The sequence below is a fragment of the Eublepharis macularius genome, chromosome 12 (assembly GCF_028583425.1).
Source record: "Eublepharis macularius isolate TG4126 chromosome 12, MPM_Emac_v1.0, whole genome shotgun sequence".
Classification (NCBI taxonomy): Eukaryota; Metazoa; Chordata; class Lepidosauria; order Squamata; family Eublepharidae; genus Eublepharis; species Eublepharis macularius.
Window position 1 is genome coordinate 54,019,181 of NC_072801.1, and position 70,631 is coordinate 54,089,811.

At 44.7% G+C, this 70,631-nt stretch overlaps 4 protein-coding genes across 6 annotated transcripts in view; all 4 read right to left on the minus strand.

The window, feature by feature from the left end:
* Nucleotides 1-3,578: 3,578 nt before the first annotated feature.
* Nucleotides 3,579-19,427, minus strand: LOC129338541 (soluble scavenger receptor cysteine-rich domain-containing protein SSC5D-like). The gene is made up of 10 exons (XM_054992851.1): nucleotides 19,259-19,427; nucleotides 16,240-16,266; nucleotides 13,410-13,724; nucleotides 11,932-12,039; nucleotides 10,370-10,684; nucleotides 9,326-9,517; nucleotides 7,444-7,758; nucleotides 5,916-6,929; nucleotides 5,028-5,192; nucleotides 3,579-4,272 (listed from the first exon to the last, which is right to left on the minus strand). Exons 1-10 carry the CDS (start codon nucleotides 19,281-19,283, stop codon nucleotides 3,875-3,877), a joined length of 2,874 nt encoding a protein of 957 aa, XP_054848826.1. The 5' UTR covers nucleotides 19,284-19,427; the 3' UTR covers nucleotides 3,579-3,874.
* A 4,444-nt stretch (nucleotides 19,428-23,871) lies between these two features.
* Nucleotides 23,872-35,398, minus strand: NAT14 (N-acetyltransferase 14 (putative)). 2 transcript variants are annotated; one of them, XM_054992875.1, is made up of 4 exons: nucleotides 35,306-35,398; nucleotides 31,560-31,662; nucleotides 29,376-29,480; nucleotides 23,872-26,755 (listed from the first exon to the last, which is right to left on the minus strand). In XM_054992875.1, the coding sequence occupies exons 3-4, from the start codon at nucleotides 29,454-29,456 to the stop codon at nucleotides 26,213-26,215; spliced, it is 624 nt and encodes a 207-aa protein (XP_054848850.1). In that variant the 5' UTR covers nucleotides 29,457-29,480; nucleotides 31,560-31,662; nucleotides 35,306-35,398; the 3' UTR covers nucleotides 23,872-26,212. The 2 variants fall into 2 exon arrangements, with proteins under 2 accessions (XP_054848850.1, XP_054848851.1); XM_054992876.1 differs by lacking the exon at nucleotides 35,306-35,398 and adding an exon at nucleotides 32,114-32,177.
* A 418-nt stretch (nucleotides 35,399-35,816) lies between these two features.
* On the minus strand, nucleotides 35,817-42,539 carry ZNF628 (zinc finger protein 628). Its single transcript, XM_054992845.1, has 2 exons — nucleotides 42,413-42,539; nucleotides 35,817-40,325 (listed from the first exon to the last, which is right to left on the minus strand). Exon 2 carries the CDS (start codon nucleotides 40,305-40,307, stop codon nucleotides 36,711-36,713), a length of 3,597 nt encoding a protein of 1,198 aa, XP_054848820.1. The 5' UTR covers nucleotides 40,308-40,325; nucleotides 42,413-42,539; the 3' UTR covers nucleotides 35,817-36,710.
* Nucleotides 42,540-66,406: 23,867 nt separating this feature from the next.
* LOC129338551 (serine/threonine-protein kinase SBK1-like) overlaps nucleotides 66,407-70,631 on the minus strand; it is a 5,635-nt gene continuing 1,410 nt past the window's right edge. Inside the window, exons 2-5 of one of the 2 annotated variants that reach the window (XR_008597954.1) lie at nucleotides 69,799-69,963; nucleotides 69,358-69,560; nucleotides 66,689-68,440; nucleotides 66,407-66,486 (exon numbers count right to left, since the gene is read on the minus strand). Coding sequence is in view for 1 of the 2 variants with exons in the window: in XM_054992865.1 (XP_054848840.1) it covers nucleotides 67,844-68,440; nucleotides 69,358-69,560; nucleotides 69,799-69,961 (963 nt within the window). In the remaining variant the exon portion in view is untranslated. Of the gene's footprint in view, nucleotides 66,487-66,609; nucleotides 68,441-69,357; nucleotides 69,561-69,798; nucleotides 69,964-70,631 lie in introns of those variants that run through there. The other variant, XM_054992865.1, reaches the window with a different exon arrangement.

Sequence of the window (70,631 nt, forward strand, 5' to 3'; positions counted from 1 at the left end):
TCCAGACATGTCTGTTTGGGAGGGGGGAACGACTAACTAGTTTCTTCACATTTCTGAAATTTTAAAGAGCCAAGGCCTCACACTGTACTGCCACTAGGCCTCACACTTAACCTCAAGGTGAGGTCTGCTCCCCCAGAATTATGACAGATCTTCAGACTACAGATACCAGTTCTCATGGAGGAAATAGCAGATTTCAAGGGTGTATTTTATAGTATCACCTCCACCTGAGCTCCCTCATTTCCCCAGACTTTACCCTTCCCAGGCACTCACCTCAGATCTCCAGGAATTTCCCAAGCTGGAACTGGCAATCCAAAAAACAAAACAAAAAAACCCTCACTTTGATTAATTTATTCCAGAGAGGCACCGTTATCTTGCCTTCAGTCTACTCCTTGTATGCCATTTTAAAATACAGTAGTGAAAGTGCGTCATTTTGACTTTGCTTCATGTGTGAAAATGTTTTGAGCTAGCCTTGTCAATAAGAACTAAAGAATTGTTTGGCTGGATCAGACCAAAGGTCCAACTTTCTGCCCACAACAGCAGTGGGACATCTGGGAAGCTCTGCTCATTAAGACAGCCAGCATCTTGTATTCATATATATACTGGGGTGGATGATGATCGAACCATCTTCCAAGTAGCCTTCCTCCAGCCTGAGGAACCTCCCTCCAACTTACTGTAAGTGGCTCTTCCTCCAATGAGAGGACCACTTAATTTTGAGGAAGTCTCCTTAGTTGGAGGAAGGCTTCAAACTGAAGCCAAAAGGAAAGGTGGGGTATAAACATTTTAATTAATAAATAAAAATTGCTCAGTAGGGTGGTTCAATAGGGGTAAGCTCCACCCTGCTGCTTCTGAATGGGAAAAATACAAGTTGAGCTATAGAGCTATCAGCCTTGAATTCTGCTTTTTAAAAAAACTATCTAAAGCAGCATTTATGAGTTATTGAAATTACTGTTATTGGTTATTTTTATAGCTCTGTTAATGTACATCAGGGTCCCCAACCTTTTCAAGCCTGAGGTCACCTTTGAAATTTTGACATAGGTTGGTGAGAGCAACCACAAAATGGCTGCCACAGGGGGTGGAGCTAACCATAAAAAGCTGCTGTAGAAGGTGGAGACAACCACAAAATGAAAGGGAGTGAGATTATGCATAAATCTAATTGTAAGTCTTCAGCATTTCAGGCAGAATTTCAGTTTAGCAGGATGCCTTTATAAAAATGTTTTCTTGTATATGCAGCTTACTTTCACTCTCTTGATGATCCTCATGTTGTGAGGGCACCTGCTGCTGAAGCAAGTTTTAAAAAATCTGCACAGCCAACCAAATCTCCAGTAGCTAAACAGAAGCTCTAATGGGCAAAAGCCCCAACTGGCCCTGCCACTTCCTAAAAACACGTTGTGGATGCCAGGCAAAGTGTCTATAAGGCAAGATGTAGTTCCCTGATTCATATAGATATATGAACTCCAACACCATGCAAAACTCTGGCCCTGAAATCCATGTGCAGGTCTGGCAAATCGTGGCTCAAGGTAAGCCTTTGCATTCACTTAGTTATTATGATTATGGGCTAAACTACAAGTGACGCCTGAGAGCCAAGCTACAAGTGACGAATTACACTTGCCTGGCAAGTGAACAGACTCACGTGTATTCCTCCCTGTTCACTTGCCATTCACTTGCTCGCCACTTGAGCAAGTGAATGGCAAGTGAACAGGGAGGAATACACGTGAATCTGTTCACTTGCCAGGCAAGTGTAATTCATCACTTGTAGCTTGGCCCTGACACTAGTTGGACACTTGTCAGCTTCCCTGAAGTTTTGATGGGAAATGTAGGCATCCTGGTCTTTCAGCTTGGCTCTCCAACTGCTATCCAATGGGCTTTTCAACTGTCACTTGTCCAACGTTCCGCCAAACTGCCTACATTTCCCATCAAAACTTGAGGGAACCTGGCAAGTGTCCAACTAGTGTCAGGAGTCACTTGTAGTTTGGCCCTCAGTCTCCATTCCCACATTGGAAAACTCCAACTAATTTTAATGGATTATCAGTGCAATTCTACACAGTCCAGCCTAAAATCACTGGTTTATACTGGAGTAATCCTGCATAGGATTGCACTGTGCATTGCATCCATTCTTACTATCAGGATGAACAGCAACAATGATACTAATTTCAGCTTTTATTATGGCCAACTTCTGTCCAACAAGAATTCAGATACTAGGCAGTTTCTCTGCAAAAATCATCCCTGTAACTAGATGATTCAGCGACAGCTTACACTGTTATCATAATCCTATTAGAAGTAGGTTTCGTTGATCAAAGAAGGGAGTGCAGGACTAGGATTTTTAACCAAGAGAGGGATTAATTTAGCTACACTGCTTGGGTTGTGTGTGTGTCCATGATATTGAGATGCCATCTGGTGGCCAGTTCAGAAAACTGATTTCCTGACAGTGGATAGTTTTTAACTGAGCATTAAGAAATAAGAACCCTTCCAAAGGATTCATGCCTGCCAATTTTTGAAAAACCCAAAGGGACATTGCATGTGGCTAAGATTCCATATTCAATTCCCAGAAATTCCAGAGACTGTCAGGTAGCAGGACAACTGTGCAAGGAATGAGCAGCTGTTAGCAGCTATTGATTATTTCACCACTGGAGGGGGAAATTTACATTCCTTGGTAGTGAACAGCTTGGTTGATTTATTGAGAACTATTTGCTCTGTAGGTACTATAATTATTCCAGGTAGACGGATCCACAAGAATATTTTCAGTTCTCAACTTTATTTTCTAGGCCTCCCATTTAGTAATGAATGTTATTTCCATTTTGTACAGAAGAAACAGATTACATAGAAAAGTAAGAATGGACAGCTAACAAAGGCAAATGAAAAGGATTTATCAGCCATAAATGTTTTCTTTCAAATGGATCAACCAACCCTACAATCAATACGCATTTAAGTAATTATTCACTCATTCATATGAAAATTTCTCTTTGTGCCGGCCAGTTCTCAAATGATAATTGGTTCTGCCTTTTTCATGTAGAAATTGCCAGCAGCTTGTCATGTTTAGTTTCTAAAAATCATTTATTGCTTTGGGTTTCTTTTAATACATATCTGAGAGGATTCTGCCATGTCCCTGTAGATATTAAAAATGGTCCACTTAGAATTCTCTGAGCAAAGTATGTTTAATAAGGACATAAGAGGCATGTCCTTTGCCGTGTATGGAGGTTTAGACCAAAAATAACCAATTCAGAGAGCCAATGTTGGTTCATTTTTGTCCCATAGTCTCTGTTTATGGCACATTTGGGGTTATGTGGGTTGAAACTTGAGGAATAAGCCCACCTGGCCACACAGATTTGGTCTCTTCTTGTATCCTATATCTTCTTTGTGCTTGTGCTTCTCTTTGTCAGTTGTGGAGTCTGTCCTCCACTGTGCAGTGCATTTCCTCTGGTGTTAGGCATTTCCACCTACACCCAACCAAAGTCTTTCAAGGATCTAAAAAGTATCTGGTGCTAGAGGAATATGCTCTGCATCAGAATACTGCCTCCATAATGGACAAGTTTACAGCTTCACCTACCCTAAAGTAAACGCCAAAAAGCCAAGAACACAAGCCATATAATACCTTTTATTAGGACCATCCCAATGCCACACCACAATGCACACACGTTCATGTTTACCAGAACTCTTCATCCATCAGGACAGCTGTCACAACATAAAAAAGGAAAGGAAAACAGCTTTTGGGGGGTCATGATTTTAAAGATCTTGTCATGCCAGAACATTAATAGGATCTTCTGGCAGACCAAGAAGAATCAGGTTTCCAAAATGGACAAAGAGGAGCGCAAGCGGAAAGGATTCATAGCCTATATGGCCTGAGGGGCAACTTCCTTTCCTTACAGGAAGTGCAGTTTCATTGTAAGGGAAGCTGGTTTTGTACTTCACTTTCATCCTGTTTGCAGGGAGCTGAGGAGGGCTGGGCTAGAACTGGCTGTATCAGGGAAGGGAGCACCTCTACCAGTCGGTGCATGGAAGTTGCCAGCTCCGCCAAACTGTGGGCCACAGCCTCCAACTGGGAACCTTGTTGCTGGATGGCTGTGGAGAGGGAGCCCAGTTCCCCACGAAGACTGTCCATTGCATGGGCCATATCTCCCAGGATAGGTGGTGAACAGCAGCAGCCTTGACCGTCTTCCCTTAGCTCCTGCCTAGCAGGGCAACCAGGAGATGATTCGTTTTGCTTAGCAGCGACTGGTTCAGCCACTGGTATGCTTGTACCTAGTGTCTTGGTCTGACCTGGTGTGGAGGTAGTATCTGTGGGAGACAGAGGGAAAAAAGAGAGGTAGTGATTGACTTTATTGTGCTTCTGCCACAATACAGCAACCAAAAGGAATCGCTCCATGCAGAGAGATTACTATGATGCAACCATATGGCCATCTGATCTTCAGAAGCCCCATGAAGCAATACAGCCAAAAAAACCTATAGAAGCATTACTAAGGTTGGCTCTGGGTCAACAGACCTGTCAGTTTTTGAAAACCTCAAAGGGGCATATTGTTTCACACAGTGGCCAATCTGTTGCCAATGAGCAAAGCAGAATAAGAAACATTAAACGGAAAATATTGGTGTGTGAAAACAGACAGGCCAGGGAGAGGTTTTGACCAAACCAGCAATAACGAGTCCCATTCTGAAGATCTTTGCTGCATCACTGCAAGGTTAAGGTGGTATATCTGTAGCAAGTGTTGCAGCAGAGCTTTTTTTTTGTTGTCAAGTTGCAGGTGACTTAGGGCAACACTGTAGAATTTTCACAACAAAAGATGTTCAGATGTGGATTGTCATCTGTGTAGCAACCCTAGACTTCCTTGATGGTCACCCATCCAAGTACTAATGAAGACTGACCGTGCTTCTGAGATCTGATGAGATCAGGATAGCTTTGGCTGTTCAAGGCACAGTAGAGCTACCAGTCCCTCTTTCACTATGAAAGCTGAAGGAGGAGGGGAACTGATTGTGATGCTTCTCATTAAAGGAACAGCCTTCATAGGATATGTATCAGCTGCATCTAGGAAACTTACTTGGCCCTCTTTCTGAGATACTTGAGATCAAGCCTTTTTCAGATGGACTGTCTGTGTCAAATATGTGCAGCGCTGGACTTCGGAACAACAGGTCAGCCACACCAGAAGCGTCTGCAACATCCCGTGAGCTTGTGGCATTGGGAACAATGGTAGGCTTCAATACAGCTGAAGAAGAAGAAGAAGAAGAAGTGTGTTTAGCAGAAGTGGGGCTCACATGATCCAGAAAAAGCAAGGCAGAAATGGGCTTTAGTAGGGTTGTGAGGATTTCCTGAGGAAAAGGAGGCACCCTCTGCCATCACTAAGTTACTCTTTGGGGGTAGAGCCTGGCGATGGCAGAGTTTGGGGAGGAGAGGAACCTCTGTGGGATATAACACCTGAGTTCATCTTCCAAAGCCGCCATTTTCTCCAGAGGAACTGATCACTGTAGTATACAATTCTGTAGTTATAATTCTAGGAGATCTCCAGGGCCCACCTCCCTCCAGGCTGCCACAGGGACCCACTGCCAACTGTTGATAAGAGTCCCACCCCAAAATTGCTGCTACTTCAAGGAAAAGGAGAAGAAGCACTACTGATTGTTCATTCACCTCTCTTCTGAAATAATAAGAAAAAATCCAGAAGGAGAAGCTGAGAGGTGCCACTCATCTCATACCTGCTGATAATCTTTCCATACACGTCTTTTCCCTTGGCAGGTTAACAGATTAATGCCTCTGCCTGCCCACTCACTTACCTGCCTCCTCTCTATCTCCCTCTGCTGTTGCTCTTCATTCTCTTCCTCCTTGGCTCTAGAGGAAGGGGAACCACAACAGCCACCGCTAGGTCCACTGTCACAGGGTCCCATTGAAGGTTTCTTCCCTTAAAGCCCTCAACATCCCTGGGGCACTTCCTCACCTATGGGTGTCACAGTTTGGGAATCTTTGTCGAAATCCTCTTTTTTCTTTGGATCTGCATCTCCCTTGGATTCTAGACCTTTCAAGCTGGTTTCTTCTATGTTGATCATAGGTTGTGTGCTCTGTGTGGCTGTTGGCATTTCCACCTCCCTCGTAGCCTCCAAGCTCTCTGAGAATGGGAATAGTTCCATTCCTCCAAGAAAGGTTGACTCGGTTTCCCTCTCAGATTCCCAAACCCACATGGCAGAGTCTGGCTGAGTTTCCGTGGAGAGGTCTAGGGGTTCCTGTGTGCCTAGTGGCACCTCAGGAATCTCATCCCAGTGGACTGGAGTGACTGTGTCCATTGCAGTTTGTGTGACTGGGAGCAGCTCTGTTCCTGAAAAGCTGGTTGGCTCAGTTTCCCTTTCAGATTCTACAATCCGAATGCCAGAGGCAGGCTGAATATCTGCTGAGGAGTTACTTGGTTCTGCTTTTTGTGTGACTGGAGGTCCCCTGGACATGTCGTCCCACTGGGTGGGAGGCACAGTCTCCACTGCGGCCTTGAGGCTGTGTCCTAGTGTGACTGTTCCTGGAGGGCTTGTTGGTTGTGTTTCTCCCTCAGATTCCCGATCCCACATGGCTGAAGGAGGCTGAGACTCAACTGAAGGGTAAGTGGGTTCCAGTCCATCTTTGTGTGGGGGTGACCTTGTATTTGGAAGGCTGGTTGACTCTCTGTCATGAATATCTTGCAGAGCCTGTTGGCCAGGAGCTATTTCCTGTATGTTCCAGGAATTTGTTGTCTCCTCTTCAAGCTCTGTCTCATGTGTAGGTGGTAGGAATAGCTCACTAGGGTGCCATAGACTAGGAGCTTCTGTCTCCCAAGCAGGAGGCAAAGTCTGTGTAAGATCCTCACTCACATCCAAAGTATTTTGCAGCCCTGACTCATCTGCAGGTGTTGAGCCCTGTGTAGTCTGGATCGGATCAGCTGTATTTGAATCTCTGGCAGGCTCTGGCAAAGACAGGGGCTTCCACGTGCCTGAAAAACACAGAAAACATTCCTGTACAGAGTTAACAGGAAACAACTAAGCTGAGAAATGCTTGAGGAAAAACAGAGCAGCTCTGGGAAACCTAAGTAGCTTTTACACTGAGCAGAGCAGTGCTGCAAGTGAATTTCCTTTTTTAAAAGTATACACATCAGCTTTGAAAAGAGGATACAGGAAACACTAGAATTTGGAAGGTGGGGGGGGGGGCGTGGACAGTGAATGAATGATTGCCTATTCCAGACTAAATGCCCGGTGTGGAGGTAGCACATGTCTCCCTAAAGAACTCTTTGAATTGTTTCTAATTTCCCCCCAAGACCTTTCAAGTATTGTCTGACCCCGCAAGTTCAGATGGGAGAGAGCAATCAGGGTGCTCGTCCCAGACTGCAAGTCTCTCTCTCTGTCTCTCTCTCTCTCTCCCTCCCTCCCCCACCCCCCTGGAACCAGGCAAACACACTGGACAGACTGGACAGACAGACAGACTGAACAGAAATCAAGTTGCTCCCTCACCTGTGCAGATGACAGAAGCGTCCTCATGGTGGTTGCAGTTATGCTGCCCCCAGGGCTGGGATCGGCAGTGCTGCAGAGTGGATTCCATCCCAGTGCAATTGACGTCATCTAACCAGATGGGACCATAGCCTGGACCATACCGTGCATTTCCAGGGCTGAGAAGTGGGGCCCCGCAGCCCAACTCACGGCACACCACTGCAGCGTCCGACAGGTCCCAACCATCATCACAAACAGTACCCCAGGAGTCTTTATGCAGAACCTCCACTCGCCCAGAACAGGAGCCGGAGCCCCCTGCTAGCCGCACCTGCCATTGGCCTGAGATACAGAGAGTGGGAAAGGGAAATGGTTAGATCAAAAGGACCCAAAGCCATTATATCTCATGCCTCTCAGTACTCTACCTTAGGATGTCCACCTTTTGAAAGATCTCAGTTTCTCATACACATAAATTTGGATATGTGCTGAACAAGAAATCTGAGTATCTCTGCTGTAGAGCCCTCTATCTATGGAAGTAAATGAGTGACGCATTCTCTGATTACTTAGCCGTAGCAGTCCTGTGCCTGTGTCCCCTTAACTGGCAAAAGAGACAGGCCACGGAAGAAGCAACACTATGAAAGGTGGATGAGCGAACACAGTATAAAAGAGGGTCTTCATGTCCTTGCAGGGCTGGATCATGTGACAGATGCCTCATCCAGTTAACTGAAAATGAAAGCACTAATTTAGACCATATTTCTCTGCCCTTCCAAAGTTGAATAAGAAAATTAAACGAGTGGTCATACATAGATACATACATACAGGATTTTATTTTTCTGTATGATTTGGACATTTGTGACAAAAGAATAGCAACGGGGTGGTTGTCGAAGGTGGAGAACTGCTAATTTGCATGACTGCTTCAGATGCAGAAACCCACCCCAGCTCCAAAGTTTTCTAATCTGGATTTCAGAATATACAGTCAGCTAAAATAGAATTCTAAGCTTACGATTAACATTTCAGCTCTCTACCTGCCAATTCCCCTAGAGAGGAGGGGAAATAAAGGTGGTTCTGATTTATTTAAATGCATGGAAATTCATAAAGTTAACTAGCTACAACAGACATTGGCTGGGATGGAGGCAACAAAATAATTATTATAATTACTATTACTATAATGCTTTAATTTCTCTGTTTTGAAAGCAGATAGCTCTGAGGGGTAGATTAGACCATACTTAATTATACCACGAGCATTACATTGAACTCTCTTGACTTTTATGACAATATATTATATTTCAAGAATTATAATTTTGGGAAAGCTGAACTGAAGTACTGCTAGCTGAGCAAGTAAAGGCTTTCTTGCTAGAACACTAACTGGAATGCAGTTTGCTATGCATGCTTGTAGCACAATTCTGTCTTTCAAATTCAAACACCACAAGGCCTTTACATGGGTGGAAAGTACATGCAATGGTTACCTTAAAGAATGATCTGTTGGAAAGAAAGATGGTGTGCCTCCCTATTCAGAACCCCATCCTATAGTGCAACTTCAAATACCAATTTAATGTGATACGGTATTAATTTAAAGGTAAGACTAGGTTTTTTTCACAGGTTTGCCATCCCAAAAAAAGGCGAGTCATCTTATATTTGCGTACCAGTTAAGTCCGATAATAAAACTTTTTCTGTGTATAACATTTTTTAAGAAGATTATCTTACATGCAGGGTCATCTTCCTTTTGAGTAAACTCAGTGCCTAAAGTGAGGTCTGTCAAATGTTGTATTTTGTTGTAGTAGTAGCTATTGTTGTTGTTAATGTCATTATTATTATTGACTGTAGTGTTAAGAACAAGAAAGAGTGCTTGAGCAAGTATTTGGGATACAGAATAAAGGTCCATAATAAAATATTTTTTTGTTCCACTCACCAGTTAGCATTGGTTCAGAAGTTCTTTCTGTCAAGCTCTTTTCTATATGCCATGATGTTTCATGAGATAAAGATTCTACCTGATCCCTTGTTGACTGAGTGGGGCGTGGAAATCTCCTAGAGGATCTCTGGGGTGCCAAGGTCATTTTGAGTGCGGCCAGGTGTTCCTCCACCATGGTCAGGGGCATCTCACCTGTGTGGAGAAGATACGTTACATGACAGTAGATGCAGAGGAGTTATCGAAGGCTTACACTACATTGGAATTGGATGGTCGGGTTATTTTGCTGCTACGAACCAGCACGGCAAACTCCTTTGAAGCCTCACACAAGCCAATTAATCTCCATACCAAAAGGAGATGTTTACAGTTACTAGCAAAGGAATGTTTTGGTTGCATCCTCCCTCTCCCCCCCTAATTGCATCTTCTCTCTCCTCCCCCCTCCTCTTCTATATTTGACCAGTTTCTGTACCATGCATCTGACGAAGAGAACTTGATTCTCGAAAGCTTATGCTACAATAAAATTGGTTAGTCTTAAAGGTGCTACTGGACTCTTTTTGATTTTATTACATGACAGGGAAGCCACATCTAACTAAAAAAGCAGGAGAACATATGTAGTTCTGTATCCACTACTTGGCTTGCACATAAAGAACCCTGGGGATTGTAGTACTAGTGAAATGCTAGGCCTAGTGAATTCATGTGAGCCAACTGAAACCTGATATGATAGAATGTAGCATTTCAAACTGCAGATGCTGGGTGCCATTTTGCAATGCTCTTCTACATAGTAAGTTCCTCACAAGTTTTTTTTTTAACCAGTCACACCAGGGACACAGGTTTTAAAAAAATTGAAGTAACTAATTCTAAAACCCTCCAGTTCCTTCAGCTGAATGTGTGAAATAGGCCTGAAATCCTCTTGTGGACACTTCTTGCCTCTCACAAAATTATAGTTCCCATAATTCCTTGGGAAGAGCAAATGACTATTCAACTGGGTGAAGTTTATAGTGTGAAGATAGCTACATAGATATACAAACCCTGCTAGGGCAGTCTCACCTGAACACACAGCCCCAGCATCTTCATTGTGTCGGCAGTTGTGTGTCCCCCATGGGCTGGCGAGGCACTCTGTCAGTGATGACTCTTGGCCTTGGCATTGCACATCATCCAACCAGATGGCATCGTTCCCCTCACCAAACAAAGCACTGCCTGGAGCTGCCAGAGCCTCTCCACAGCCCAGCTCCCGGCAGACCACAGTGACATCTGGAAGTCCCCACATGTCATCACATACTGTCCCCCACTGCCCCTGGTGAAACACCTCCAGCCGGCCAGAGCAGCGACTTCTGCCACCTATGAGGCGCAAGGTCAGGGTTCCTGTATCAAGGAAGAGGAAAGGAGTTAAATGCGGGTTGTGGCAACTGGAGGTGTATTTGCTTCTTATTTTTTGTTGTGTAAGCCCTAGAAGCTAAAATGACAAAACTGAGGCTATCGTACTTTGGTCACATTATGAGAAGACAAGATTCTCTGGAAAAGTCAATAATGCTAGGAAAAGTAGAAGGCAGTAGGAAAAGAGGAAGACCTAAAATGAGATGACTTGACTCAATAACAGAAGTGACGTTCTCCAGTTTACAAGACCTGAGCAAGTTTGTTAATGATGGGACATTTGGGAGGCCTTTCATTCATAGGGTTGCCTTAGGTCGGAGATGACTTGATGGCACATAACACACACACACACACACACACACGTTTTGTTAAAGCAAGCTCATAAGGCAAGGATTGGGATCCTCCTGGTCACTCGATCTTGCCAAGTTCTCCTTTTTATTGAAGTCCCCATCCCACATGGCTTTTGTCCATGGAGGCCCCATAACCTCCAGCATAGCCTTTTATGTGGTGAAAGGGGACCTGCCCCCTCTTACTTTTTTCAACAGTGGAAAAGTTGCATGGACCCAACCCAAGGTATGGAAATAATTGCTCTGACAGACACCTTAATGTGGTACACTTGGTCAACACCTTCCCTCTGGTTATTGCACTATGTAGTATAGGGGAGGGTGGGGTAGTACGGTTGCCACTTTATCAATCGTGTGTCTTTAATAAGCAACCCATACTACCAAATCAGATGTTTCTCCTGCTGAATTTTCGCTGTATCAAAGGCAGACTCTGTGGAGTACCATAGAATCTAGGAAAAAATGAACTTCTAGAGTTACATCAGTTGGGCCTGCCAACTCCAGGCTGTGAAATTCCTAGAGATTTCAGGGGGGTAGAGCCTGGGGAGGGCAGGGTTTGGGAAGGGAGGGGTCTCACTGGGGTATAATGCCATAGAATCCACCCTCACAATCATACATTTTTTCCCCAGGGGAACTGATCTCTATGGTCTGTATATCAGCTGCAGTTCTAGGAGATCTCCAGACCCCACCAGGATGTTGGCAACCATACATCACATTCCCCACTGAGCCCCCTCTCCTCCTCAAACTCTGCCCTCCTAAGGCACCCCCCCCCCAAATCTCCCCAATTTCCCCCAAATGGAAATAGGGTTGCCACCGGGGACCCAACAAAAATCTAGAGAGGGATATTTTGCAGGTGTACCAGGAAGGTGGTAGGTTTCAGTTTGCCTGTACACTCACCCTCAGCAGGTACAGAAGGTGCTGGTCTTGCAGTCGTTACTGCCTCCGTTTTGCCCTCCGTGACAGTTGCGGGAGAAGAAAAGGAACTGAAAGGAGGGAAGCGCTGAGCTGTAAAGGGAGAAAGGAAAAGAGTTCATTCAGGCTTGTTGTTGGCCCAGAGAGCTTCAGCGCGGTACAGACAGAGCCCATTTACTTCTGGGGGTGGACAACAGCTACTGAAGACCTAACTTTGCATGCAATCCCTGCTCAACAAGCATAAACCTCTCAACCAACTCTACAACTACTACTTTGCCAGCTGGATACATTCCTTTATAAGGCCCAACAGGATAAGGATGTGAGGCTTCTAATCCATAGGAGTCCACAGAGATAAAGTGGGATTACTGTTTTAAATAAATAAAAATAATTCATATTCTGCTTTTCCATGTGTTGTGCTGGAGCTAGGCTTTTATAGGGTTCCCAGGTACCCCTCAGTGGTGAACAAACTCCTGGAGGTTCGCCTCCTTGCCTGCCAATCCACCAGTGATTGGCAGGAGGTGGCAAGCCCCCCCCCCCAGAGGTCATCTGGCACTGGCAGGCATCCCAGAAACACGTGCGGTGCATGTGTTCATGGGGGGCACAAAGTGCAGGAGCATTCCCATGGCCAGTGTGATGCCATCCCTTCCCAGAAATTATGGCATTACGCCTCTCCAGGAGTGTGTGTGCGCATGCAAAGTGCACGTGCGGAGACTTCAGAGTGTAAGACTCAGGTCCCCCGCCTCTCCCTAGATGTGTATAAGGACCTGGGAAGCCTAGCTGGAGTGCTTAGGGTTGAATGTACATACTTTGAACAGCAAACATTATTCCCTGATCTAGGAACTCCAAGGAGTAAGTTGCAGTTATGCAACATTTTTGTTGAGTAACTGCAACTTACTCCTTGGAGTTCCTAGATCAGGGAATGATGCTTCCTGCTCAAAATGGGAGGGGGGGAATTCTGATTGCTGATTGGGGCTTCTCTCTCTTCCAGCTGATCTTCTGCCCAGCTCTAAGCTCTGATACTCAGGCTAAGAGCCTTTGGTTCTTGCCTTCCGGCTTGTGTCCAAGGAATCTCACCTGTGTTCTCAAATACCTGTGTGCAGAGAGTAAAGCAAACTCCATCAGATGTTGTTACCGAGCTGCTGCTAACTGGCAGGATCTTCCCCAGTTCTTCCCCTGCCCAAAATGAACCTGAATGGTATAGTATTGGACTACAGCTGGGAGAACCAGGGGTCAAATCCCCACTGTGCCATGAAGTATACTGGGTAACCTTGGGCCAGTCACTCTCTCAGGTTAACCTGCTTCACAGGGTAGTTGTGAGGAAAAATTGAGAGAGAACATGTGTGCTGAGTTCCATGGGAGAAAAGTGTGAATCTAATCCGTGTCAATGTGGTACAAAGTTTATTTCTCTTTTTTCATCCTGTGGAACCAGATAGCAGGGAAGTTTTCTTATATGAATGCCTCACCTGAGCAGATGACGCTGGCATCCTCTTCATGGGTGCACACATGCTTGCGGAAGCCTTTATGGTGGCAGGCTTGAAGGTGCCTCTCAGTGCCCCTGCAATGCACCTCATTCAGCCAGATGGGGCCAGTGCCTTCACCAAACCAGGCACCGTGGGGGGCAGAAAGAGCTTGCCCACAGTCGAGTTCTCTGCACACCACGGCTGCATCTGGTATGTCCCAGTCATCATCACAGACTGTTCCCCATTTGCCTTGGTGAAAGAGTTCTACCCGTCCTGCGCAGAGATTTGGACCTCCCAATAGACGTACTGTAAATGAATCTGGTGAGGTGAGATAAGGGGAGGTTACAAGGACACAGAGAGATCTGTCTACTTTCTCCCACTTTGAGCAGGGTAAATCCATTTTGAAGGCTGACATCTGCTCTACCTTCATTCCAGTCTATTCACTTTCCTTCAAATTTTCTGAATAGTAATATTACCTCTTAAGATAAGTTTCCCCAAGGCAAAAAACTTGCTAGATCAAAGAAACTGGGAACGGGGGACCGAGCTTCTCTCATCTGATGTGCAGGGAGAGGGTCAGGGCTTAGGGCCAAAATATACATTTGTTCGCTAGATGACTCTGGGTTTGGAGCAGCACATGGAGTATTCTGAAAGCCAAGCTAGAAGTGACTAATTACACTTGAATGGCAAGTAAACAGACTCATGTGCATTCCTCTGTTCACTTGCGCTCCACTTGCTCTCCACTTGGAGAGCTCCACTTGCTCCAGTGGAGCGCAAGTGAATGGCAAATGAACAGGGAGGAATACATGTGAGTCTGTTCACTTGCCAGGCAAGTGTCATTCGTCACTTGTAGCTTGGCCCTTAGTCTGTTCATTTGCCGTTCAAGTGTCATGTAGCTTGGCCCATAGAGATCGAGTGGAGCGCAAGTGAACAAGGAGGGATACAGGTGAGTCTGTTCACTTGCCATTCAAGTGTAATTCATCACTTCTAGCTTGGCTCTGAGCATGTACTGCAGCAGCACGTGGTGTATTCTGAGCATGTGCTGCTCCAAGATTATGTAATTAACTCCCCTGTGGGGGCCATTTCAGTGTCTGAAAACGAAAGGCAGAGGCTGAAAACCACACCCTCTCATCTTTAAAATGACATTCCTGCAGCTGGAGTGTGTGATTGCAAGGGGGGGGGGGAGTTGGGTTTGGGAAACCTCATGTAGTGAGCAAAGATGTCATTAATTTTGGCCGTTACTGAATCCCTTACTTGGCTGCTCAAAGCACCATCCCATTCTGTCTCAGAGAGGACCAGGGCAACTGCAGCTCTGTTGGGAGAGGGAGCCTTCTCCCATCTGTGATGCTCATACAGAGGGCCAAGCTACAAGTGACGAATGACACTTGAACGGCAAGTGGATTGAGTGGAGGGCAAGTGAACAGGGAGAAATACACTTGCCATTCAAGTGTCATTTGTCACTTGTAGCTTGGCCCAGAGTCTAGAACCAGGGAAGCAGGACCCAAGCAGTGGCAGCATGTGTTTGGGAGGCAATGATGGGTACGAACCATGCCCATTTGGGGTTACCAATCTCCAAGTGGGGTCTGGAGTTCTCCTGAAATTACAACTGATCTTTAGATTACAGAGACCAGTTCCCACGGAGAAAATGGCATCGCCTGAGGATGGACTTTATGGCACAACATCCCTGCTGAGCTCCTCCCTAGGCTCTGCTCCCAAACTTGCAGGAATTTCCCAACCTGGAGTCGGCAACCATATGCCCATCAGCTCCTGCTGTTGCCAACCTCTGCATATTTGGCACCACCCATCATTGCTTGGGTCACTTAATCTTTTTTCCAAATTGACACACACACACACCCATAGCTGTGAATTACTATCAACCTTTGTTGCCTTGGACAAGGAAAAGAAACTGGCCTGAGATGTCTAGGTCACATAAACTAGCACTAGTAAGGTCCTTAATGAGCCATGACTACTGCAGAAAAAGGTCAAAGTCTAATGATCATAAGAGGGATGGGTTTTGCATAGTGGTTAGAGAGTTGGACTAGGACCTGGGATCATTGGGTTCAAATGTCCCACTCAACCATGGAAGTCCTGCTGGGTGACTTTGGGCCCATCACAATTTTTTAGCCTAACCTAACCCCACAAGTTTGTTGTTATGATGATTAAGTGGAGGTGGGGGGAACAATGGAGAGCCAGTTTGTTGTAGCAGTTAAGAGCAGCAGGACTCTAATCTGGAGAACCAGGATTTATTCCCCGCTCCTCCACTTGAAACCAGCTGACTGACCTTTGGGTCAGTCACAGCTCTTTCAGAGTTCTCTCAGCTCCACCCACCTCACAGGCTGATTGTTGTAAGGATAATAATAAAACACTTTGTAAACCACTCTGAGTGTGGCATTGTCCTGAAGGGCAGTATATAAATTTGTTATTATATTATTATTAATGTGAAAAGCTGCTTTGGGCCCCCCAATCAAGGAGAAAAGCAGGATGTAAATTTTAAAAATCTGGTGACGAATTTGCTGGTTCTCACAACAGTAAGTGTGCTGTATTTAAAAAGTACACATATTATTTCTTTATTATAATAATGTTTGTATTTTTATGTGTGAGTGTATATTTTATAATAATAGATTAGCATTTTAGCATAATTTACCTCCATTCCATAAAATATATATTAAATATGTTTGGCAAAATCCTTACTCCCCTAGTAATAGACATCACCACTCCTTCACTCTCCCGAATCAGTTTTCCTACGGGCACCCTTGTCTCCTGGTCACTGGACAGGATTGTAACCAAACTACAAGGGTCAGATGAGCAGAAAGAGAGGGATTCCTAGCTGTTTTACCTGTAGCACAGAACTGGAGAAAGACAGCTGAAAAACAAAGGAAAGGGTTACAAATTAAGACAACTAGAAACAGAAGGCAGATCCTCTATGTACAAACACTCTGAGATGCATTCTCAAGACCACATTGCAATGTTAACCCTTTTTTAACCATATTATACCAACAAATACAAAAAGGCTTGAGATGTTGTTTTATGAACTGCAGCAAAGTGGATTGGATTCACAATGGGGGGAGGGGTTAGATGTTCCTTTAGCCCCCAGACTTAAATGTTATGTTAGCTGTTTTTATGCACACATTTTAGCAACTCATATTGTCAGGCTATGGATGACAGGATATGGTAGACAGATCCCTGGACCATTGCAGCAAGACACTGGTTCTTTGTTAAATGGTTTTTATTCAGAAATCAGATCATTTCCATATATATGTCCATAGGACTACTCAGAAGCAAGGTAAGCATCTAAGCAGCAAGAATAAAAGTTGATAGGAATGACATCATGTGAGAGAGACTTCTCTTTTAACATTCAAGTCTGCTCTTTTCCCCCCTCCCAATCATAAACAAGATTTTGGCGCTTTTCTTGTGTGAGAACGTTTCACATATCTGTAATATCAAGTTGAGTCACTACTAGCAAGCAAGACATAGCAAAGTCTGAGAGGGAGCAGCATACAAGGTCAGAAACACTGGAAGCTGTTGCAATTCATTAGATAAACACCTGTGAAAGCCCGTGAAAGAAATAGTTATGACATTGGTAAAATGACATCGAGTTACAGCAGGATACATTTGTTCAGAACAAAGGGATCGTTAAAAATTGGCATGGATGGGGCTCAGACATGACACATATATACCTGTAATAGTCTCACAATCTTTGATTAACTTTAAATATAAAACAAACTAAATATGTTATCTAAATTAACTATGGAAAATATTTCACTTACTTGTGTATTTATTTTTATATTTATTTAATTATACTCCACCATTCCTCTTGGCTCAAGGCAGGTTTATCACATAACATTATCACATAACTTATTTAAAATATTTCTACCTTACATTTTCTATTTAGTGCAACATGGTTTATGAATATGACCACAAATCAAATAGCACAGTTAAAATAATATAAAGTTACCCTATAAAATTTACAAAGACAACAGAATTCAAGTGATTGCTTGCCAGAAAAGAATACATTTTGAATTCAACTTAACATATTCCTAACTTCCCTTGAGTTTTTTAAACATACTTTAGTCAAAGAAAAGATCATTAGAATTTATTGGTTTATTTAGAAAAGCTATTCATTACCTCTTCAGACTCCAGCTAAAGACACCTCACAAAGTAAAAACAATACAATGAAACCATAAAGGCAATACCATAGGAAATACTGAGGCATATAATCAGCATAAAACAATAGTGAACAACCTAAAATGATATCTATAAAAATTCCTCATGGCGCTTTTTTAAGCTGTTTTAATAGTGTGCTTCAGTTCAAATCCTGGGCAAAATGAAGTATTTTGGACAGTATGGTAGGCACCAAATGAGCTTCCAGGGAGAGGGAGAGGATGTTTATGTTTCTACGGTCAGCTCCATGTGGCCATGGGGGACATGAATTGAGTCAGGAGAAGCATCTCAGGGGCTCGTCTCAGTTGTTTGGTTGGAGAACCAGTCCTCCTGTCTGGTGTGTTTCTGTTTGGCATGGGCGCCAGGCAAGGTTCTCTATTCTTGGGCCTTTTGTCTGATTCAGCACATCTTATGTTTGTTTGTCTCTTCAACTCTTAAGCTCAAAATGCTCTTATATGTGGCACTCTTCATTAAATTAGTTCTGATGCCATTGTGGAATTGTTATACCTCCTCCCATCCTACCTGATGATTGTGTAGATTCTACAAAATGGCAGTCTGAGGCAGAACTTAAACTGAGGCTGAAGCCTGTAGCAAGGATGGAAATTATTACTTCTTCCTGAACATCCATCATAGGGTGGATTGCCTTGTTGTTCTAATGGATGAACCAGGCCTAAATAAAGTCCCTCATTGTGACACAATCCTAAAAGATCACCGTGTGAACTTTGCTTTAATGTTCTTTGCTTTAATGCTTTCCTGTGATCCTTTGGAAGATCAATGGGATGAATTAAGCTGACATCTTTGCTAAATCTTGCTCAGTACCCTTCATTACAGCCCCCATGCATGACCTTTGTTCATGCAGGTCCCATGATCCCCAGTATAGCCTTTTTGGGTGGTCAAAAGGGATTTCATCTTCTCTTTTTGCACAATTGGAAAAGCCAGCTGGATCCAACTTAGTGCATTGCTATAATCATTTGGAAGGAACTGGTTAAGGTTGACAACTCTTGGAAGGCAATCCCCATGAGACTGGCCAAGGTGGGATTTAGCCTAATGGGGTCCTCAGATGCTGCAATATTGCTTCTGGCATCTGAAGAAGGAAGCTCTGATTCTCAACAGCTCATATACTGAAAAACTTGTTGGTCTCTTAAGGTGCCACAGGACTCAAATTCTGCACCTCTGGCTGCATAACCAGAAGTGACATCACCACATAGCAGAACATGCAAGGATTCACCCAAAATTCTATGGAAAAAACCCAATAGTTTCAGGGGAATCCTAGAGCACCTGCAATGCAGTAATGTCACGTCTCGTTAACACCATTTCATTCCCCTCCCTTTCCCCCACACCATTGAATGCTCCTGGGGAGCCCAAGAGTGGGCAAATGGTCACCATAGAACTTATATATCCTGAGAGTCATTCCCTTTTTACCTCTGAAAAACCGAGGACAACTTACACACCACCATTAACTGCAGTTATTGCACAGGCTTGCTTCCAGTGCCTGCAGTGCCAGCTACATGGTACCTCCTGAAAACTCTAGGCTGAACCCAGGCATCCTAATTCCCATCTCTCACACGCCCCCTTGTAACCCAAATCTCTGTGTCCAGTACTGCTGGTGGAGACTTGGAGCCCTCCCCACCATCCCAGCAGGACTTCCCACCAGCAGAATTACGGCATCACCCGTGGAAGAGGTCAACACTCACCTAAAAAGAACAGGAGGCGCTGCATAGCGTAATTTGCAGGGCCAGTGTCCTGAGTGGGTTGGTTTGAAGGAGGCACTGCAAAGCAGAAGCCCTTTTACACAAGCTAGAGGACCCAGGCAGTGAGTCAGACAGGCAGAAAGGAAAGTGGAAACACCCCTGCTTGCTCTGGGCCGGGTGGCCTCCAATCTGCAGCCTGCGAATAAGAGATTCTGTCTCGGAGTGGCTGATAGGAGGAGTTCCCACCAGGCCCAGCCCAGGAGAACCACATTTGTGACATTTCTGTGAGGATTTTTGGAAAGGAACCACATTGGTAGCACTTACGCAGCTGTGGAATGTTTCTATAAAGGAAGCCTTTAAGATGCTCTTGTTTGTTTCCAATACAATTCTTTTATCTTTGTGAAGTTTTAAAATTGCCTCCAATACCATTCAGTAAAGTATACCCTCCACATGTGTGTGTACTCCTCCCACTTCCTTCAGCTCCCTACCTCACCTATGTTCTCCACCCTTTCCCATGTACATCAGTTTGTCACCCTTTCTGGAATTTTCTCCGTAACTCAAAGCACCACCGGTTGAATTTCCACCTGCCATGCAACTGTTACAGGCATGGAACACCTGCCAGATAAAAGGCAGTAACCTATCCATGTACATTGTCTCTTACTGGAGTTGCCAACAGGCTTGGATAAACATGCCCTGGCTATTTTAATACAGGTTTAATAGGATGTTGTTTTCCAGGTGGTTTTATTTACCTCCATGCCATGAAGTTTCCACTACCCATTTCCACACATGAAGCTTCTGTTAAAGAGATGGGACTCTTTTTTCCAGGCAAGCTGGCAATCCTACTTTCTCCCTGTCCCATTATTATTCCTTTGTTCCTCTATGTTTCATTTGTTTCCTCCAGACCTCCTCTCCAAGGCTCCCTGCTTCTGGCTATGCTGAGCTCAGTTCCCTTGCATTGCTCCCCACCTGGCCCCAGCTCTCTCCTTTTGTCCCCACATAAATCAAATCCAGCCCCAGCTTCCCATTCAGTTCCCTTCCTTCATCCCATTTAAAGCTGGATTTTCTAGCTTACTGTAGGACTGCACTTATGCTGCATAGCTGGCATATAGCTAACATGGATCAAGGGAAGTGCAGGATCTAACCCACAGGTCCCACCCTTCTCTTGCTCTAGACACACTCAGGGTAACATGTAAGAACCTGTGTGTGCATGTACACACATAGGCTCAACATGCACAGCAGGATCTCCAATAACACAGAGTCCACATGCATACATCTGATATCTACATAAGGTGAACATGTAGAGGGGAAGAGCAGGGTTAGCTGAAATGACTATGTATAATCTTACTTCTCCTTCAATGCAAGTGCACTGAATACCAACATAACATTTATATGGTAAATCTCTAAAGACCAGGGCTGGTCTCATAGACATTTCCCTCATAGATCTCTCCTGCAACATAATTTCATCCTATTGTTGCCATTTACAGCTATTGAAACTTGGCTTCAGAGTAAGTCCATTTTTCTCTTTCAGCCTGAGTTTGCCATCCATAAAATGGAAGCAGGGGTATCCTGTCCCCAGTGCTTTAACACAGCCCACACTGATAAAAAGGGTTACACTATGCATTCAAATATGGGGGTAATAGGAACAAACTGTTTAAGTTGCCCTGATAGCCTTTTTCGGGGTGTATGGGTGTGATATAAATAAAAGAGAAAAACATGTTATGTAAAAACAATTCTAAGTGACACAATATCTGCCATCTGCAAAGTCTGTGAAGAATTCTGTGCTTCAAAAAAGCCTGCATTCATCCACAGGGAAAGCAAGTCACAGGAAATATGAGTCACACACATTATCCTGGCCAGGGCAGCCTGAGAACTGGATTTTTCCTGCATTTAGGAAAGACAGAACGAACTCCTTCAAACTCAGTTTCAGTGTGTGTGTGTGTGCGTGCGTGCGTGCGTGCGTGCGCGCGCGGGGGTCATAATGGGACCATCTGGAATACGAAACCAGGGCTTATCAGAGAAAGAGAGCTTTTCTGTGGCAATATGGTGAAACAAATGCTGGCTGTCCCAAGGTGATGGTTCACATCATTGGCCCAAACACCTGCACAAACAGGGTTTCTGCTGCCAGAGCAGTTTTATGGTTACTGGCATGGTAACTAGTAACCATAACAATTCAGCACAATAAAGCTAAATATGAAGGCTAAATTAAAGCGACGTCTTGCCTGCTATTTTTTCGATGAAGTAATGACCAGGAAAATTAAAGCAACTGCACTTTTGTGGTGGTGATGTTGTGTGTATACAAAGACATACATTTTTCAGCAATCTGTTCGGTTAGTCTTGGAAACTACTTTTGAAATCCAGAGCTCAGTCTTAGAATATGTGGAGTAATCAGATAGTTCTTCTGAGACTGCGAAGAGCGCCTCCTCAGCTCCACCCACCCTGCCTAACCACAACTGAAGTCTTACAAAGTATGGAATTGGCAGGAATAACTTTCGGCATCCCTCCCAATGTTCTTTACAGCTCAAATTCAGCCTCACTCCTATATTTTTCAAAATCATAAGAGTGCGAGGCTAGACTGCTACAGGTATCCAATGTATAGCTGTCTCTGGCGACTTTCCAAAGCTTTATTTCTATCACAGAAGTAGAGCACACCTGATTTTCTCCCAGTCATCAAGTCATCATTTACTGCACACATCTATTTTTCACTTTGCTTTTCATTCTGGAAGGAAACCACACTCAAAATAGTTTATATAAAATACAATTAAAATTTCCAAGCAATTCAAATAAAACATGCAATTAAAATGAATGTATTTTTTTTCCATTTTAAGGACAAGGCAATTCTTTTTCAGTGGCGCTACACATTTATCAACTACCATCATATTTGATGCCCTCCCCCCTTTGTAGAAAGGACCCCCTCCTTTTGGAAACCATATATATGCCTTTGCAATGCACTCCACTACACATTAAACATTCCATCACCTTTGGTACAACTACCTTATACTACAAGCACACTCTCTGGCCATCCCCATGCAAATAACTACAACTTTGGAGGCCAAGTTAGAACCTGGGAGACTCAAATTTAAATCCATGCACTGTTGGAAAGTTCATCATCATCATAAACTAATTTATAATCCACCACACAAGGTTATTACCATTATTAAAATTGATTGTTATTGAATCTGTACACACTAAGTACAGATTAAGATGGCTGTGCATGTTTTTCCAGTCAACAGTTCACCTTTTCCAAGGAAGGCAATTTCCAGGTGGACTTTCCTTCCTCTGTAAAAAGAGCCACTCTCCCTCATCCCCTTTCTTCCAAAATGTAATTCTCAAGCTATGTTTCTTCCACTATGGAACCAAATCCAGCTTCAGGAAGATTGTCAGTCTGAGACCAGATTCGACATGCCAAAGTTCAGTAATAGCAATCTTGGCCTTTATTTAGGTCCATCAGAAATATATGCAAACCTGAACATTGCTAACAACAGGAATACATCTGGCATCAGGGTGGTGGTGGAGAGTACTGTCAAGTCATAGCTGACTTATGGCAACCCCTGCTAGGATTTTCAAGGCAAGATATCAACAGAGGTGGTTTGCCATTGCCTGACTCTGCCTATATCATCCTGGTCTTCCTTGGAGGTCTCCCATCCAATACTAACCAAGGTCAACCCTTCTCAGCTTCCAAGATTTAACCCGATCAGGGCCGTTTCCACACGGCTTACCTCAACCCGTAATGCTGCGCAACATGCTGAAAAAAACGCGGAAGATCACATTTTCTCGCATGAGATTTGCGCGATGTTGCACAACATCGCGCAAAACTCATGCAAGAAAACTCAATCTTCCATGTTTTTTTCGGCATGTTGCGCAGCATTACGGGTTGAGGTAAGCCGTGCGGAAACAGCTCAGGCCTTCTTGAGCTATCCAGGTCAGGGTGGCATCGGGGTAGCTAGCAGCACACCCTCAGGGGATCACACAGATGTTGCAGCCGTCATTCAAGCTTTTAAGCAAGGCTTAGTACAAGGCAAGGTTCTGCCCCATTTGCAGTGTAGCCACAAAATCTGTCCACAGTATGCATTAAAAAGGAGTTCCTGAGGTTCTCTGGTGCTGAGGAGAGCAGAGATGTGCAGATAAAGTAGTAGTGGCCAATGCAAATAGGGATGGCTCAGTTCTCAGTGGCTCCTGATGAGTTCTACAGGACAACAAAATGCAGAAAACTAAGAGGTGGCTCATTTAGATGGGGACACCAGGGAAAGGTTTACACCTCTTCCCATTGTTCTCTTCAAGTACATACCTTTCCTTTCCTTCCTATCAGTGAATTGCTAATCCATTGTCATTCATGCTTATGGAGCAAAGTAAATAGCCACCACTGGGACACATGGTTACAATGAAGGCAAAACAGTAGCAGGGATGCTTATATGCATACTCCAGAGGAGATAGCCGTGTTAGTCTGTAGTAGCAAAACAGAAGAGTCCAGTAGCACCTTTAAGACTAACCAACTTTACTGTAGCATAAGCTTTCGAGAACCACAGTTCTCTTCATCAGATGCATCTGACGAAGATAACTGGTTCTCAAAAGCTTATGCTACAGTAAAGTTGGTTAGTCTTAAAGGTGCTACTGGACTCCTTTCTTATATGCATACTTAAGCATTCTCCCACCTGCTAGTACAACTATCTCCATCGAGCAACATCCACCTGCCCCATAAGGATGCCTAACACTGCCTTGGCAAATGCTAGGTTCAGGTATGGTGGTGCCTGGGGAGGGTGGAGCTTGGGGAGGACATGATGTCACTTCCAGTTGGTGTTGTAGCCTGCCTTCCCTAGTCTCTTTGGTCTTTATCATAGTTTGTATAGCCTCTACCATAGAGACTAGAGGAAATCCCTAAAGCATCACTATGTAGAGGTCATTTTTTCGCTTGCTCATCAATTTCTTAGGGGCCAGAAAGTAGGGCTAGTAATACCCAGCCCCTGTAGGTAAATGGGAGTCCTACCCCACATACATGCATTCAGGCACGTTTTCCTTTGGAAAGACACGAAAATGGTAGAGGCTATACTGCTGCATTAAAATAAATAAATAAATAAATAAATATGCAGGTCTCTAGTCATTTTCCCCTGCTTCTTTTCTCCTTACTCAATTCTGCTGCCAAATTCTGCAAAAACTCAAAAATCTAAACACATCATAAATTATGTTAAAATACACACGTCTGTTCACTTAATTCAGGTGCATAATTCAGTATTGAGTGCAACAGTTCTCTTGAAACAGTATTTGGAGGGGGATAGCTGGGATATACGGCAAATGGGACTTGGCTCCCCTGTTCCGTGTGGAACTGGACTATATCACCTCTGAACAGAACCAGATGTGGTAAGATGACATAAAACATCTCACAGCCACCAAAGGACACTCACACACAAAGTTTTAATTGCTTTTTGTTGAAATCAGTGACCTTCACCACTTCAGACTGCAAGTGATGGATACTAGTTGTTGTTTTTTTAAAATAAAATCTTTGCCAATAGAAAGCTAGCACAGCAGTAAGAAAGACCCCGGCCTTCTTGGCTTGCTGGCTTTTCTATCTGCAGTAATTTTCAAAGAGAGGACTCTGAAGAGTGATGCTCTTGTCTGATGTGATGCAGTCCACTTGAGCACCTCAGGTTTCTCCCACCTTATTTCACTGCATGTGTGAACCAGGCTTTCCAAAGGAGACACAGAAAAAAGAGCTCTGCACAGCTGCACAATAATAATAATAAATAATAATCATAATAATATTTGATTTATACACCGCCCTTGAGGACAACTTAATATCCACTCAGAGCGGTTTACAAAGTATGTCACTATTATCCCCACAACAAAACACCCTGTGAGGTGGGTGGAGCTGAGAGAGCTTCAGGAGGGCTGTGACTGGCCCGAGGTCACCCAGCTGGCTTCAAGTGGAGGAGGGGGGAATCAAACCCGGCTCTCCAGATTACAGTCCCACGCTCTTAGCCGCTACACCAAACTGGCATCTAAGTGGAGGGTGGGGGAATTGTTTCATGATTCACAAAAGGCCATCCTGGCAGACCAACGCAGTACAAATCCAGTTTCTGCTGTGAACTAAAATAACAAGTTCCCTCAGACCTGCTCTCGAAAGGCCACTCTTCACAAATCCCCAACAGTTGGGAATATGCTTCCACAGTTGACCTACCTCTGAAATTATGCATGTCTCTACATAGCCTGACAAAACCTGAATGTAACCACTCGATCTAGAAAAGCCAGGAAGAGGTTTGCTTCCCGGACTCCTAAAATAATACAAAAAGAAGCTTGCATCTATCACGCATCTTCAGAATTTATAATCTTGACATTTTAGTTTTTCTTTAGGTTAAGGGAATGGGAATGCGCTTCTTGGGGCTGCACGAATAACACTGTTGGCAGGTTGCTGCAAGTGCATTGGGACGCAACCTACAGGTAAGGTTTCAGTGCAATCCAAAGTGTCTTCTGCATGAGAAGCAGAATGAGAATAAATTATGCAGAACAATTGTTCCAGATTGGTTTGATTTGCCTAACTGACTCAGATTGCAAGTCTTACCTTGGTGCAAAAAAGATGCACGTGTGTAGCAGAGTACGCCCAGCCCGGTCTTAACGGGAGAAAGGGTTACAGGGGGTGTTCACTGCAGTTCCCCCAAATGGAGAAATATCTGGGATGGCTTTACTTGGAGCCCCCCACAGTGATAAAGGGCCTGACATGAAAGAATAGGGTGTGGGCTCAAACAACAGTCCTTTATCCAGAGTGACGTTTGTTGTGCGTGAAGCATTGTCACATCCCAGGAAGAGAAAAGCCACCTAGCAGAGCAGAGCTGCCATGTTTGAGGCCTGGAGATGGCACACTCGCCACAGCCCAATTTGGGACCTCTGCACTTTCCCCCCCAAATCAAGACCATGTGCTTTCCCTGTCTGAGTCCCTGGAGCAGCTTGGACAATTCATAGTCATAGATGCTACAGCTCCTTGCTGAAAACTTGCTGAACAGTATAGCCCAGCCACCGGCGCCCACTGCTCATGTTGTAGCCACTGCTCTCAAAGAGCCCAATGGCAGCCTTGGTGACTACAGAGACCTGGGCCACCAGGAATTTGAAGCCCTGTGCACGTGCCTGCGCTTCTAGGAAGCTGAGGAGGTGGCGGCCAACACCAGAGCGCCGGTACCAGCGGTTCACAGCCAAGCGTTTCAGCTCTGCAGTGTGGGGCTCCCCATCCCGCGGTTCCAGAGCCACACAGCCACACACGTCGTCCTCGTCATACACAGCCACCCAGAGCCCACGCTGGCCCGCGTTGTAATAGGCATACAGGTGCCTCAGGTCTGGAGAACGCCAAAGCAGGAGTTTCAGTGCCACTACGGTGAGCAGCACCGGCACCACCAGTGCTACCACGAAAGAGTTCAGGAAGAAGCGAAGGCCGCTGCTCACCACAGCCATCAACAGCAGGGCTAACGGCCGTGTCAGCACATATAATATCAAGCGGTTCTCAGTATCCTTGAATCCATCCTGGTGATAGAAAAGCAAACAGAAAAGCATGTGAAGGAAGAATTCTGAAATATGGGGGAGGGGTGTTGAGAATCTTAATCAGATCACACCCCACCCTGCGGCAGGCTATTCTATACTCAAGCTATCTCCAAACATATGCTTGTTTTGCCTTTCCTGAAGACTTTCTAAGGAGATTCCATAATGGCTTGCACAGAAACAAGAAAAAAATATAGAAAAACAGCCCTGACCTTCTAGTGCCAAATTCAAAAGTATTCTGAGGTAAGGACAACAGCGCAGATAAGGGGAGCTGCTCCCTCAGTCTTTGGATTTAATATACTTTCTTTCTTTAGATGTTAGCCCTATTTCTGCTAGACCCTTGATCATCCCTGGAGCTGAGCATCAAATACTTTCCTGTTTGGATTTTCAAAAAAACTATAGTGCCCAGAACCCACTTTTCCTAATGGTAGCTTAAAGGTGATGAGGAGAAGACTAGTAGTATTTAGGATGTCCTTTAATTAAAGACTTTTTTAGCTGATTTAATCATCTGGCCTGTAATTATTCATTTATACATTAATTAAATCTTCATATTTACCAAGCCATCCTTAAAACTACCTTGCTGAGAAGAATTTTTTTGCTCATTGGTTTTTGCTCATTCGGTTGTACATGTTACTATATCTTTCAAAAGAATTTTTGTTCTCTTCCTTTGGTACTACTACTACTACTACTACTACTACTACTTACGATACTATTGCTACTTACATACTATCTGCTGCTTTAAATAAGTACACCTATGTACTACCGTCCTTCATGTTGCCAAATGTTAGTCCTAGAATTCATTATGTTCTGTTTCAACATTTCTTCTACTCTGTATTGGATCCTTGCTAATAGTATGTATTTGTAAACTTGTTTATATTTACCCTATGGCATTGTTTATGGAAAAGTCCTTGACACTGTATGGAAATGTACTTGATCTACTGTATGGAAACATACTTGATATACTGTATTGAAATGTACTCGATACTGATTGTACTAAGCTCATACTGTGTAATCCGCCTTGAGTCTCAGTGAAAAGGAGGACTATAAATGACATAAATAAAAATAAATAATAAATACTAATAACAATAATAACATTTGATTTATATACTGCCCTTCAGGACAACTTAATGCCACACTCAGAGCAGTTTATAAAGTGTGTTATTATTATCCTCATGACAATCACCCTGTGAGGTGGGTGGAGCTGAGAGAGCTCTGGGAAGCTGTGGCTGACTCAAGGTCATCCAGCTGGCTTCAAGCGGAGGAGTGGGGAATCAAACCCGGTTCTCCAGATTAAAATCCTACCACTTCTAACCACTGCACCAAACTGACTCTCACACCAAACTAATAAGCAGACCAAAATGGTTTTACAGATGCAATTCCTCACCAATTATAGATCCAATTATAATCACCAATTATAATCACCAATTATAATCACCAATTATAATCCTTCTCGGCTGAAATGAATCATGAATAGTTCTACTATCATTTTTAAAAATGACATTTGTGCTGCACTGCCCGAAGGGAACTCGGTATCTACACAGAGTTGTTTGCCAAGTAACTCCCAATGGAAATGGTACAGAACCCCTACTTGTTGCAGAGGACACTATCTGCACTGGACAGGGTTTAGTGCTGTCTTTCATGAATTAAATGCACAACAGACCTATTTGCAGCTGCACATGATGGGGAAAAGATATACTAACGATACACACTATGTCTTTTAGGGAACCCTGTTACTACTGCTGATCTTATCAAGGAACTTCATATTAGCTTCTGAGGAATTCTAGATAAGATTCAGAATTAGGGCTGCTACCAATTACTACAACAACAATATAGTCTGCCCTGCATTGTGCATCATTAGCGGCAGTTCAATGTGCAGAGAACAGCAAGCGAATCTTTTTCCCGCATTATCCCCTGCTAATGTCGGCGTATCAGGTAGGGTTGCCAGCTCTGGCTGTGGAAATTCCTGGATATTTGGGAGCAGTGTGGAGGGCAGAATATGAGGAGGGAAGGGAGCTCAGCAGGATTGTGATGCCATACCGTCTGCCCTCTGGAGCTGCCATTTTGTTCAAGGGAACTGATCTTTGTAGTCTGCAGATCAATTGCAATTCTGGGAGAACTTCAGGCCTCACCTGGTAACTCTAACATTAGGCCTGTTAAAGGCCTGGCTATAGAGACTAGATCCTGGCTTCATTTTTTAAAAAGAGAAGTCCCTAGTCCTTTTAGTTGCAGAATTGTAATGGTAAATGCACACTTTGCATTTCCTCCTTATAACTCTGCAATAAAAACAGGTGAAAGATTGACCTTTTAAAAGAACAAAAGCTGGGAACCAGGAGATTGTGATAATACATCATTTTAATGCTAAAGTGATCCGGTAGTGCACAATTTTATAAAAGCCCTCTAGCGTGAGGGAAGAAATGGCAACAGCAGGGAGTTGGGGACGTGGAAAACGTGGGGAAATCTACCCTGTAGAAGCCCCATTGCCCCTTTGCTCTATCAGCAGCCACGAAAAAACCCACATTGCCTCCATGTGGAAAACCTCATTGGGCTTTAGAAAGAAGTTACTAAGGCTGAATAGCCAGGGATGCCTTCCAGCAGTCCATCTCACCTTCAGAAGCTCCAGAACAACTGATGCCTCATCCTCTCTCATTTCCCTGATGGCTAGCTGCTCAGGTTCCAGGGCAGGCATGGTGGTAGTGGGTAAGAACAGCACCTGCAAAGGAGGAAAACTTGAATATTTGCTGACTGTCTGCAGAGATGGGGATGAGGGAAGGGTCTCCAGTTAACATGGTCCATCCTGCAGGGCTTCACCTGCCTCATTGTCCGAGGCATGCAAAGGGGAAGAAACACTGAGGCAGAGCAGAAACCTTTTTGTGCACACCTCTTTGGATTCTTCTGAGGGGAACAAAACCACCTAACAGTTATAGAAGCAGGCCACTAAAGCCACATCAATCTTCTCCAGTGAGGCAGAATACTTCCTAGGTTGAGGAATTGTCGTGTGGTGATGAGCAGCACACTCACGGTAGCTGAATGGCCCGAGGGCTCTGTTTTAACCTTAAAATATGAGGTTAGTTTGGTTGCCATTCTCAAGCATTATACACTTAAAACAACACTTATTTTTAGCTTGCATTGTGCTTTTCTCCACAAAGGGGACCCAAAGCAGCTTATCACCTTGTTCTCCCCTTCTTCAAGTTATCTTCTCAACAAACACCCTGTAAAATAGATTAGGCTAAAAGATACAAAGGGTCCAAGGTGATCCGGTGAACTTCCATGGCAGAGCAGACACTGAAACCCAGTTATCCCAGCTCCAAATCTGACATTCTAACCGCTACAAGATGCCAGTTCTCATTCAAAAGCATTGAAGTCAATGTTAAACTACCACCAGAGCTGGCTGTCCTCTTAAGCTGGGTCAAACTGCAAGTTCTGAGGTACAATTAAAACATAATGACAATTATTTATAGTATTGTTTTACTTGTATGGCCCTGGTAAAGGGGGAAGGCCACACTTTGGATTTTTGGCCTTAAGCCATCTTTGCTCAGGATAAAAAAAAAAAACTGTTCCCAGATTGAAATTCACATCACCATAGCCTTATATTTAAAATCCAACAGCTATTCATAAAAAACCCTGTTCAAAACAGGACCAACCCTGGCTATACTGGACAATTCTACAACCCCAGAGGAACCCTTAACTATGCACAAAACCCCCAATTGTTAAAATAATTATATATCACTATTTAAAGTGATGTCTGTACAACACACACGCCTCGCCCCCATTCCAGCAGCGTACTGGGTTGCTATAGGAACTCAAAATGGCCTCCCAGAGAGATGAATGTGGAAGGAAGCAGAGCCTGAGCCAAAAGGAATAGAAAGCAGAAAAGAGCTAAGGGGTGGGGGTGGAAATTGGGAAAGCAGAAATGCAGTGCAGGGGAGTTAAGTCAGCATGGTGGAGACTGGAAGGTACTGGTGTGATGGGCTAGCAGAGGAATAGGGTTTCCCCATCCCACAAGACCCCACCCTTGTCTTCCAATATTTTAAAAAATGAACAACTATATAGTTCTATTGCAATTTGTAACAGTTTCTCAGTGTGTGGTCTTTATTTATCTGTCCCCCACCTTTCTTCACAATGGGGCCGAAAGTGGCTTACACCATTCGCTTCTCCTTCATGTTACTCTGATGACAACCCTGTGAGGTAGGTTAAGCTGAGGCAGAATAGAAGTAGCCCAAGGCTCTTCAGAGAGCTTCTATGGCAAAGCGGAGATCTGAAACTCTGTCTCCCAGATCCTAATCCCTCACTCTGACCACTATGCTGGCTCTGTAGCTGGTTGGAGGCAAAGCAGTGGAAACAAGTTTCTCACACAGCATCTGGCAAACAGTTCATTTTGTACGGGAAATCTTTACAATGCAGTGTGTTCTGGCAGGGAATTTTTTCTTTTGATAGGATAAATCTGCACTATTTTTCACTCTCAGACAACTCAAAGACAAAGTAATTTTTTAAGCCATAGTATACTAACAAAGTTGTCGCTAGCCAAGGACACGTATCACAAGCTTGGAGGACACTTTCTTTAGGCACAAATAAAGTATATAGTAGCAATTAGTGATTTGATATCAGTATAAGTGGCATTTTAGAACAATTCAGCAGGCACTTCACGTTTCCCATCATTGCATTTTTATGTTTGAAAGTGCTGAAATTTCCACTTCTTGTTAAGCTCCTCTATACACAAGCGCCTCAGCAAGGAAGAAAAATATTGGCAACAGCTAAAGCAATTTATACACATTTTTTTTAAAAACCCAACCTTTTGTGTGTCTATTGAAGAAGTACAGTTGGATATTCTGCATTCAATAATTCTGCCACAGGCGCAGTGAACAGCAAACCATCATTTCGGTCTGTTTTCCAATCTGTAAAATACGAACAATTTTCCTCAGAGTTTTTGAAAAGGAATGAGAAGTAGATTGTGGAATATAATTATTTGAATAGTATATGCTTCGTACATTAATTTATGGTGGCAATTTTATTAGCTGTTGTTAACCCCCCAGCCTGGGTTCCCTCCCCTTCCTCCCAGAACTCAGTTCATACATGTAGTCAGCAGTAGCCTGGTTGACATATGGTTGCAATGCACCTACTGGAAGAGTTAACCATAATTTTAACCTCTTACATGCAAACTGTGACTATCCACCCACTCCCTACTGCGGGAGATAAATGCTACTTTGGAAGAAACCTCAGCATGTAATGAACTGATCCGGCGAGGAAATACCCAGTGCAGCCACACCCCTCTACAAAAATAGAAACGCTCCATTTATCTCGCAACCTTGCACATTCCAATTCCCCCCCTCCAAACAATGGACTCACCCAGACCGTAGAATATAGCGGCTTTCACCGCTGCGTAGACGAATATGGAATTCTCCAATACTTCTTACACACCATCCCCCTTCTAGGAAAAATGGCTTCGCCCCCTCGTCGAGACCCTTCAAGCTTTCAGCCGCTTACTCTAATATGCGCATGCGCTGTTTCTCCTTCGCAGTACTTTAATCTACTCAGCCCTTAGCAACAGTTACTAAGGGAGCAAAACGAGGCCTCTGTAGCTGTCAAAAGCCTGCCCTATAGTAATTGCAAAATATACTAAGCCAAATCCATTTTGCTCATTTTTTTAAAACTTATTATTAGGGCGAAGGGATATCTCTTCAAATAGGAACAAATGGGCATCCTTCCCTGTCTACAGTTCAGCAAATTTTTGGTCCTAGAATACTGTCTAACAGACAGGAATTCAATAGGCGAAGCTTTTCCTGACACAGTGAACTAGACATGCTGGAAAAGCGTCCTGTTGGCGACTGTTAAGGACTTTTTAAAGGCATGGAGCTTGTTTCCATTTCTTGTAAAAGTGCCTTTCTCTGGTCTGCTGTAGGCAAGCCAATGCAGCAGTGCATCCCGCTGACAAGAGGAAACCAAGAGTTGCCAATCAGCCAGAAGAGAAAGGGGGAGGGGGAGAGAAAAATTTGACTTGGCTATTTTTCGTTTGTTGTTCCAGGCTACCTGCCAGAAAAGCAATTATGCCTTTTTACCACACACACACATCAGACAAATAGACAGTTTTTGCACTGCTACTGTCCTTCCACCTTCCCAAAGCTGACTGAGCTTCCTCCACCCCCAGACCCACCAAACCCCTCCAGTATCCATTGTTTTGTTCGGCTTTTTCTATAAACTCGGAGGCCTATCTCCTGTCTTGACCAAGAAGGCTGCAATCCCCAACAAGCAGAACAATTTTTATAAATTATTTTCAAGACAGTGCTGTTCATATCTGTGGTCTATCTTAATCTTGACCACTCTTGCCCACTAAATATCATATATAACTTGGTCTCAGCAGTGAAGTATTACTTTTGTTGCTTTTTGCCCCAAGCAAGGGAGTGGCGTTCCTGTTGGATTTTTTTACAGTTGTGCAGGGATCTCTTAGCCTCAGGGTGGAGTGACCTGGCCATCTGAAGTCATTCTAAGTGGTTAGATGGGCTTCTTAAAAATCCCAAATGCCATACTATTTACCCCAAAAGTTCTGAATCCCCGTCTCCTTTTGTAAATCGGCCTCTGGTCCCCAATCAGAATCACTGGTCTAGAACCTTAGAAACAAGCAAACAAGATAAAAACACTACATCAGCTCATGGAGTGTGGCAGCTGGTAACTCGTTTTAGTTTCCATTCTCAGTTCTTTTTTTAAAAAAGGAATTTAGGGGGAAAAGTTAACAGGAAGGCTGAATTACTAGGCTGTGTTCTAAACTCTGGGGAGAAAATGTAAATTAAAGGGATGTTCACATCACATGAGCCAGAGTACAGCAGAACATTATTATCAGTGTTTGGACTTGTGTTTTGGAACATGTGAAGTCATAATAAAGGCAAAAGTATCTCTGGACATAGACAGTATCACCAAGCATCTACAGGCAGTCTATGCACATTTAGCCTAATACGGCAGTGGGTGACATCCATAAAGATCTGAGCTTTGGTGTAGTTTTTTAGAAATTAGACTGCACTTTGGAAATGCTTCATAAACTGAAACTTCGTATCAAATTCTCACAACTAGGGGCTGTGGTCTTATTTCCACATCTTTTACACTTCTCATCTTGCCCATGGCACACCTAAGAGTGGCTTGCTCTAGATAAGTGGTTCCCAACCTTTTGCATATGGTGACCCAGAATTCCAAATTTGCTTGGTACAGTGACCCATCCAGGGTCAGTCCAAGATTTTCTGGTGCCCTAGGCAAAATATGACCTTGGCGTCTGTCGAATCCAGCATTCAACTTTCTATAGTAGCTAACCATGTTTTTGAGAAGCCAATAAACATCACATCCTACTACGAGCCCCAGGCAAGTGGCATTCTTCTCCATTACTCTCTTATAATCATCAGGACACATTTTACTTGACTTTTTTATCAACCAACAGGCATATGGAATGAAGAAAAATACCAACTGATCATGGTATGACATGGGAAATACTGCTTCCAGGGTCAGGTCTTAGTTCCAGGGTCAGATCAAAGCCTTGCCTCATATTAAGCACCAAATTAGGTTCTTATAGGAGCCACTTAACACAAGATTATTCTCCTACAAAAATATTATTCTGCATAGGAAAATGAGTATACCTGCAGAGTTTCTAGTTGCTGGGTGGCTCCCCTCTCGCCCCTTTATTGATGCAAAGAGTGAGGGAAGAGAGATTGTGAAAAGATGGCATGAAGAGGAAAGACAGCAACACAAAGGCGAGTTGGGGAGGGCTGGACTGCAACTTGCTTGTAAGAGGCTTCATGACCTACTTCTGGGTCCTGACCCACAGGTTGGGAAACACTAGAGAATTCTAGAAAACTTTTATTTACAAACTGATCTAAAAGATGTTTGGGAAGTGTCTGATCCACTCTTCACTTTATATGCACCCCCTTCTTCTGGAGACCTGAACATCTCAGAAATGTTTTATAGGGGGATCTTTTGTTGGTTAGAGAGTGACCTTCCTTTTCCAAATTTCAATGCAGTTCAGTCCCATGTTAAGGGCTATTTTATGGACGTATGTTTCAGGGTGCAATGGTACAGGAATAGCAAGGCTGAAGACACCTCTGGTACCCCAGTGCCAATTAAGTAGACTTAACAACCTCCAGGTAAAGCCTGGACTTCTCCCAGAATTATGACCAATTTCCAGACTGGAGATCAATTCCCCTGGAGAAAATGGCATCTTTGAATAGTGGACGCTGACATCACATCCTTGCTGACCTCTCTCCCCTTTCCAAACATGCTCCTCAGGGTCTGCCCCCAAATCTCCAGGAACTTCTCTAATCAGAGTTGGCAACCTTACAACTAAGGTGTGCATCCTATAACATCCTAAGCTCCTCTGAGATAGCCAGGAGTCCTGCAAGAAATGGATAAGGAAAGGATTCCCTGAGGCAATAAAGTTTGAAAACCACTGTGTGACGACTCTCTCTAGAAATCTGAAAAATTCAAGTAATGAAAAACCTGTAAAAGGAAAACTAGTAATTTTTTTTCATTCCCCCCTATCTGCTTTCTTCTTTAACATTTTACCGATTGCTTGGATTCCTTTGTCCTTTTCTCATTTTGGTGGCCTCCATTCATCTGGAATAATTACATCAGATTGTGGAACTTCATTCTCCTAGAGAATTGCTCGAACTTTGCATTTCTCCAGCCTCTTGTTGAGTTCTTATCTGGATTAATTTCAACCAGACTTTATCTTCCATGCAAATGTGCTCCCTGAAGTGCTAAGTATCGCTGACAGATGTGCTCCCAAGATGTCTGAGACTGCTTCAGAAAAAAAAAAGATGATTTCCTCTAGGTTAGATATTTTTCTCTTATCCCCTCAAAGCTTTTAATGATTCCCACCCCAAAGAAATCAGGCATCCTACGGTATTGAAAAAACACCAAGAAATATTCTAAGGTTCTGTCCTTAGCTTTGACAGTTTCTGAACAGTAAAGGACACTTCCTTAATAGGACAGTGTGAGTCCAGCCAGTGCACCAAATAATAAAACTCAGGAGTGAAAGAAAGGAGGCAAAGATTCTTTAAAGCAGTGTGTTTTTTTAATTTACTTTCTAGACCGAAAGAGTCTCTGACCCTCTTGCATGTGTGTTAGCACCAGGAACACTCTGAAAGAAATGTGGTTCTGTGGAACAGGAAATTGAAAAGGTTCGAGTAAGGGAAAAACCCCCCGTGAGACTGAGAGATGCAATCTGCGACCAGTCCCAAGGTATCCCCGCTCCATAGTGTTGAAAACCAAGGGAAGACCTGAAAACCTGAACTTCCCTGATTTTTCTGTTATGCAGAGATCATACTGCATCACAGAGACCCTGGTCCAAAGCAGTAATGTGGAAGGGAAAGGGAGAGAAGCTGAGCATTGAAGGGCTACCCATCAATCACACTCTGCGTCTGAGGAGGAGGGAGAAAACCTTAAGGAGTCCTCCTGGCTGCCCTACAGTTTTGTTTTAACCATCAGGCAGCACAAACTTTTGGTTCTTGACAGAACAAACTATTCAAGCATGAAGGAAAACAGGAGTGGATCTGGGATAGAACAAAGGTCTAGACTAGCTAGCCCCTCTTCTCATGCAAGGTCGTATAAGTGCTCAGGGAGGTGGCAGAACGGTCACTATGGCTGCAGGGGCAAAAGCAGCAGCAGCAGCCTACATGTGAGCAGGGAAGTGGGGGAGAACCATCGGTGTGTTTTGGACCTGAGGGCACAGGTTTGCTGTCACACCGAGGTGTTGTCCTGGGACATTCAAGCCCACGGGCAGAAGTGACAATGTCATTCACAAGTCTCAAAGTCACCCAGATCAGAACCATCCTATCTGGCGACTACAGCAACAACCACTAAATTTCTACCTAGACCCACCAAGCAGGGTCCCATGTCACATCTGCACCCCCAGTGCTGACGTGTGCAGGACCAGGTCTCAGCTAACGTCCCCACTCCGTTGTAGAGTTCAAAAGGTGTGGACTAGCTGCATGTTGGGTACAGTCTGCACAATCTGGATGGAGGACAGGCCTTGGGAAGCCATCGGGCTTGGCAAAAGCTGCACCATCTGAGGGGTGCTGCTGCCATCATCGGCTGGCTGGGTGCTCTCTGGGCTGTTCACCTGCAACGTCGGCACGCTCTCCAACACTTGAAGGGTCTGTTCCCCTTGGGCACTCCGGATGATCAGCAGGTTCTGCCCGGCCCCAGAGCCACCATCGGGACCCTGCAACTGGAGGCCAGGGAGCTCCTCCACTGTCTGGATATTCTCTACCTCCTGAACACACAAGCGAGTTTGCTCCCCCCCTGCACTCCGCAGCACCAATACATTCTGCACACCCTCCTCAGTTTGCAGGGTCTCAAAGTGCACATCCTGCACTCCCTCCAGGCTCTCCACCTCTCCCCCAGGCCCCAACAGTTCATCCCCAGGAGAATTCTGCACCACAATCAAGTTCTGGCTTTCCTCTTCTGGACTCGATCCCTGCTGGAGATCTACCCCAGAGAGCTCGTGGGGGCTGGACAGAGCAGATCCCACCTCACTCATCTCCTGAGCTTGGCCCAGAGCCTGGAGCTGGATGCTGGCTATCTCCTCAGAAGGCTGGAGAGGCTGCTCTTCCTGGGAAGACACCAAGCCCTGGATCTGAATGGTGCCGTCCAGCTGCTGGGAAGGAGAGAGCCCTTGAATTTCCACACCAGTCACAGACTGGTTTGAGGGGGACAAGTTTTGGATCTGCAGGGAGCCTGTCTGCTGGGTGGAGGGCAAAGTCTGGAGTTGAAGGGGGCCCACTTGCTGGGAAGGCTGGAGGGTTTGGATCTGCAGGGTCCCCACCTGCTGGGTAGAGACAGCCTGAAATTGCAGAGTGTTCACCTTCTGGGAAGGCTGAAGTGTTTGGAATTGCATCGTGCCAGTCGCTGGGTAACTGGACAGGTTTTGGATCTGTACATTGCCTGCCGGCTGAGAGGTGGGCAGACTTTGGATCTGGACAGTGCTCTGGGGGAGTGGCAGGCTTTGGATCTGCACAATGCCAGTCTGTGGAGTATGTGGGAGGGCTTGGATCTGAATCGTACTAGTCTGCTGGGAAGCAGGCAAGGCCTGGATTTGCAGAGTGCCACCTGGCTGGGCAGCAGGCAGGCTCTGGAGATGCTGGGACTGTGGCAGGGCTTGAATCTGCAGGGTGCCTGTTGCTGGTGGAACAGTTGGCACAGCCTGGATCTGCACTGTATTCGTCTGCTGCTCTGGCAAGCTCTGGAGGACAAAAATGTTCTGCCCACCAGCCTGCAACCCCGATGTCCTCTGGATATGCATGTTAGAGACAGGCTGCATGCTAGGCCCAGTGGTGCTGGGCATCAAAATGATGTTCTGGCTGCCAGTCACTGGGGGAGGCGGTGGTGGCAGTGACACAGGCTTCTTCCCCTTGCCTTGCCGGAGTGGGACACACTTGCTTGGGGTGGCAGGGGTGCTTGGCAAGAGGGTAAAGCTGGCCGGAGCAGTGGATGCTGTGGGTATCACTTGGGGACTGGGCAGCAGGATGAGTTTGGGGGGTGAGTTTTGGGGTGGCGGCTGTGGCTGCTGCACACTAGGGATGAGTTGCAAGCCCTGAGCTGTCTGCACTAGCAGGAAAGTTTGTGTGTTGGAAGGGCCAGCTGGGGCTGGGCTGCTGCTCAACTCCACGTTCAAAGTGGCCTGTAGGTTGGGCACGATTTGCACCTCCTGAGTGGCAGCAGGTGATGGGGCGGTCGGACGGCTGGGCGTCTCGGTGCTGTTGTGAGTACGCAAGTGGCGCTGCAAGTATGAGGCCATGACAAAGGCTTTGGCGCACACTGGGCACTGGAAGGGACGCTCCCGTGAATGGGTGCGTCGGTGCAATGCCAGGTTGGAAGAGTGGGTGAAGGCCTTGCCACAGTCCCGGCAATGATAGGGTCTTTCGCCGGTATGCACTCGTTGATGCTGCCGGAGGTTGGATGTCTGGGTGAATGCCTTGCCACAGGTTTGGCAAGCAAAGGGACGCTCTCCGGTATGCAGCTGCTGGTGCCGGCGAAGGCACGACGTGTTCTTAAAGGCTTTTCCACAGTCCTGGCAGGCATATGGACGTTCCCCCGTGTGTTGCCGCAAATGGTACTGGTAGTGAGAGGCCCACTTGAACGCCAGCCCGCAGGTGGGGCAGGTGAAGGCACGCAGCCCCGTGTGAACCCGCTGGTGAATACGCAACAAGGATGAGCGCTTGAAAGCCTTCCCACACTCCCCACAGGCATAAGGACGCTCACCCGTGTGGTCTCGCAGGTGGTAACGCAGCCCAGAGGAGCCCTTGAATGCCTTCCCACATTCCCCACAAACATACGGTCGCTCGGGGGGCGGGGGTGTGGTCACGGTGGTTGCAGGTACTGGCTCGGCCTGTGCTGGGCACGTCACCTCTGCCTCTTCCAGCCGCTGCTCTGCTGGGGGGTGTGAACGCTGGTGGCCCAAGAGACTGGCCAGGGCTGGGAAAGAGCGCTCACACACCGCACAGGTATATGTGCGATCTGAAGAATGCTGGCTCTGCTGATGCCGTGCTAAGCCTGCACTGCTCTTGAAAGTCTTGCTGCACACCGAGCAAGCCAATGAGGGCAGCGGGGAGGCTGCAGATGCTGCCTCCTCCTGCACAGGTGGTGGCGGCAGCGGCGGTGGCTCCGGTGGGGCTAGGTGCACTTCCTGATGGGTCAGCAACTGCTCCTGGAGGGGAAAGGTGAGCTGACAGACGCTACACCGAAACAGCATCTCTACAGTGGCCGTCGATTCCTCTAGGAAAAGCTGTGCTGGAGGGGCAACGTCAGCGTGAGTTTCTAAGTGCCGCTGGAGATAGGCGTCCGAGGCAAATGCTTTGCCACAGATAACACAGGTGTGGGCCGGGCGGGCAGCATGTGCTGAGCGACAGTGCAGTGCCAGGTTAGAAGAGTGGGTAAAACCCTTCCCACAGTCCTGGCATCGGTAGGGCCTCTCACCAGTGTGCACACGCTGGTGCTGCCGCAAGTTGGTAGACTGCGTGAAAGCCTTGCCACAGATGGGGCAGACATAAGGACGCTCACCTGTATGGGTATGGCGGTGCCGCCGCAAGCTGGAAGAGTTCTTAAAGGCCTTGTCACATGCTGGGCAGGGATAGGGGCGTTCCCCTGTGTGCTGGCGGAGGTGGTACTGGTAATGGGAAGACCACTTAAAGGCCAGGCCACACTGAGCACACTTGAAGGCACGCAAGCCCGTATGCACACTCTGGTGGATCTGAAGCAAGGAGGAACGTTTGAACGCTTTGCCGCATTCCCCACACTTGTAAGGTCGCTCGCCCGTGTGTCCGCGCTGGTGGTACAGCAAGGCCGATGACCCCTTGAAGGCCTTGGGGCACTCAGAGCACTTATAAGGGCGCTCGCCTGTGTGAGTCCGCTGGTGGTGGATGAGCCGCGATGACCACTTGAACACCTTGCCGCACTCCAGGCATTCATACTGGTGGTCGCTGCCACTCCCGCCAGGACCACCACCAGCTGGGGCCACTGCTGGCACTGCTGCTGCCTGCATCTCTAGCTGCTGGGCTCCCACCATGGCACCAAACTTCACCTGCTGGAGACAGAGAGTGTGCTGGTCACAAACAACACAGGGTTTGTCCTTACACAGCTCATTGAACCCGATCAGAGGCCTAACCCCCTCATTTGTTTCAGAGGTGTGAGACTACCTCCTCTTTCTCACATGGGAAGAAATTTGAGCAAAACTATGCTTATATTTATAAACTCCAAATGTTATCATGTCTCAAAAAAGTTAAGCTTTTCATGTCAAGGACATTAGTCACAAATTTATTTTATTATTTACTTTATTCATTTCATTTTTAGCCCCCCTTTCTCCCCAGTGGGGACCCAAACTGGCTTACATTGTTCTTCTCTGTTTTATTCTCACAACAACCCTTTGAGGTAGGTTAGGCTGAATGTACATGACTTGCCAAATGAGCTTCCAAGGAAGAACGGGGACTTGAACCTAGGTCATTCAGATCCTAGCCTGACACACGACACCAGCTCTCACATGGACCATGAGAGTGATAAAGATCCCTGTTTACAGCCATACCACCTTTTTATAGAAAGGTATTGAATCGCTGAATCTCACATACATGCATATGGTGACATGTCACTCAGTGACTTGCAGCTGAAGAGCTGAGCTGACCCCACTGGTGTTTGCACTGCAATACAAGAAAATTACAAATCTCCCTCTGTGGCAATGGCTTTTTCCACACGTGGAAGACACTGCTTGATGTTGCGAACATTGAGCATGTATGCCTCTGCTCATTTTGGGATGCAGAGGAGCAGCAGCAATTCGGCCACGAACTGTTTGGACGGTCATGGCCAAGTCACAACGTGTCAGCTTCGGTTCCCTTTCTAGAAACGGGAATAATGGTAAACAGTGCTGATGTGAAATAAATAAAGCGTCGCAATCAGCAATAACAAACAAGAAAAGTAAGACCTTTTAGAAAGCTGGACCACATTTAGGAAGTGGGAAATACTGTGGCTAGAAATTTCATCCTATCTTAGTCTTGAGAACTTGCAAGGTTAAAGCATTTTAAATGTCATGTCATGCTGCGGAAACCCAGATATATCACTGACCAGATGTTAGCTGCCCTTGAATTTTTTAAAAGTATTATTCTGCAGCTTCATACTAAGGAAGTGACACTGGTACTCAAGAATCACTTCCTATTTCAGCAAAGCGGTATGTCTGTCTTCAGGCACCCACTAGGACTAAATATGAGGGACGAAATGTTATGAGAGGCCTTCCTTCAAAACTCATGAGGGTTGGCAGAGACCTCCTATGGTCAGAGAAATTCCCTGGCTGCAGGAGACACTGCATACGCTCACACCCTTAGCAAGTTGGGCCAAAAACCATAGAAATCTGAATGCGAGAAGCTTCATTCATTCCACACTTTTGTACCACCCCATGCAACATCCAAGGAGTTCAGATTGTTGTACTTGGGCAGGTTTATCCCATCTCCCCCATAACAACCCTGTGAGGTAGGGCTGAAATGTAGGGTTGCTAACTTCCATATAGGGCCTTAGGTTGCCAGCTCCAGGTTGAGAAATTTCTGGAGATTTGGGAGTAGAGCCTGGGGAGGACGAGGATTGGGGAAGGGAGGGACCTTAGCTGGGTATAATGCCATAGGGTCCATCCTCCAAGGCAGCTGCTTTCTCCAGGGGAGCTGATCTGTGGCCTGGAACTCAGCTGTAATTCCTGGGAGGTCTCCAGGACCCTCCTGGAGGTTGGCAAACCTATGTGCGTGTACATTATATTACAGCGCATATTGCTCTCGCCAGAGTTCAGGAAACAGGGTCCCCAATCTGAGCCTGGCCTCAGCCCCACTCAGTCTCAGAACACATGACAAAGAGTTCTCTTGAGCATCTATAGAGCCCCGACAACTTCTTTTTCTTTTATGAGCAAACCTCGAGGGTTTCGCTTTTTCAGTTCCTCGCTGTTTCCCCACCCATCACTCAACTCAGGACAACGGTATTTTCTGCCGGCAGACAAAAAAAAAACACAAACCCAAACCCCTGCCCCTTTAAGCGTGGACCTTCCCCTTTAAGAACCCGAGTTTCGCCGCCCCTCCCCCTTCGCCGCCTCGGCCCCGCGCGACGTCTCTCCCCTTCTCCCTTCCCCTCGTCGTGTTCTCTCACCTGGCCCAAAGGCCCTCTTGCCGCTTCGTCCCGGCGAGGAGATGGGTGGGAGGCGGACAGGGGGCTGGGGGGAGGGGCCCCCACTCCACCCTCCCAACGGCCGGCGGCGCGAGACACCCAACCTTTACCTCGCTCACACTAACGGCGTGGTCCAACCAGCTGGCCCCCGCCCCTTTGCGCTTCTCTCATTGGTCGCGCGGAGCATCCTGGGAGTTGTAGTTTGGACCCATCGCCCGCTAAGATTCGAGCCACGTGACTGTCCTCTTAGCCCAGAGCGTCAGGCTGCGGAACTGGACGGGAGGGATGGGTGGAAAAGGCTTTTCCTGCATCCAGCTTTTGTGTATGTGATTGCTGTCGAATAACGTCTCCAAACTAGAGTTGCCAGTTCTAAGTTGGGAAATTTCTGGAGAGTTTGGGGATGGAGCTTGGGGACGGCGGGGCTTGAGGAGGAGAGGGAGGCTTGCCGCAAGTCCGGGTTAAGAAATACCTGGAGATTTAAGAGAAGGAGCCTAAGGGAGAGTGGCTAGAGCTCAGTATAGAGCCTGCTGTCCAAAGCAGCTATTTTCTTTAGTGGAATTGATCTTTGTAGTCTGGAGATCAGCTATAATTCCAGATCTCTGGGCTCCACCTGGAGGTTGGCAAGCCTACCTCAGTAGAGTATAAGGTCATAGAGTCCACACTTCCATGCAACCATTGTCTCCAGAGGAACTGATATCTTTGCCCTGGAGATCAGTTGAGATTCCGGGAGATCTCTGGCCCCCGCCAGGAGATTGGCAACCTTTCACTAGACCATGCCTGAGAAGTACAAGGATTGAAGGAGGTTGTTTTCTGTCTGGCCTGCTGGGTAGCATCAAGCTTAGAAGCCACTGAAATTTATGACATTATTTTGTTTTTGATACCCTCATGCACCACAAACAGAATGAGCAATCCAGACACACCTAGAACAAATAGTTTATTTATTAAAAGTGATTACTCTGTTCAGTTCCCTAAGCTATTGAACTTGAACTTGCTTATCTACGGCAGACCAACATGGTTACCCACCTGAAACCATTTTAGTGTATTATGACAAGTGTCTTTAGTTGCAAGTAATAACAGTAAAATAGTTAAAAATATACTCATTTATTTAGATTTTTCTTTGTGCAGTTATGTAGCAACAAAGAATGGCAGATGTAATTCTGAAAAGGATTCCTTCACTCTTAGTTGTGATTATACAGAAGCATCAATTTCACCAGATGCAGCTTTTTCCAGTATAGCACCAGATAGCCTCAGTTACAATTCACAAAGAATCGTCTCTTGTTAATGGCAATAACAATGTTAGCTCTTATATTTGGCGGGGGGGGGGGGGGGACATTAAATGGATGACATGACCATGCAGGTGCATTTCAAGTCTGCAGTTGCATTTTTTTTAAAAAAAAGTTATACTATACCACTGCCACATCATGCTCGCATGGCCCAAGAGGATGCAAACAGTTCCCTCCAAACACACACACCTTCCCCAGCTTTAAAAAAAAAAAAGATCAATCCTGAAGAGCACAAACATTAGCTATTTTGGAACACATCTATTCTCTGTCCACCTGGGGGCAGCAATCTGCCTCCTACAAAAAATGTTACAAATCCCCAGAAAGATATTTTTTTAAAATGTAATCTGGTTTTAAACTGCTCTCTCTCTAACTGGTCCCTTCCCCTGCCTTTCTATTGTCCATATAAATGTATCATCTGAATGAATGTACCTTTCATGCATCTGTAGCACATTGGACCGATCTAGGAGGATGCCCTTAAAATAGAATTGGATTGTAGTATCCTTCAGTGATTATTCTAGGCCAGTGGTTCCCAAGTCTTTAGAGTCTGAGGAATCTCTTTTTAGCCTCAAAAAATTTCATGGACCCCCTACCAGATAGTAGTTGTACTATTAGTATCAATTGAGAAAATATATAATGACAGATTAAAATGACAATGCTTACTAAGCTCCTAGCTTTATTTACAGATGAGTTGTGCCAGCTACTGACAATCTTAGGTTCCACTGCAGTGTGTGTGCATGTGACAGGGATTCTGCAGATAACCTGTCCCAAGATATCCTGATTCCCTTCATTTTTGGCATTGCAGCTTCAATCGGCATCCTCAAATTGGTGGCCAATCAAATGCCTAGATTTCTTATTCGTTGTGCCTGCCAGAGATAGCCATTGCTGCCAGTGCAAAAGTAGGGGAGTGGGGGATTCTAGAGATTATGAGGCCAGGATGGAAACTCAGTTTTGAGACTCCTCGCTTCATTGTCTGAGGAGCACTCCACAGATGGTCAGATGGACTACTTGATGGCGAGTGACAGATAGATGGATGGACAGCCAGATGAATCCTTTTCTTTTTGTAAAAGAAGATTATAATCTGTTTGGCTTTTTCTTTGGAAGCTGAAGATGTTGCCATTCTGTCTATCAAAAACTTTCCCACCACAAGCTTTTAAAAATACAGGCCTTCAGCTTTTACTTTTTCTTTGTTTATGAAACAGTTTGCTTATTGTTTCTTCAGTGCTTTTTGTCGAATCGATCAACTGCCAAAGGTGAATGGTCAGTTAAAATTCTTTCAATACCTGACAGTCTGTGTCTATAAGGGCCAAAAAGCAAGATAGGAAATGGCATGGACTGTGGGCCAAGCTACACATGACGAATGACACTTGAACAGCAAGTGGATTGAGTGGAGGGCAAGTGAACAGGGAGAAATACACTTGCTGTTCAAGTGTCATTTGTCATGTGTAGCTTGGCCCTGAGTAAAGGGACAAGAGTCCCATGAAGTAGAGGAGAAGGAGATCTTGCAGCTGGGAAACTCGGCATGTGCTGGAGGAGGGGTCTTCTTGCAGGGGAATTTGCTTTAGGGAGGGAATTGCATGGAAACTCTGCAGGCATCTTCTTAGAGACTTTTGAATATTGTTCAAGAGGATTGTTAGACCAACAAAAATCATAGTGGAGCTCTATATTTGTCTCCCTCTGTATCATGTGGTTTAATTGTTTGCATGCCATTTTCATCTGCCAGGCCGAAGGGCTCTCCTGCAGGTATGAATTGGCCTGTGGAGGGTGGAGGATGCTTACCTGGAGTGGAGCAGTGGATGGTGAGGTTGGGCTCTGGTGCTTTCTGATGCCGTGACACTATATTCATTCTTGCCGACAGGGGTCAGCAGTCCCTGGTTTCTGCCCTAAATAAAGAATCCTGACAAAACAATCCTGATAGTGCTGGAAGAGAAGAGGACCCAGATGACCCGTGAAGTTGTCCCAACCGAATGGCATCTTGGGGACAAGCGTTCTAGCCTGCTGGAACAAGTCCAGCTTGCTGTGGGATTGAGGTGTGAGAGCAGATTCCCAGCATTGGTGACAAGAAATTACACAAACATGTTGACTGTTACACAACAGACCTTTGGCTGCTTTCCTAAACTGACAGCCAAGGAGGCACAACATCAGTCACAGATAGCCTAGGAAAGTTAGGAGTCCTTTTCTGCTTTATGGAAGAACGGATCCTTCCATTTCAGGGCAGATCACTTGGAAGAGATTCAGTAGCCCTCAACTTGCCAGAGCTACTGTTTGATTCTTACTGCCAACAGGAAGAAAGGGACGAGGACAGTTTTGGTTTTTTTTGTAAAAAAAAAAAAGACATTTTCTTTCAATCTGTTGATGAGCTAAGTGATGGTTCTAGTTTTCCGAGTCAAGAGGGAATCACAATTATCGTAGATGTTTATAATCAGAATCTGTGCCCACTCTTTCTCCTTGCAAAGACAAAAGGAAAGCTTATAAACAGCAGTGGCAATGACAAAATATGGTAAATTTTTATCATTCCTTACTGCAAATTCTAATCTAGGCATGTCTTACTTAGTGTGTGTGTGTGGGATTTGGGGGCAGAATGCTTAAAGATGTCACACTTCAATTTTTTTTTCTTCTTAGGTCACAGCCCCCTGCACATTAGTAAGCAATAAGTACCGCCATTTACTACTTACAGTAAGAGTCCTGTGGCATCTTAGAAACCAACACAATTTTCAGGGTGTACATTTTTGATTTTCAGAGTATAAGTTTTGTATTTGAAGAAAGGAGCTTTAACTCTCGAAAGCTTCTATCCTGAAAATCTTTGAGCTCTAAAGTGCCACTGGACTCAAATCCTGCTGTTCTACTGCAGACCAACACAGCTACTTACTTGGAACTCTTTGACATGCATACGCCATTCCAGGGAAGCATTTTCAGTGGTCTGAAGAGAGAGCCTCTCCTGATCACCTGAAGCACATTTGGGCCGTTTCCACACTACTTGCCTTCAATCGGAACACCGCAGAACGTTGCGAACAAAACCCGGAAGATAGCGTTTTCTCGCACGAGTTTTGTGTGATGTTGTACAAAACTTGTGCGAGAAAAAGCTATCTTCCGTGTTCACAACCAAGGGATATATTCTTGAAGCAGAAAATTACCCCAAATACAAGCAGTGGTTGCAATTATTAATGTCAGATGTTTTCTACCTTGTGAAAATTGAGAATATGTTCTCAGACTTTAGGGGGGTGGGTATTGTGAAACTCAAGGGGTTGGATCCAGCACGCTTCTTTTTTTTTGCTCCTTCTCATTGAATTCTGCTCCTTACTACAGATTCTACTCCCCACGGTGTTTGTCCATGCAGGTCCCACGTTTCTTTTTGTGAGATACTTTTCAACCCCACTTTACACTGGAATTTGGTTTGGGATACCAGAGTATTGTTTGTGAGGTTTTTTTCCAAGGATGGTAGCAGGGTTAAACAGCTAAGCTAAAGTCGGCTTAGAAGCATTTGAATTTAAACTATCCAGTAACTTAACTGTAGCAACATTTATCTTGTGGAGCAACAAAGACTAGAGATTTCTCAAGCACCATGGGAGCACAGGTTTAACAAAACTGATCACAGTCCATTTATAGCAAAGCAGAGGTCCTGAAAAATGCTCCTGAAAAAATCTGGTTGGGCAGGTCATTTAAATAAGCTTCCAAGTGACCTGAGTTGCTTTTCACGGTGTATTCTGATTGAGCAAGCTCATCTCCTGGACAGTTTATCTGAATTTCCAAGATTTAGGAACCCTGAAGGAAAGAGAAACTTGCTGCAAAGGATTGCCAACTCTGGGTTGGGAAATTGCTGGAGATCTGGAGGTGGGACCTGGGGAGGGCAGGGCTTGGAGAGGGGAGGGACCTCCGCAGGGTATAATGCAACAGACCTCAACCTCTGAAGCAGCCATTTTCTCAGGGGAACTGATCTCTGGTTTCTGGAAATCAGTTACAATTCTAGGAGACCTCCAAGCCTCACCTGGAGGGTGGCAGACTCATACCATCTTAAATTCGAGCCTCTCCCAGTCCAAGTAGGAGAGAGAGAACTTCGGCATGCAGCTTCTAGGCTGTGACCTGCCCAACCAGATTTTGAGCAGGGGAGAAAGTGTAGCAAGAGACTGAAAGCCCCTCATGAAACAAGGCGTGGTAGATCCAGATGTCAGCATGTGATTTACTGTGTGACGTTCTAGTGCTGCCAACGCCCTCTGTGCAAAGGGACAGGGATGTAAATTAGAAGGAGGCAGAAATGTCTGGGTTGGGGCCAGGAGCAGAATTAGAAGTGCTTTGTGGGCACGCAATATAGCAAATCGATCGTCTGTGGAGCTGGTGGGGGGCAAAGACAGGCTCACCTTCCATCTCCATAGATCTGGACCATACCCACTGCAGCCTTCTTGCTTTCATTCAGGGCATTTTGGGATTTCTGTGACATTCACAAGGAATCTCCCATCCGGGCACAGGCTTGATATTAACAAGGTAACAACAACCACCTGTGTCTTTTGACTCATCAGTTTCTGGGCCTGCAAGCGTTTGGCAGAAGAGAGCTTGTTCACTCCTAAAACTCCATTCCGGAAAGGAAAAGAAGAAACAGCAACCTAGAAGCATTAAAAACAACATTATTTTACTTTTTGAATTTTCACTGGCTTAATGTCCGAAAGAGAACTTGGGAGCAGAGCCGTGCAGACCTCATGTGTTTGTGATTTGACCATCTCCCTAGTGAGAAGGGGCATCCGTGCACCTGCTTGCTGGCAATTGGCATAGCATCCAAAGCAACCCAGAGGGGCATCTGCTTTCTGCTTGAGGCACAGCATAGTTTGAGTGTCACAGGTTGTTCCCAGTGGTTACAGCTACTGAGACTCATGGCTTCCTCAAAGCCACATTCTCTAGCTTGAAACCCCTAGCCACAAATTAATGTATTTAGTATATATTTAGGTATTTATACTCCACTGTTCTCCCCAGTGGGGACCCAAAGTGACTTGCAACATCCTTACAACATTTTATCTTCACAACAACAAGCTTGTGAGTTGTTAGGCTGAGAGAGAGTGAGTGACTGACCCATGTTTACCTCACAAGCTTCTATGAGAATTCAGACTTGAGTTTCTCAGGGCCTGGTCCAACACTCTAACCCATACAGCATATTGGCTGTACATTACTCTGTGGAGGGACTTAATAAATATCTGCCAGCTCTAAATACCATCTCATCATGGGCAGCTCAGCAGTCAATGCTACAGAAGCACGGCAGTACTAAAACTGTTGGAGATGAGAGCAGAGGGGTAAACGCCTAGCCCTGGAGCTTAGAAATCTTGAACTGTTGAGCAATGGAAGGAATTTGATTCCTTGGGTACCGCCCAAGAAAAAAATAATTCATGGTTCATATCTTTGTAGTCCTGCCCTCCCTATTTCTGTATAGCACAACACCATGATCTAGGTTCTTTTCCTCTTGTCTCACCTGCTGCTAATTGGAGAGGTGTCTACTTCCCTTGCTGCTTTACCTAATTTTGTGTCACATTTTGGCACCCTTCCCTCCATCAGATGCTTATGATTTTTAAGTCATTTTTGGTGACCAGATTCTGGCTAATGAAAGCACACTTTTTAAGCCAGGCGTGGCTGGTACCCAAGAGCGCTGGAGGCAAAGGCATTTGCCATCCCTTCTCTTTCCTCTTTAACTACACCCCCAATTAGTGTCAAGTTCTTGGAAGGATAGCACATCCAGTCTTTGGTAAATTGGGACAGGGTTGGGTCCTTGTAAAGAGGCTGAGAATAAACAGGTCACAGTAGGCTAGGGCTGTTGTGGCACAACGGGGGGCAGGAATCTTTTAAAAAGAGGTATGTGGTTCAAGATCCTTTGGAATCCCTGTCTACAAAAACCCAGTGTATGGAGAGGTGTTCTGTGGTCCCACAGTGGAAAATCTCTGATCTTGCTCAGAGGCACTCTTGTCTTTATAATGCATTTCATAGTCAAAGGTCAAGTTCTAGTGTCCACATCAGGTTCCCTGCCTAAAATCTGCATTGGCTCCAGCCACCTTTATCATTAAATCTCACCCTCCATGGCTTTTGTACGTGCAAGTTCCACAATAATGGGTGGTCAAATGGGACCCCTCCTTCCCTTTTCACTGGCAGGAAAGTTGGTTGAATCCTTCCATTTGTTTCAAAATAAGACTTGGCCTATAATAGTTTCTGCATTAACCTCTTGCATATTCTACAGAGGTGTCATTAGACAGACCACAGGCAAACTGGGACGTCTGAGCTCTGGCTAGTGCCAACATTCCTATATTGGAAAATACGTGATAATGTGTGATGACTATGGGGCGGGGGAAAGTGGAAGGGTTTGAGATGAACACGTCCTCTGCATCAGCTGCTGAGTTGATTGGTACAGCCTGTTAAGTTTGTAGGATGTTGAATACTTTGATTAAACTTCAGACACATTTGCTACATAGAAAAAGTGTCAAGATCTTAGAAGCGTAAACAATGGCCTGCACTTTGTGGTATCCTCTGCTCAGGGAGATGCCCATGTTGTGATTTCTTCCCCTCAGAAATCTTATCTTCCCTTTCATATTGTGTTGCCACCGTTATAGTGCTTGCATAGACCAAAGCAGGCGGTCCCCAAACTTTTAGGAGCTTATCTGCAAAATGGCCACCACAGGAGACAGAGCCGAACACACAAAGGATGCCAGGTATAGGGGACAAGAGAAGCAATTTTTTAAAAATACACTGGGAAAGAGGAGTAAAGGAAATAAAATGACACTGTGGTGGCAGCTGCCACCCAAACAATGGTATTTTCATCTGTGCAGCCAATCACATCTCCAACGTGCAATCAGAAGCCCTGCCGGGCAGCAGCCTCACTTGGCCTCGCCCATTTCCTAAAAACACTTGGTGGGCACCTGGAAAGATGGTATCCATGGGTGCCCACTAGGGATCCCTGGCCTAAGGATTATCTTCAGAGATATAGGGTCAGGTCTCTTGGCTAGTGTCCAGGCAGCTCTCATCCTAGGGCCAAACTACAAGTAACGAATGACACAGGTTGGACACTTGTCAGCTTCCCTCAAGTTTTGATGGGAAATGTAGGCAGCTTGGCGGAATGTTGGACAAGTGACAGTTGAAAAGTCCATTGGACAGCAGTCAGAGAGCCAAGCTGCAAGACCAGGATGCCTACATTTCCCATCAAAACCTGAGGGAAGCTGACAAGTGTCCAACCTGTGTCATTCGTCACTTGTAGCTTGGCCCCTAGATGTACAACTGCCCACCTTCTGGCTTTTTAGTTCACTCTACACTTGTGTACTCCTCACTTCCACCTGCAGCTGAATTCATAAGTCTGTGATGAAGGAGGACACATTCCTCATCCTTTCTCCTACATTTTTTCTCCACTTGATCTCTCATGCTGTGGTTGATCCCCAGACTGAGCCAGAAAGATCTCCATTGTCGTCAATTGCTCAAGTTAAGTCCAGGCAACAACACACTCTCTCTTTTTTTTTTTTTTGAAAATTTTTTTATTGGGTTAGAATCCATTATTTTTACATTTACATTCAATTTTCCCCAATTTTTCATCTCTAACCCCCTCCCTTTCCCCCCTTTTGTTGACTTCCAACAGCTTTCCAACCCTTTGTCCCCTTTCCCTTACTTCTATTAGATTCCTCTATCTAAAACAAATATATATTCTCCATTAATCTAAGCAGTACACCCTTAACTATTTTTAACATTGTATACCCAAACTGTAAGTCTTTGTTTCCATCTTAGATAAACAATTTATCCCATTTTTCAATTTCAAATATTTCTATATATCATAAACCATGTAAATCATACATTCATTTAAATCAAACAATTTGACTTATTCTCTATATATTACTCATTCTATCTTTTTGTAATAATTCTGTATAACTCTCATCACGTAGTCAATCAATTTGACTCATCTGTATCTTCAGACAATCAGTTTGGTACATTTTACAAAACTTACCAAAGAAAGAAAATATTATTAGTTAATCAATCCTTATATTTAGTCCTTATAATTAATTATTTTCTATCTATATTCTGTTTGTTAACCTATATATATCTATATATATGTCAATCTATTAGTCTAACTGCTTATTAATTCACATTTATCTCTTCTCCCCCCGGTAAAGTCTCCCCCCTCTACTTCAGTACTTCAGTAGTTCTCAAACTGCCACAGTTTTCCTCCCACCTCCCATTTCTTCTCCAGGTATTGTTTCAGCTTCTCCCAGTCTATGTTGAACTGCCCTGAGTCCAGATCTCTCAGTTTTCTTGTCATCTTATCCATTTCAGCCATATACAGCAATTTGTAAATCCAATCTTCAATAGTTGGCACTTCTTGTACTTTCCATTTTTGCGCATACAAAAGTCTAGCTGCTGCTGTCATATAAAATATCAACGTCCTGTGTTGGGCTGGAATTCCCTCCATTCCCAAGTTCAGTAGCAGGAGTTCTGGGTTCTTATTGATTTGAAATTGTAAAATTTCACTCATTTCTCTTATTATTTCCCCCCAGTACTGCCTGGCTACCTCACACGACCACCACATATGATAGAGGGAGCCCTCATGCTTCTTACATTTCCAGCATTTATTAGAAGTGTTCAAATTCCCTAGCGCAATCTTCTTTGGTGTCATGTACCAACGATAGATCATTTTGTAAATGTTCTCTTTAATATTAGTACATGTCGTTGTCTTCATTGTAGTTTTCCACAAGTATTCCCATGCCTCCATTGTTATTTCTTTATTAAAATTTATAGCCCATTTCACCATTTGTGTTTTAACTGTCTCATCCTCGGTATACCATTTCAACAGTACTTGGTATACCTTGGATATTCTTTTCTTGTCTTCTTTAAGAAGGGTCTGCTCTAGTTCCGAATTCTCTATTCGTATACCTCCCTTTACAGAGTCCGAGTTATATAAGTCTCTGATCTGTCTATACTGGAACCAGTCGTAATTAGGTGATAGTTTCTCTTGCGTCTTTATTCTAAGTTTGGATGCTTCAGTTTTAGTTATTTCTTTATACGTTAAACATTGTTGTTCATTATCAACAGCTCTCGGGTCTATCACCTCATATGGAACCACCCACAAGGGAGTTCCTTCTTGTAGATAAATTCTGTACTTCTTCCAGATCATGTACAGACTTCTCCGTACAAAATGGTGCAGGAACATCGAGTTGACCTTTACTTTATCATGCCATAGATATGCATGCCATCCAAATATTTTTTTATATCCCTCTAGGGCTAGTAGTTTCTTGTTCTTTAATGTCATCCATTCTTTCAACCAAACTAGGCAGATTGCATCATGATAAAGTCTCAGATTGGGCAGTTGCATTCCGCCTCTTTCCTTTGCATCTTGTAAAACTTTCACTTTCACTCGAGGCTTCTTGCCTGCCCAAACAAAATCTGATATTTTCCTCTGCCATTTTTCAAATTGTTTAGAGTCTCTGATGATTGGTATTGTCTGTAGCAAAAACATTACTCTTGGTAACACATTCATCTTAACTGCTGCAATCCTACCCAACCATGACAAATTCAGTCTGTTCCATTTAATCAAGTCTCTCTCTATCTGAGTCCATAGTTTTTCATAATTGTTTTTGAATAAATCTATGTTCTTTGCAGTTAATTCGACTCCCAAATATTTCTCTTTACTTGTTACTTCACAGTCCGTTGTTTCCGTTAATAATTGTTGTTTCTGCTTAGTCATATTTTTACATAATATCTTTGACTTCTTTTTGTTGATATAAAAACCTGCCAAGTCTCCAAACTCCTTGATCTTATCTATCACTCTTGGCATGTTCTCCAATGAGTCCTCTACAATTAACATTATGTCATCCGCAAATGCTCTGACCTTATATGAATAGTCCTTTATTTTTATTCCACGAATTTCCTCATCTTGTCGTATTTGTATCATCAGAATCTCCAATACTAAAATGAACAACAGTGGAGACAACGGGCAACCTTGTCTTGTTCCTTTACTTATCGTCAGTTTCTTGGTCACTTCATCATTCACCACGATTGCTGCAGTCTGGTGCAACAACACACTCTCAAGGTTAGGATCAAGGTTATGGGCAGTTATCACTGTCTTTCCTTGGAATTCATGCTTAATGCTACATTAAGTGCTGCCTCTGGGATAGCCAGCTGGCAGCCTGTGAGGCGGCTTCAACAGTATCATTTTGCCTGGTGCCCCAACCTGTTGTTATGCCATGCCAGATTTGGAGTATGTGAGAAAATGGCACGAGGGTGTAGGAGGCCTCCACTTTCCACCAACTTCAGCAAGAGCAGAAGTATTTTGATCTTCTCTTCAACCTTTGCATCATCCTCTCATGTAGATTTTACATGTCCAAAAATCTCTTTGTCAATAGTCAAGAGCCCTTATGGTGTAGCAGTTAGAGTGTTAGAGTGTCAGGCTAGGATTTAGGAGCCAGGTTCAAACTCCTTGCTAATTCACTTTGGGCCTGTCACGCACACTCAGCCTTATACACCTCTCAGGGGTTATCCTGTCATAGGATAATCTGTTGGAAAGGAAACTGGTGTAAACCACTTTGAGTTCCCATTGGGACCAAGTCAGGATATAAGTGAGGTAGATAGATAGATAGATAGATAGATAGATAGATAGATAGATAGATAGATAGATAGATAGATAGATAGATAGATAGATAGATAGATAGATAGATAGATAGATAGATAGATAGATAGATAGATAGATAGATAGATAGATAGATAGATATTGGCATATATTGTCAAATGCAGGTATTAGCACATTATTAAAATATGGAAAATTATCAGCACATTATTAAAACATGCACAGAGGTGAAGTCAGCAGCAGCCTGTACAGGGGCTTTCTCTGTGGTGGCTCCTATCCTGTGAAATGACCTGCCTGAGGAAGTCAGAAGAGCCCCCACTCTCCTGGCTTTTTGTAAATGATGCAAAACCAAACTATTCAAAAAGGCTTTTTACTCAAATGAGAGGGCTGTATTGTAGGGATGGGGTCTCAGATGCTTCGCTAATGAGTTAGGGACTATAGACTTCATCACTATATTGCCTTACATACTATTTGTTGCTTTAAATATGTACTCCTACGCAGGGTTTTTTTCTGGGAAAAGAGGTGGTGGAACTCTAAAGAGAAAAATGAGGAAGAAACACATGGGATTCTTTGAAATCATATTATTTTCAAGCACTATTGCCGAGTATTTTCAAGAGGTGCTGGAACTCCATTCTCCCACATTCCCCCTGAAAAAAAGCCCTGCTCCTATGTACCACCAGTGCTCCATGTTGTCTAATGTTAGTCCTAAAATTGATTATGTTCTGCTTCAATATTTTTTCTACTCTGTATTGGATTCTTCCTAATACTATGTCTTTTAAACTTGTATCTATGGCATGTCCTTGATACTGTATTGAAATATACTTAATACTGATTGTACTAATCTCATACTGTGTAATCCGCCTTGACTCTCAGTGAGAAAGACAGACTATAAATGATATAAATAAATAAAAATAAATAAAAAAGATAAAACTATTTATCTTCTTGCAGATAGACTAGAATTATCTCTGAACCTTTGCAGACTGCCATAAAGAGCACACACATCCCCATCCAGCAAATGAAAATGCAGTGTCCTCCAGTCCTGACTGTTGTGTACATGTATGGCATCCATTTTTTCTTTGCCAACAAAGGTGTCAACAGGTGTTGGGTCTGAATGCTTCTATGCATGTGCAGAGTTCTTTTGCCAGTAGGTGGATAGTTTTCCTATAAAGGATCTAAAGGGTTGAATGTTTTCTAGATTTGCATTCTCTAATTCTGACAGCTAGTCAAGAGGGGGAAATTGTAAGCCAGTGTGTAAAATTCTGGCTAACCACCTGAAAATGTCTGTTCTAACAATGTGGTTTTGGTTCATGCTTCCTTCTGGACTCTGTTCTAAATATCTCCTGTTGCAGCAACGGGCCAATAGCAGATGAAGCTACTGGAGAGGGTCCATGGCTCAGTGGTAAAGGATCTGCAACTCCACTTAAAAGATGATGTGACAGACCTGTGCCTGAGACTCTGGAGAGCTTCTGCCAGGCAGAGTAGGCAATACGGGCCTTGATAGAGGAATGGGCTGACTCATGTGCCAACTAGGAAGAGACGGGAGAACACGGGCATTCTGAAGAGAGTTGCAGAGTGGAGGTGGCCTGTAACTAAATGATACGTGAGGTATATGTAACTCTGACTCCTGGAGAGCAAGAGGCCCTCTTGCCACTGCTATCAGATGACCCTGTGAGGCAAGGGGAACGGCAGCCTGCCAATTACATAATGGTGTTTGTCATGACGACTTCGTGAACATGTTGACAATATTTGACACAGGTAAATTAATACTGTCATTTGAAAACAGTTGGTTAATTGACAAGAGTACCGGGTTCTGCTCTGAGTGTCCAGCATAGTCTGGAGAAGAAGGCAGGATCACGAGGAGGCATTTCTCAAGTTTGATGGAAGAGGCAGTGAAGGAGGCAAGGCAGAAGCGTCTACCCTCTCCCTCTCCTCCTCCTCCTCCTCCTCCTCCTCCTCCTCTGTAATCAGAGCCCAACAATGATGTTACACATTGGGTAGGATCCAAGTCTAGGGTTGTCAACCTCCAGGTGGAGCCGGAAGTTCTCCTGGAATTACAAGTGATCTCCAGGCTACAGGGAGAAAGCATCAGCACTGGAAGTATGGCATCACAGCTCTGTCCTCCCTGGGCACTGCCCCTAAATCTTCAGGGATTTCCCAAGCCAAGGTTGGCAACCCTGGCAAACAGAAGAAAAGGGCTGCATTGATGCAGAGTCCAGGAAGAGAGAGGAAAAACAAGGTGCACTGGGAAAAAATATTTTATTTGTAATTTTAGATCCCATCACGTTTTGCTCATAGCTTTGTCAGGGGATCTGTAAAGCAGCACCCCTCTGAATTCCCGTCTTAATCAATCTCACCTAATTCTCCTCCTTACCACAGACCCCGTCCCACATTGCTTTTGTACATGCAGGTCCCAAGATCCCCAGCACAGCCTATTTGGGTGGTAAAAAGGGATTCCTTTCTCTGCTTCACCCCCGTAAAAGCCAGTTGGATCCCACTCCTTGTACAGAGCTACTTGTTTCACTTGCAGAGTAGCCAAATACCACCAACTGTAATCGGTTTCTTTTACTATTAGGATTTGACAGCTATAACACAATTAGGATTTAACAGTTATGAATTGATATTGATGAATACATTTATAATATAACAAATAAGAGCTGGAGATGTTATTGTAACACACTCATAGGCCTGCTCTTCTGGAACGACTTAATGATGGCTTAATTAGACCCTGAACTATGTGTGGCCATTCCAGAAGTGATCATTTTCCACCTCCTATCATTTTAGGACTGTTGTGGATTTAAATTATTGGCAGCAGGGCTTTTTTTCTGGAAAAATTGGTGGTGGAACTCAGTGGGTTGCCAGTACAGGGGGTAACTCTTGGCTGGAGGTCGTGACTCTGGTACCACATGTGCGCGTGCAAAGTGCATGCATGCTCCCAGGACTAATGATGTCACTTTGGGTCAGCTGGAACAAGGAGGGAGTTTTTAAAAGTTTAAATCACTCTTGGCAAAAATGGTCACATGGCTGGTGGCCCCGTCCCCTGATCTCCAGAAAGAGAGGAGTTTAGATTACCCGCCAGTGGCGTGGAGGGCAATCTAAACTCCCCTCTGTCTGGAGATCAGGGGGCAGGGCCACCAGCCATGTGACCATTTTCAAGAGGTTCCGGAACTCCGTTCCACTGCGTTCCAGCTGAAAAAAAGCCAATTGGCAGGATACTATGAATGAGTTCCATGTGTCCTAGATAGTGTCTGCCACAGACTGTCTTGTCCATTAAAACCTCTGTTTGTGCCAGATCAATGCTTTTCAGTGGCCACTTGCATGAACAGAAGTGCAAGCAGAAGTGGAAGTGTGCACTCCATGGCAGAGACCAGTGTGTACAGAACTCATTCATAGGCTACAAGCCTTGAAGAATAAGATTAAAACTTTGAGAGGGGTTGTTTGTGCTGGCAAGCACGCTCGTTCACAGCAATGTGCGTAATCAGCCTGGCTCCGTCTTTGTCACTTTTCCAATCATCACACCTGAACTATCGCTTTCCGTTGGTCTCTTAAAAACTGGCAGAGGATTAGAGTTCCCACCATCTGTTCAAAGGTCAAAAAAAATTGATACGCAGTGAAGCACATCCAGTACTCACCGACACAATCATATATTTTTGACTCCAAAACATGGACCTCTGCACAAGAGTGTCAGCATTATTGTGATAGAAAAGAGTAAGCATCCAGTAGCACCTGTAAGACTTACAAAATTTGTGGTAGGGTACAAGCTTTCATGAGTCACAGCTCACTTCTTCAGATGCTCACTGTACCTGAAGAAGTGAGCTATGACTCATGAAAGTGCATAACCTACCACAAATTTTGTTTGTCTTGTAGGTGCTTCTGGACTCTTGCTCTTTTCTACTGCTACAGACAGACTAACATGGCTACCCATCTAGCATTATTGTGATGACTTGTGATCTCATGCCTATTTACAGATCTCTCTTTCTAGCTGTTGGTCACCAACATGTGGAGGTGGTAGAGAGTGCCCTCAAGTCATAGCTGACTTATCGCGACCCCTGGTGGGGTTTTCATGGCAAGAGACTAATAGAGGTGGTTTGCCATTGCCTGCCTCTGCAACCTTGGTATTCGTTGGAGGTCTCCCATCTAATTACTAACCAAGGCCAACCCTGTTTAGCTTCTGAGATCTGATGAGATCAGGCTCACCTGGGCTATCCAGGTCAGGGTCACCAACTTGTATAGTACTAATGATCCAAGGAGGTATCCCAGCCTAGCCCCAGGCTAATTCAGCAATCTACTTTCCTGCCCAGACATGGGCAAAACCCTTGCTTCTTTCTCATCCTTCTCAGGGCTTCTTTAATAAAGTATTGCTCTGTCTCAGTGACAGAGAGTAGAAATCAGTAGATCTGAACAACTGGTTCACCTACATGGAAGGCTTCAAAGACTAGAAAACATGGTTTTAAAGACTGATTTGTACACTATGAACTACACAAATTGGGTTTAAGGTCCTCGCCCTATTTAACTGTAGCCCTCTTCACAAGTTACAGTGAATGTATATATACATTTGATTGTTCTTTGTGCATTGAGTAATATTCCTGTTACAGTCAATGCACAGACATCTAAACATGTGATACAAACTCCCCATTTATGTAGGTATTGGGCCCCAATTTCATTCATAAAGTGAAAGTGTGTTGGATGTTTCTTACAAACAGATGTACGCATGTGTCAGGATGCATGTATGTTCTCCATAACAGGGTTTGTCAGACTGTGGGTTGGATTCCTGACTAAACTGTTGATTTCTACTGATTCCTCTTTCTTGTTGCAGACCACCCCCATGCAGACCACCCCCATGCCATTCCTCGGGGTTCGCTGTCCCACACATGCACATTTTGTGGAAATCAGTAGCCTGCAGTAGGGGAGAGGAGGCAGGAAAGTTCCATTCTGCCACTGGAAAATTTAGTCTCTGGATCCAACCCTGTGAGTTGCAAGTTCTCCTCAGTTGCCACATGTGCAAAGCCCAATTCCAAGTGGGACTGTGGTGCATGAGGAGAAAGGCTTCAGTCTTCTCTTCATGGTATTTTCCTGACCTGAACTGGTCCTAGGTAGTGTTATTTGGCCCCTTGTTTGTCAGACTCAATGCCAAGACCAAACTTTCAAAAACTGGATCCAAGCTCTGAGAGTACTTTCTAGATCAAGCTGGTCAGATTTGATTCTGAGCATCCATTCAACCTTTTAACAAAATAATCTCTTCAAAGATGGAACAGCAAGGACTGACACACATTTTGAAAATATAAAGCAAATTCCAGGCCTGCTTCCTTTCTTTAATCAATACCCCGTTGCCAGACAAGTGTCTGTGGCAATGCTTTTAGCAAAACTTTCCCAATAGGTGGCTGCCCAATCAATATGTCCTGATGAAGAAAGATGAAGAAGAGAAATCATGTTGCACTCTGTTTCTCCCTCTTAAGTTGGTTCTTTTCCATTTATCCTTTCTGGCCATTGAGACACAAGAGTGTTCTGGGGCAATCAGTTGGGACCACCAAGAGTTGTCCCCCAGTGGCAATGTTATACTTTAGTAGAGAATCTGAGGGAACTGAAGATCCTGGAAGAAATCAACCATACCTTGCCAACATCCATACATGGCGAAGTCCCACTTTGTGGAAGATGCAGTGGTTAGTCAACACGCCTTTTGTGGTTTTGGGGGGCTTGTTGAATGATACTCTTTTTAAAAAGAGTATCACACTGTGTTTTTTTTTTAAAAAAACCTTGTATTTGGTGTTAATATGACTGTGTTTGTGAGGTGATGGGAAGCTGAGGTGAGAATATGTGAAATAAAACCAAATGATCTTCAGTTGAGGTCAGCTTTCCATCCGTCTCTTCTTCCCCAGCCAACCCAAACAGGCAACCATTCTCAGAATAAAATTGGGTGAATGTTTATGGGGTGGACTTTTCATAATTGTGGGGCAGCTGCTGAAGATGGATGCTTTCTTATGCTCTTATACTGCCCGGTGATATCATGGCATTTATACTGTTAGTTAAAACTTTCAAAGTCATTACAGGCCAACGAGAGAAGACAGAAATAAATTCCATTAATTTTATCTCTGGGCTCTAACTGTTGCCAGTTCACTCATTCCCATTAGCACAGATTATTATGCCCCATTTTAAATTGATGTTGTGTAGGGTGGGAAGAGGAGGGTAGGTAACTTACATCATCCACTAAGTGTCAGAAAAACTATCCTGGCTCAGTAAAAACTGCCCAGGTGGCACCTTTACTTAGTATATGATGTTTTGAATATAACTCTCATGGTCCTGCCAGCCTTCATAATTCATTGCTGTGTCTGACAGTTTAATGGTTCCCTCATGTCACTCTTCCCTTTCAGGAGCTGCCAGCCAAAGGTAGCCAAGAATATTTTATAGGGCATCTGAAGGAGAAACAAATAGCAGAGAGGTAGTCGAGTTTGCCAGTGGCAACCAAAACCCCACCACAAAATCTTCTGGCAGCTTGAAGACTAACACAATGCATTGTGGCATAGAGACAGAGGTGTTACTTTCCCTCACTCTAAGGTATATAGGCTTCAGAAAGGAAGAGGGGTTCCACTTTGATCACCCAAAAGGCTATGCCAAGGATCTTGGGACCTGCATGGTGAAAGCCATATTCAAAAGGAGCTGTAGTAAGGCAAAGAATTGGGTCAGATTGAGTGAAAAAGTTGACAAGATCCAAACTACCGGTTCTGAATATATGCCTCTGAGAAACCTGTACATATCTGTTTAGATGCATAAAGACTGTTGCTGCTTGTAAATGGAGGGCAACAGGAATGGGAGAGAATGGGTTCTAATATAGATGCATTAAAGTATTTGCACATTTTGAAAAGTGTTGAGTGAACTGATTTGATTTTAAGCCCAGGCTCGGAGTGAATATAACTGTGGTCGAATCCACATTCACCCATTACCCGCATGTTTATCGGATATCTTCCGTTTGCCTCCAATCCGCGATTTTTTCCTCTTCGTTCACATTCCTGCTTCCGATCCGTCTTTCTCGCGCGTTCCTCCGGTCACATGGCCGCTCAAAAACCGCTTTTTTGGGCGGGACCTTTTCTTCCTGCCCATTTTTTAAAATTTTTTTGAGCGCACTTTTCCGTTATTTCGATCTTACCTTATAAAGAAACTTCATTGAAGATAATGATGCCTCTCTTTCCCCCACTGACAGCACTGATGGCTCTTCCGTTTCTTTTTTGGAAATTTGGAAGCATGTGGGAAGCTTTCGTGGGCATTTCCTATGCAGGACAGTTCAGTGCCTGAATTTTACTGAAGTTTCACTTCCTTGGAGTGTCATTATTTTGATATTTCGTAATTTCGATATTACAGTAATATAAAATAAAAAAAATAAAAAACAGTTAAAAAGGAAGTTTCGCGAGTCCGTTCTGAGGATGGATTCACCCCAAAATGATTTTTTGAACTACCAGATTTGATTCAGAAACAGCATAATCAATAAATCCAATGCTATGAAGTCAAAAACAGTCTTTTGCAGACTACGGAGCACTTGCAATTTGAATCAGCCAATAGGAACTCTTGGAACGGCCGGAGAGACAGGAAGGGGGGTGGTTTTTAAAAAAACCGCGTAAATTGCGCATTGGCCTGTTCACGGCCACCATGAAACTCCCGTTGAAAACCTGTGACCACATATTTGGGAGAAATGCGAATGAAATGCATCTGTTTAATGAGGTAATGTGACCGGCACTCGGGATTGCGTGGGGAATGCGGGGAACATGCGACTTAGAATGAGTAATGTGGATTCGACCTGTATCTGAATTATACCAGTTAACCTTAACCAGCTATGTAGATAATTTCATAATTTGCATAGAATCTAATTCTCAGATGCCATCTTTTTGTCACACTATTGCAAGACGAAGTACTGAAGGCAGGTAATAATGTGTTGATTCTCAGTGATCTCCTGCCCCTTAATTCTGTGGAGCAAAATAAATGGAGTACATTCAGCGTTCAGCGAGACTGCTGGAGTGGTGGTGTGTGAATCTATGAATCAATGCAAGTGGGACATGTTTAACTTCTATCCAAAGAAGTGTCTTCTTTTGGTGCTCCTGTTGAGAGGTTAGTGGGTGCATTTTAATAGTAAAGCAAATACTAAACTAAACTCCCACATTTATTTATTGATTTACATTATTTTTAGCTCACCTTTTTCACTGAGACTCAGGTTACACATACTCTCCAACATTTCACAGATGCAAACAGGGGCATTTATTTATTAGATTCATACTCCACCCTTCTGCTTAAAAACACTGTTGGTCACTTACAACAAATGAACAAATAAGTAAGATTTGCATAAAAAATAAAATTAATTTAAATTAAGAAAAAACTGCAATTAAAAAGAAACTTCAGCACTCAGCCAAGCTTAACTGAAGATCTTAAAGAGCAGCAACAGCACAAAAGACCCCCCCCACTAAAATAAAGCAGCATTTATACACCTACCCGCCCCCCCCCCACCCATGACATGTGGTACCTGCTTGTAGTACCCCCATCGTCTCATGCCAAGGATCTCTTTGCAAGGCTTGTGGCAATATATTGCATAGATTGTTTGTCTCCAACAATATGTTCCTTCCCATCTGCAATAGCCCTGTATTTCACTGATGGAAAAAGCCCAAGAGGCTGATGGTGGTTAAACATCTGCTCGGAAAACATCATTGTCCTACAAAGGCTTTGAGATATACCTCAGCAGCTGCCATATGTGAATGGCTGTGTACTGTGTGATGCCTTTATGTTCACGTGTTTACATACATGTACCTAAGCAGCATACACACATGCTCAGAGATTAACAATGCAGTTGTAAGCCAAATAATGCCCTTTTAAGCCTATTGAAATCAGTAGACTTAGAAAGGTGTAACTGTTTAGAATAGCATTGGTAACTTCTAGAGACATTAGTCAGGGCAGTGAGCCCTGAGAAAGGACAACTTTACAACTCATGCCAACAAATGCAAAAAATAAGTACAAGTACAATTATCTAACCAGTATGATGAGAAAATGAGGAATGTCTTCAGTCAGCTGGGACTGTTGTAGCTTATACATCTGGGAGACCACCATTCCTTCCAGAATTAGGGTTGCCTCTTCTGGGTGATGAAACTCCTGGAGATTTGGGTGGTGGAGCCTGGGGAGGGCAGAATTTGGGGAGGGAAGGGACTTCAGTGGGGTATAATGCCATGCAGTCCACCCTCCAAAGGTGCCATTTTCTCCAGGGGAACTGATCTCTGTAGTTGGAGAGCAGTTGTGTAATTCTAGAAGAACTCCCAGTCCCCACCAGAAGGCTGACAGCCCTTCTATAAAGCTTCTGAAAGATGCTTAGGGCCATTTAAAGCTTTTAATTTTTTCTGTCTTCCATGTGCTGTTGCCAGTGCCCCTTTGTCCTGCCCTGAGCTGAGGCCTCTGAAATAATAGCAAAAGCAAATACTCTACATTATGCCACAAGGAAGTGTGACTCCATGTCCTGGATCTATTAAACAAATAAAACATATTTGTATATATGTTCTTATTTTGTATCATTTGCTTTCCCTGGCCAGCCACTGTGGAAGGGTAAGGAAAAGGAACTATGCTCTGGATCCCACCTTGTGACCTTAGAGATGGTAGTAGCCTGTCTGGTTGTTGAGCCATGCGCTGCCGATGAATTGTTTCAGTATCCACGTGGGCCAGAAACTCACGTGTTCTAATTTCATGAACAGTTGATTTATACAGGTCTTAGTTCTGTGTTGGGTACCAAATTCTCTAGCTCTGTCTTCGATGTGGGAAAAACTCACTCAGTCTTGAACATAATCCTCCCCCCACCTTTGTGACCCCGAATCTGAGCTCTCTCTCAAAGAGAACTGACAAAGAGGAAGCGAAGGAGTAGGGAGTATTTTTTCTCCCACCCACCTGCTGTGGCCGTCTTTTTCATCAGGCTATATTTAGCAGGTGCGTGAGAGGTCGCCAAGCAAAATGGGCCGCTCGTTAATCGTTTCCGGTTACAGCAGCTCTTGGACGTTCGTTCAGGTCTCGTAGTCAAAGGAGCCTCATGCGAGACACGACTTGAGAAACCAAAAAGCCTCCAGGCCATGGAACAAACATGTGTTTCCTCCTATGCTGCATAAGCAACCTTCTCAAAGGACAGCCATATTACCTCAAAAGGATTTGGCATGCCTGGGGTTTGGCATTGGTAAACCTATCTGATTATAGGGGAGTTTGTTTCCAGGGAGGGATCTGTGGTGAGAGGAAGATAATTTTTCTCTCCCTCACAGTCACACACAAACATACACACATTTTCAGCAGCCAGCTGTCACAAAAGACTTATTAAAACTACTTGGAGGGATGAGGGAGCCTGGCAGTAGGCCTTCTCTGCAATAAAATGCTTTCTTTGCTTTTGACTTTCAGCTTTCCCTAATGTAAAATAGAGTTTGGCTCTCTTGCTTGAGTTATCTGGAACAGTTAGTTCCACACTTCACCTGCTCTCTGCTTGTGGGATTTGGTGGCTTGTCTTCTTGAGGGTGTGTGCGCAGTTTTGCATGGCTTAACCTTGGGGAGAGAGGCTGAACTTGGAAATTGTTTATCTCTTCACTTTCCAGGGTTGCTGGTTCCTGATCATCAGTTTTGGAAGCCTGTTCTCAGGATGGTAGCTTGAAACCTCTGGGGGGTTATTTACAAGGTATCAGTTTGAAATTTCAGGACGTCAGCTCAACTAGCCTACATGCTTGAGGGCTTTTCCTACTACTTCTGCTTGTTTGTGTGAAGATGGTTGCTAGTATTTGAAAGACAGGGATGGTGGGGGTAGTGGTGGTCATTTGTGTCTGATTCTCGAGAAGTGAGATATGGAAAGCGAAATGGAAAGAGGGGCTAGAAAACAAGAAGTCTGAGGGAAAGGGGAACTGAAAAGCAATGCCTTGGGGGCTGGTTGGGGCAATGAGCAGGAGTGGTATGGGAGAGAACTCACAGGGTTTAGAGAGGGATGTGGTCTATGTTCACTAGAGGGGCTAATTTACATGTTACAAAGTTAAAGTTGCCAACTCTGTGTTGAGAAATTTCTGGAGATTTGGGGGATGGACCCTAGAGAGGGAAGGGTTTGGAGAGGGGAGGGACCTCAGCAGGGTCTAATGCCCTAGAATCCCCCCCCCCCAAAAGCAGCTATTTTCTCCAGGGGAACTGATTTCTGTAGTCTGGACATCAATTGTAATTCTGGGAGGTTGGCAGCCCTATTTGAAGTGTTCAAGGCTGCCACAATGGCTTTCTATCAGATGTGCGCCTGGAATTCCCTGCTGGGAACTCAGGGCGCAAGTGAACAGGGAGGAATACATGTGAGTCTGTTCACTTGCCATTCAAGTGTAATTCGTCACTTCTAGCTTGAGCCTGTTTTGCACATCTTGGTTGCCTTCGGACTGCAGTCACTGGGACACAGGGAAAAGGGCTTCAGCCTCCCTTCTCCCTCATGCCATTTTCCTGATCTGATGAAACCGTCTCTGGAAACCAGAAGGAAAATTAAAATGTACTGATGGCTACAAATAATGGGGCAAATAGCAGCTCTCATTTTTCAGGCTAGGGAAAGGGAACAGGAGGAAGGATTAAGACCCGTCTCCCTGTGCACCACAGCGCCCTTTGAAGTCAGGTCCATGAGGCCTGGAGATAAGTTTCAAATAAGGAACTCCCAGTACATATTTGATTAAAAAAATGTTTGGCTGCCACATGGACATAATGTGTGAATTGTTCCTAAGAAAATGATGGGGAAGAGGTGGCTAAAGGAAGCAAGAGGCCAATAGGAAGGTAGTTGAAAACAAGGTTCTGATTGCAAGCCAGCTAATGAGGAGAGCTGAGTGTAGGGTTGCCAGCCTCTCGGAATTACAGCTGATCTCCCGGAATTACAGCTGATCTCCAGCCAACAGAGATTCTGTAATAGTATTTATTTGTGTACTATAATCAGTAATGAACCTAAAATGTTATTCAGGTGGACCTCATGCCAGGAATTAAAATGATCTGTGATAGAAAATTTACTAGATGATTATGGCGTCTTAAGTGCACATATCTCAATCGGCCCTGACCAGAGTCACCCAGAACAATCTGTTTCTTTTGGGAAAGAGAGCATATATGTTTGATAGGGGAATAATTTCATAATAAAAATTTATTTACAAATTATTTATTTTACAAAATGTATATCCCACCTTTCTGCCCTCAAAAGAGCCACCAAGGCCCTTTTCACACTACATACCTGCTTCCAGAATATCGTGAAATGCAGCATAAAAAACGCGGAAGATAGCGTCTTCTCGCGAGAGTTTTGCGCAATGTCGCACAAAACTCTCGCGAGAAGATGCTATCTTCCGCGGGTTTTGCGCTGTATTTCGCGATGTTCTGGAAGCAGGTATGTAGTGTGAAAAGGGCCGAAGGCAGCGAACAGATTAAAACATACATAATAAAATTACATCTTAAAAACCATTAAAACCTACAAAAATCCCACATCATTAAAACAACACCAGGTACAAAATACATACAAAAGCATAAAAACAATTAAAAAATTGAGCGAGAAGTAGGGATCATTAAGGAATTGTCAAACAAAAAAAGAAGTCTTTACATGCTGGTTGAAGACATGTGAAGGAGACAGGTGAATTTCCCTAGGGAGAGAGTTCCAGAGTTTTGGTGCCACTACCAAGAAGGTCCTCTCCCTGTTTACCACCAGCCTAATCTCAGAAGATAGGGGCACCCAAAGCAGGGCATCCAAAGATGAGTGTAGTGGCTGGGTAGGTTCATAATATACAAGTTGAGCTGGTAATATAGCAACTTATAAGCAAGCTTATAGGCAGGCAGTGCTAGAATGACAAAAACTTCAATCCCAAACCAGTTTTCTCTCTAAGAACTTCTTGGCAACTTTGCCTACCCAGCTGTTCCTGGTAGAAAATTCTCGAAACATTCCAAGATGGCTCAGATAAAGAGCTGAATAATTGCTAGTAAATATCCGTGGTCAATGCTCAAGCAACGCTAAAGCAAGAGTGATTTTGAATAATGCACAACAACATGGAAGATACTTAATCATTCTGATTATTGTTGTCGCAGAGGAGAAGCTATTCATTCCCATCCTATTCATCCAGAAGCAAGTTTACTGAGATTCACTCCATCTGAGCTAGAGGAGGCAGCAGGAGGTCGAGGTGTTTGGGCCCACTAAAAGTAGCCCCATTTGATTCCTTCCCATGAGGCTTTATTTCAAGGATAATATAGCCAGCTACTGACCAAGGAGAGGCTGAAATCAAGTTTTTTGAATTTCTGATACAGAGTTAGAGTGGGGGATTAGGTGGCAGGGGAGATGTTGTTCCTGATAAGATGAAGTCACATAGGAGGGAGTGGTCCTTCAACTCAGTTCTCCTTCTCTTCCCTAGTGATGGTTTTCTTGGCCTTCTGAGGATAACAAAGTCTTTTCTTTGTTTTCCAGGCTGGATTGCAGGCACATTTTCATTCTCAGGGCGGAGGAGGTGTAGAGTTTGGTGATGGGTGTCTTTGGTCCCTCGATGACTAGAGTGAAGGGGTGACGGTCAGCCCTTCTCTTCTCTGCTCAGCCAGCCTAGTCTCTCAGCATCGCCGGCTAGTGCCCAAAAGATGGTCCCTGCTGGGCCTGATCCGGCCTTGGGTCTCTGGCAGCAACCAAGGAGCTTTGATATAATTCATCACCTCCTTAGCAGGGCTACGGTGACCAGGGTTGGGCATCAACAGCCCTTTCAGCATCTCCAGTGCCGGGGGTGTGAAGCGCTCCCAATGGGGTGGCCGTGGGGCAAAGCGAGGGCTGCGATGCCAGGAGGCAAAGCTGCGGTAATGCCGGTCGGCAGGCACAGCTGTGAGCCAGGGGAAGTAGCCAGTGAGCACGCAGAAGAGGAGCACTCCCAGAGCCCACGTGTCAAGGCTGGGCTGGGCCTCTAGACGAGCCTTGGAGCCCAAGCCACACAACTCGGGTGCGGTGTAGGGCAGACTCTCTGGCAAGGCTTCAATGGGGTGGCCCCGTGGGCAGCTCAGCCCAAAGTCAGTCAGCTTGATGCGCCGACACTCGGGATCACACAGCAGCACATTCTCTGGTTTGACGTCTCGGTGGACCAGCCCCTTGGTCTCCATGTAGTCCAGGGCACTTGCCAGCTGGAGAACACAGCGTTTGACCCGCTGCTCTGGCACACCAACCTGGGTGGGAAGAGTAGGGGAAATGTGAAAGCTGTATACAGCCCCATCTGTCTGTCCCATCTGTCTCATGCATCGCATCTGTCCCTCCCTCCCTCCCTCCCTCCCTCCCTCCCTCCCTCCCTCCCAGGAATTCAGGGTGGCATGCATTGCTTTCCCTTCCACATTGTATCCTCACAATGATTTTGGAAGGTAATTTTAGCTGAGAGAATATAACTGGCCCAGGTATACTCAGCAAGCTTCATAGCAGAATGGGGTTTAGACTGACATCTCCCAGATCCTAGTCTAACAAACAATCACTATCACTGGGTCTCTTGCAGGTTTTTTTTTGACAAGTGAAAGTTCCTAATCTCTAATAATCAGGATAACATAAATATATTCAGGGCCATTAAGCATTCAGAGCCCTGACCTGAATATCCCAGATGAGCCTGATCTCATCAGACCTCAGAAGCTAAGCAGGGTCAGCCTTGGTTAGTAATTGGATGGGAGACCTACAACGAAGACCAGGGTTGCAGAGGCAGGTGATAGCAAACCACCTCTTTTGCCATGAACATCCCGCTAGGTTTCGCCATAAGTCAGCTATGACTTGACTGCATCCTCCACTACCACAAGAGTTTAGGAGAGGTTACTCTGTGGTGAGATGGGATGAGAGGCTCTCTGCACATGCTTAGGGTATCTTAATTACACCATATGTAGCATTTAACCTTGGCAGGTAGCGTTTGTGCTATGTGCTACTCAGGGAAGTCTGCACTTTTTCATACCCCCTCATCTTCTGCAGCTCTTTGAAAAAGCATGGAAGAAGTGGGGCCAGACGGCTGATAACATTTGCAGGCATAAGGGCCACAGTGGGGCTGCTAGTTGCCAACCTGTTGTAAACTGAGCTCAAGGTATTATAGTTCTTGCTTATTGGCTTGAGTTACCTGTGGCACCATGAGCGAGAAGAGGTCATTGGCCAAGGCCAGCTCCTGTGCAAAGACATAGTGTTGTGGGGTCTGGAAGGCAATGCCAAGGGCGGTGGCAATGCAGGGGTGAGCCCCTAGGGTCAGCGCGATACAGTATTCGCTCAGGAAATCTTGCAGTTCTGTGCCTTTTTTATGCACAAATTTCAATGCCATGGGGGTCCCTGCAAGAGAGAAGAGGATGAAAGGTTGGGCTGTCCCCTTGCCCGGATCATACATACTTGGTATGTGCAAATACACACACATTTTGATAGAGGAAAACCACAAACATAGTTTCCCCAAACAGCAGAGTAGCCTGCGTGGTGTAGTCATTACTACTTGCCATGTTTCAGAACTCAGCCCTTGGCCCAATTAAGTTTAGTGCATCCCAACCCTTAGTCTGCCTCCTGGCCCCTGACTCACCTTGGCGCTGGTGGACTGCCATCAGGACATGTCCATATGAGCCACTGCCCAGCTCTCGGAGGATGGTGTAACTAGTAGCCACTTCTACCTGAGGCAGATTCTGAGCCGTCAGCAGCACCATCTCCTCCAGTCTTTTTGCAATGTCACCAGGGACTAGCTTCATGGCTGCACAGACAGAAAAAGAAGAGAGTGTGGGCAGAGGGGGACGACGACATGCAGATGACTTTTTACCGAGTGGCAAATTGCCACCCATTTGTCCGTAACATTTTGCCAAATTACACTGTGGCGGCAGATAAAGAAGCACCAACATCTCCTTTGCTATCAGGAGTATGAGGATCTGCAGTGGAGATGAAGCAGAAGAAAAGGGGGGTCAGCGTATATCCCTTTCCCCAGGAGCAGAATTGCACACACCTGAGAGATTTTGGCTGAGCACTTATAATGCACAGCAGAGACCTAGAGTTAGGGAGAAGGCACCTGGAGAATGACCTCAACTCTCACTCCATGTTGTGTATACTGTGTTGTGTATACTGTAAGTGATCAGTTAAAATCCCTTCAGGTGAATGCACTTGTGTTCCAGTGAAGAGGTACAATGAAACTGCTGTACCACTCCCCCTTGGTTGTAGATGTGATGCTTCGCCTTTCCTCTAGTACTTCATTCAGCACATTTATACCCCGCCACTTGTCCCAGATCCCTCTAGGAGGCTTACGAAATCCAAAAGTCAATCAACAGTCAAGCCGTATCACATAAATAATACTAGCATCCAGAGGATAAAAAGAAATAATTTAAAAAAGCCAGCCAAATCACATTTAAAACATTGTTTAAAGAATGAGAG

Excerpts from the sequence above, each read along its gene's own strand:
- LOC129338541 (XM_054992851.1), bottom strand. The coding sequence starts at position 19,283 with ATGCAGCGCCTCCTGTTCTTTTTAG. Across the intron at positions 10,685-11,931 it reads ACCTTCTGTACCTGCTGAGG|GAACCCTGACCTTGCGCCTC; the intron begins GTGAGTGTACAG and ends TCCTTGATACAG. Across the intron at positions 5,193-5,915 it reads CCAAACTGTGACACCCATAG|CTGTATTGAAGCCTACCATT; the intron begins GTGAGGAAGTGC and ends CTTCTTCTTCAG.
- NAT14 (XM_054992875.1), bottom strand. The coding sequence starts at position 29,456 with ATGCCTGCCCTGGAACCTGAGCAGCTAGCCATCAGGGAAATGAGAGAG. Across the intron at positions 26,756-29,375 it reads TTGTTCTGGAGCTTCTGAAG|GATGGATTCAAGGATACTGA; the intron begins GTGAGATGGACT and ends TTCTATCACCAG.
- ZNF628 (XM_054992845.1), bottom strand. The coding sequence starts at position 40,307 with ATGGTGGGAGCCCAGCAGCTAGAGATGCAGGCAGCAGCAGTGCCAGCA.